Source organism: Salmo salar, chromosome ssa22, assembly GCF_905237065.1.
Source record: "Salmo salar chromosome ssa22, Ssal_v3.1, whole genome shotgun sequence".
NCBI classification, from domain to species: domain Eukaryota; kingdom Metazoa; phylum Chordata; class Actinopteri; order Salmoniformes; family Salmonidae; genus Salmo; species Salmo salar.
This window is the reverse complement of record NC_059463.1, coordinates 6,363,742-6,435,830: the sequence shown is the minus strand read 5'-3', so window position 1 is coordinate 6,435,830 and position 72,089 is coordinate 6,363,742. Positions and strand designations below refer to the sequence as shown.

The 72,089-nt window shown below is 42.3% G+C and overlaps 2 protein-coding genes and 1 long non-coding RNA gene across 3 annotated transcripts; 2 read left to right on the top strand and 1 right to left on the bottom strand.

The window, feature by feature from the left end:
• The first annotated feature begins 12,644 nt into the window (after positions 1-12,644).
• Positions 12,645-16,322, top strand: LOC106582680 (uncharacterized). The gene is made up of 2 exons (XR_001323369.2): positions 12,645-13,678; positions 14,441-16,322. It is a non-coding gene; the product is annotated as an uncharacterized lncRNA (long non-coding RNA).
• A 14,490-nt stretch (positions 16,323-30,812) lies between these two features.
• On the top strand, positions 30,813-49,172 carry LOC106582679 (ATP-dependent RNA helicase DDX19A). The gene is made up of 12 exons (XM_014165975.2): positions 30,813-31,216; positions 31,850-31,889; positions 31,995-32,099; positions 32,327-32,462; positions 33,680-33,772; positions 33,982-34,084; positions 34,301-34,415; positions 38,400-38,577; positions 38,687-38,924; positions 39,316-39,478; positions 47,479-47,670; positions 47,919-49,172. The coding sequence occupies exons 1-12, from the start codon at positions 31,160-31,162 to the stop codon at positions 47,978-47,980; spliced, it is 1,482 nt and encodes a 493-aa protein (XP_014021450.2). The 5' UTR covers positions 30,813-31,159; the 3' UTR covers positions 47,981-49,172.
• A 15,539-nt stretch (positions 49,173-64,711) lies between these two features.
• LOC106582678 (vesicular inhibitory amino acid transporter) lies at positions 64,712-69,681 on the bottom strand. Its single transcript, XM_014165974.2, has 2 exons — positions 68,665-69,681; positions 64,712-67,289 (listed from the first exon to the last, which is right to left on the bottom strand). Exons 1-2 carry the CDS (start codon positions 69,082-69,084, stop codon positions 66,102-66,104), a joined length of 1,608 nt encoding a protein of 535 aa, XP_014021449.1. The 5' UTR covers positions 69,085-69,681; the 3' UTR covers positions 64,712-66,101.
• Positions 69,682-72,089: the final 2,408 nt, after the last annotated feature.

Here is a 72,089-nt window from a genome sequence, read left to right as displayed (position 1 = left end):
ATGTGTTCAGCATACATTTAGTGGAAATGATTTAGATACAGAATATGATGCAACAGTGATAGACAGTAGAAAATCAGATGACATTTATGAGTTTAGAATAAAATATGACAAAACTAGTAATATGCCCTGGTTGCCCTCATATTCCGAATATCAGGAAAACCGTCTAAAACGAATCCCTATTTGTGCAAAGAAGCTGGTATTGAATTTTTTTTAACACATGTTTATTAGCAGCGAGGATGTAAGTGTGTGCTGGTGGCTGGGTAAAGTAAATAGTTCTAAAGGCTTTTTTTATGGCGGTTTTGGAGCAGTGGCTTCTTCCTTGCTGAGCGGCCTTTCAGGTTATGTCGATATAGGACTCATTTTACTGTGGATATAGATACTTTTGTACCTGTTACCTCCAGCATCTTCACAAGGTCCTTTGCTGTTGTTCTGGGATTGATTTGCACTTTTTGCACCAAAGTACGTTCATCTCTAGGAGACAGAACGTGTCTCCTTCCTGAGCGGTATGACGGCTGCGTGGTCCCATGGTGTTTATACTTCCATACTATTGTTTGTACAGATGAACGTGGTACCTACAATTTTTTTCTGAGTTCTTGGCTGATTTCTTTTAATTTTCCCATGATGTCAAGCAAAGAGGCACTGAGTTTGAAGGTAGGCCTTGAAATTCATCCACAGGTACACCTCCAATTGACTCAAATGATGTCAATTAGCCTGTCAGAAGCTTCTAAAGCCATGACATCATTTTCTGGAATTTTCCAAGCTGTTTAAAGGCACAGTCAACTTAGTGTATGTAAACTTCTGACCCACTGGAATTGTGATACAGTGAATTATAAATGAAATAATCTGTCTGTAAACAATTGTTGGAAAAATTACTTGTGTCGTGCAGAAAGTAGATGTCCTAACCCAGCGGTCCCCAACCTTTTTTGGGCCACGGACCGGTTTAATGTCAGACAATATTTTCACGGACCGGCCTTTAAGGTGTGGCGGATAAATACACAAAATAAAATGATACGACCGGCATAAAAACGGTGGTATTTTTTAAATATAATAATAAACGTGAATCCACTGTGTACTCGTATGCAACTTTATTAGCAGCGTCCTCGTAACATCGCACCAACAACATAACATGAGTAACATCCTCTCTGCCCCCTAACACTCTCTGGTCACTATGGTAACATTTAAACATGCCTTAAAAATAAGATACAACACAAAAACAAATATAAAGTGCATGAAAAATACAACTCACCATAACGCTAAATCAGTGGGAGCCCTGAGCTTGTTTCTCTGCAACGAGACGGTCCCATCTAGGGGTAATGGGAGACAATGACACCCGAAGTGTGTTGCTTATGTCTTATGTCCGGTCTACTCCGTAATTTTGTTTTGGTTGCTGTCACTGCAGAAAATCCCGCTTCACACAAATAGGATGTCGGAAATGGCAACAGGGTTTTCAATGCTGTTATGGCGATCTCAGGGTATTCTGCCATGACTTTAATCCAGAACACCGGGAGAGTAGTTGTCTCGAACATAATTTTAAGGCCGCTGTCATTTGCGATCTCCAGCAGTTGATCTTCTTCTTGCATAGACATGCTGGATTCACCTGGTTTGTTGACAAATGGGTCGCGGATCCATTCCTTGGCAGTTCGTGGGTCTTTTGTGGTTGGGAAGTAGCGCTCAAACTCTTTTAAAAGCAAAGACAGGTGATCGTGCACCAGCTGGGACAATGAAGGCTCGGGCTCAGTCTCTTCCAAAATCCCCGCGAATGTTTGAAACATGTCAAATATACCTCTGTTCACACGCCGTCCCCACAAATCCAGTTTGGCTTTCAATGCAGCTACTTTATCTGCCAACTTGAAGACAGTTGTCATTTTCCCCTGAAGTGACCGATTGAGTTCATTAAGCAGGTTGAATATGTCGCACAAGTAAGCGAGTTTTGCGACCCATTCCTCATCACTGAAATGTGCTGCCAGCGGTGACTTTTTTTCTGAGAGAAATCTCTGCAGCGGCTCTCATAATTCAAACACTCTGGCCAGCGATCTCCCTCGGGATAACCATGTTATTTCTGTGTAAAAGAGAAGGTGTCTGTGCTCCTCGTTCATTTTTCTAAATAAAACATCGTTCAGACTCAGATAATAAATAAAACGGAAATAATGTAAGTTATTTATTCTTTCTCTGTGGCCCGGTACCAAATGACCCACGGACCGGTACCGGTCCGCGGCCCGGGGGTTGGGGACCGCTGTCCTAACCGACTTGCCAAAACTATAGTTTGTTAACAAGACGTTTGTGGAGTAGTTGAAAAACTAGTTTTAATGACTCCAACCTAAGTGTATGTAAACTTCCGACTTCAACTGTATATGTTCATAATGTACTTAATTCAAAGACATGCTAATCATACTCTTTACAGTATATTATGTTAATATGACTTTTATATTGTGTCTGCCTGTCACTATCTAGAGTGGGTTATATTGAAATGCCACCCAAAATTCTTGTGATTACATTCACTGAGTGTTGGTGCAACATTCTTAAACATAATTTTCTGTTACAAAACCAAAGGCTCTTTTAAGAGCTAAATCATTCATAATAAAGGTCTAATTCCCATTGTATGTGTATGTGTGTTAGATTAGAGATTTTGCACAGCTACAGAAATAGTTTTGAACTGATTACTGTGAATTAATGACCCTTAATTTGTATTATTACCTGTATTCATGTGCATGTATTGAAATGATACTTAATTACTATTTCAATAATGATTATCAATTATCCTGAACATTAAATCAGTCACCTCATATTGACACTTTTATCTAAACCTCCTGTTTTCGCCAACATTAACCCTCAAATTCAATGGATAGGGATGTCCCAAGGAACCTGGATAGCAAAATGGCAAGGACCAGAGGGCACGTCATCAGGAAGTTTCCCACCTGGGAACGGTAGCCAATCAGATACATGCATTTGATTTGCTCGAGTTGAAACCGACTGCACGCAAGTGCATGCATTTCATTAGGCATGCTATTAGCATGCAATATCACCAACATATATAACAATATAACAAAACTTTCTCATGAAGTAAAATTGACGGTCGACCACATCCCGTGTAGCTTAGATATACGGTTTTACAACCATCCAAAGATATCTGCAATCTAACATATAGTCAGGGCGCCTCGTTCTTTCTTAGCCAGACATACAGGCATATTTATTCATGTTCATGGTTGCGAGAATTTCAGAAATCACATGGGGGGGTGGGAAATGTATGTAGCATGCTTGTGTTGTAAACCCGATGGGAAAAATGCAATTAAGCATTGCACTGATAGCAATAACATAGGTCTGTCTAACACTATAAGCCTGTCAGAAGTTGCACTAATTCAAGTGAACGGCATCACATGAACGAAGAGATTTGGTGCATTTTAATGTTTGGAAAAGAACAAGGAACATGAACACCGCATAGCACAATAAAACCTAAAATCAATGTCAGGTCAAATAAATAAAAATCTGAGGCAACTCAAAAAATAAATGCAAAGAAAAGAACAGAAATAAACTATCTAAACTTGCCCTGTCTAACGTACCTCATTTAATGAAACAAAAAAACGCTGCAAATAATCAAAAAGCCTACCCTAGCCATGACAATTAAGATGAAGCTGGTCACTGCTATATAAAGTGTGTGATTGGGTTGTGAGCGCCTCAGAAATAATCTATTAGTCCTAAAATAAATGACACCAATCGTTTTCATGTGACAGATGCTCCAAAAGCTGATTTGTTTCCTTAACTACACGTTTAGTGGTAGAATCGTCCTTCGGCCGGGGTAGAATGGAGCAAACGGCAAACTTTACTTCCTCCCTAACTCTGACGGTCAGTTCCCGCATCCTCCTGATAACGTCGTGAGGAGAATCCCCTTGAGCTACGTTGTTTGTTCCAATGTGTACAATCAATAGCAGTGGACCACTGAAGGTACGCAAATGGTACAACTGCTGTGTTGCTCACTCCAGAGTTGTGCCAGGGTGCACACCAGCAGTGTGCATCAGGCAATGCATGTTTTGCGCCTTGAAACATATCATCTGCAAGAACACAAACACTGAGTCCTGTTGGGGAAAACATTAAGGTGATTCAAAAGGAACAGATTTCGGATAGATTGAGATTACATAAAACAAATACTAGGCAACATACCTGCACCGGCTCGACTGAAGGCAACGCGCCAGCGCCAGGCGTCTCTAAAGCCCATAGGGACATGCGGGGGTGTATCTTTGGTTTTGCATTCTATAAATTGTCGGGTTGAAGTGTAATATGGCGACTGGTACGGCTACCCTATATACCCTACATTATGCAAAACGAATGCCCCGGGCCAATCGGCTATTGACTACACACTATAGCTGACAGCCCCCCAGCTCCCACACCCCTTCGTTCTCACAGGAAAAACTCCCGCACGCGCTTTTTTCTGTCCCTTTCCACACTGCCAACGCAAGAGGAAGGACTGAAACAGCATTTTTAACAGATTACTTTGAATTACTATGATGATTCATCTTCATTATCTATTTTCATGCTCATGTTTTGAAATTATACTTGATTACTATTTCAATAACTATTCTTTTTTATTTATTTCACCTTTATTTAACCAAGTAGGCCAGTTGAGAACAAGTTCTCATTTACAACTGCGACCTGGCCAAGATAAAGCAAAGCAGTGCGACACAAACAACAACACAGAGCTACACATGGAATAAACAAACGTACAGTCAATAACACAATAGAAAAAGTCTATATACAGTGTGTGCAAATGAAGTAAGATTAGGGAGGTAAGGCAATAAATAGACCATAGTGGTGAAATAATTACAATTTAGCAATTAAACACTGGAGTGATAAATGTGCACATGATGAATGTAAAAGTAGAGATACGGGGGCACAAAGGAGAAAAAAAATAAAAAAAATATGGGGATTAGGTAGTTGGGTGGGCTATTTACAGATGGGCTGTGTACAGGTGCAATGATCGGTAAGCTGCTCAGATAGCTGATGCTTAAAGCTAGTGAGGGAGATATGAGTCTCCAGCTTCAGTGATTTTTGCAATTCGTTCCAGTCATTGGCAGCAGAGAACTGGAAGGAAAGGCGGCCAAAGGAGGAGTTGGATTTGGGGGTGACCAATGAAATATACCTGCTGGAGTGCGTGCTACGGGTGGGTGCTGCTATGGTGACCAGTGAGCTGAGATAAGGCAGGGCTTTACCTAGCAAAGACTTATAGATGACCTGGAGCCAGTGGGTTTGGCGACGAATATGAAGCGAGGGCCAGCCAACGAGAGCATACAGGTCGCAGTGGTGGGTAGTATATGGGGCTTTGGTGACAAAACGGATGGCACTGTGATAGACTACATCCAATTTGCTGAGTAGAGTGTTGGAGGCTATTTTGTAAATGACATCGCAGAAGTTGAGGATCGGTAGGATAGTCAGTTTTTCGAGGGTATGTTTGGCAGCATGAGTGAAGGATGCTTTGTTGCGAAATAGTAAGCCGATTCTAGATTTAACTTTGGATTGGAGATTCTTAATGTGTGTCTGGAAGGAGAGTTTACAGTCTAACCAGACACCTAGGTATTTGTAGTTGTCCACATATTCTAGGTCAGAACCGTCCAGAGTAGCGATGCTTGACGGGCGGGCAGGTGTGGGCAGCGATCGGTTGAAGAGCATGCATTTAGTTTTATTTGCATTTATAAGCAGTTGGAGGCCACAGTCAATAATACAGTAGAACAAAAGAAAACAAAAAGTCTATATACAGTGAGTGCAAATGAGGTAAGTTAAGGCAATAAATAGGCCATGGTGGCGAAGTAATTACAATATAGCAATTAAATACTGGAATGGTAGATGTGCAGAAGATGAATGGGCAAGTAGAGATACTGTGGTGCAAAGGAGCAAGATAAATAAATAAATACAGTATGGGGATGAGGTAGGTAGATAGATGGGCTGTTTACAGATGGGCTATGTACAGGTGCAGTGATCTGTGAGAATCACCATCAGCAAGAACAACATCATTGATTATCAATAATCCTGATCATTAATTCAGTCACCTCTGGTCGAGAAACGTATTTTCCTATTACATTCATTGTCACATTCTCATTGTCAAATTCATCAAGCAACATGATCTAGTCGCTCTGCCTTCTCGCACAAGTAGCCAACTCAACAAGCCCTGCCAAAAGCTCATGCTGTCAGCGGCAGCAATCACTCTGTCTTCTCGCGCAAGTGAAGGGCATGTTCATTTGTTAATCATGGGACATATAGAATTTTGTTGCATGCTATTTTATGTCAATCAGGGTTAAGGTTTAGGGTTAGAAAAATGGTACCATTACAGCTATAGGTACATTGTGTTACAAGTCAGGGTTAAGGTTTAGGGTTAGGGTTTTTAAGGCAAAAAAACAGTATGGGTTTATAGCTCTCTTGCTCCTCCCTGTGGCCTTCTGTGGGTACTACATAACTCATTCGCAACACTTGTTAGGTTCATAATCTGAGGTAGCAACTGCGTCAGATCTACAAATCAATGAGCTAGACCTATCTGTTTGGCTTGCAACTCAGTGAACCTGCGTAGCATTCGCTCAATTTGATGCATACGACCAAACATATTTAGACGCATATCAAATTACCCAGCAGCCATTTAGAAACAACAAATCGTAAAAAAAAGGGTTATTTCTTAATTAAAAAATGTCTTCTGCTGTTTAAATTGGCCACATCTTGAAAAAGAGGACAGAGATATGCATTTTGTTCTACTTTACACCTTTTTCTGAAAAGAATATGGTTAACCATGACCATATACTTTTTACATTTGATAGCTATGAATCAGTCATCATTAACGCAGTGTGTCACAACAATGTGTACCCAGGTGAACAGTGAGAAAATCTCACAAAGTATTTGTAACCTTCTGAACAATAAATCACCTGGGGTAAGCTGAGTTCAATGTGGGCAGGTATCAGTGCCACCAACAGCGAATCAGGCACTGTGATGTAGAACAATGGGCACGGTGCTCAATAGAACTGATAGGAGCTGGCAGGGTGAAAAATGCCCTAAAATAAGGCCTGTTTTTTCGTGATTACTTCAAAATTACGGCAAGCAGCTGGGACATATTGTAATATTATGAAACTGGGCTCCACGGTGGATGCAATGAACTAGTTTTTATCAGAAAAAATGTGTTGTTAAAAATGTAATCTGTCCAGCCTAACAGTGGATGTAAAGAATCTAGCTTGCTAAAGCATTTACTGCAAATTGAATGTACCGTTTTTTAAGCTTGCCTTGCTGATATTTGCCATGCAATGCAGATAGATGAAATAACGTAGCTAGCTATGCTTATTGTGCAGTGGGGGATAAAAATACTTGTATGCCTATGGATGCGTAGCTAGCTATCTAGCTGATCTGTGTATGGACCCACATTTTTGGTATACGTATTAGTTCAGAACCTAGCTATGAACCTCAGCTATCATAGCCAGTTGTATCAACTTCCAAACAGTCTGAATGACATTAATGAAGCCTATGGATTGAATACAATATAATATATTGTGCAAGGATGCAAGGGTGCCAAGGATGCAAGTCGTATATACATGTAGTTATTACCATGCATGAGATCCCCACATTGTACCCTGTACATTGAATATATTCACTGATCATGTACTCTACCTTGGCAAATAAAGGTGCAGTTTAGATATGAATGTCTTTGAGATTATTTTTCAGTCATATCCAATACCAGGAGTATCAAATTCCAGTCTTATGCTGTGTCTGCATGTATGTATTACAATTATACACTTCAACAGTGTTTACCAATATTGGTCCTGGGACATCAATGGTTACACATTGTAACTAATAGACTAGAAACAGGATTTAAATAGTTAAAGGCTGATTTGTAATTCATATATACAGAGATAGAATTTAAAAAACAGTACACTACACTTCCTATGCATAATGTAAATACTCTAAAACCGGTTCATCTCAATAGCTAATGCCCTTCATCTGCATTGATCTGATAAACACAGGATAGGTGTAGTATTTCAACAAATGAGAGACTTAATTTCAACCAGTAGAGAATGTGAAACGCTTCATTGGAAGTGCATTATCCAAGTGTTATAAATACATGCATTATACATATTATAATTGTAATATTCTAAATACAAATTCAATCTGTACTTCAATGCACATCTGTTGTGCATTATAAAAACAGAGGAAGAACGAGGAGGTGGCGAGTGAGGTGTAAAAGACAGAAAAGGAAAGAATTAAGAACATAAGAGCAGGGAAGGCAGCATATGCTTAATGAATCACTGTGCTACCCAAATATTCTCTCAGTTTATCACAATTACATAATAGTGTATCTAGTCAGCTTGAGGGTTATCTTAAAACCGTGTGAGATGGTGATGATGGGACTGGGGGTTGGCATCCTCTCTCACATCAAAACATATCTGCAGACGAGAGACAGACGGAGGGAGGAGAGAGCATGTTTAAGCCTTGTGTTTTTAGTTTTTATTCTAACATTGTTAATCATCATAATAATCAGGAGGTGAAATGCAAAACTGACCTTGGATCATTAACTCTAGGACTACTGCATCTTTAGCTGTATTTCAATGTAAAACATCTCTTTAACAATACTTCCTGTTGATCTGACCAAGTGACCATCTCTGATCATGCTGTGCCCTCTATGTAGCCAGTTCAGATGTGGGAGGGGTTCACCGACACAACTAATATGACCTAGAGGATTTAGGGAGAAGAGGAGAGAGGGATGAAGTGAAGGAGAGAGACTGTTATTGAGAAAATAAGGTAGTTAAAGTGACAGTGTTCAACAGGAATCTGTGTGTGGCCTCACCTGGTGTCCACACTAAGTGGCTGCAGAGTACTTTATGCTGAAAAACATGAACGGACACACGAGGACAAACAATATAGCGTAGTTATAGAAATAATAAAGTGTCTTACTATTCTCCATGGTTGGACCTCTTGCCTATTCTTTGAAGGTGGAAGGAGCCACAGTTATACACCTGAGCCTGCTTACTGCACAACACAATCCATCAATCAGATTGATACATGAGTGTGTAGGTGTGGGTTATAGGGTGCCTAATTGTTCTACACTTTTTCAATATGGGTGATTTAAAATAGCCTGTTTTGTTTCTGTACAGACATCACACCCTTACCTAAACAGCACCCTCACCTGAGAAGTAGAAATCAAAGGGAGAGAAACTGTGAATTGAATAACTGCAGTTGACATAGCTAAGTAAATAGAAGAATACTCTTATTGCAATGTGAATGTCTCTTAAAAGAGCCTTTGGTTGTGCATAGTGTAGTCTATGGTGTTGCCAGGGAACAGCACCCAATTCGAAGAAGTAGGAGGTGAAGATCTCCCGCACATGGATAGCCTCTCTTGCTGCGTTGTTGGACCCCATCCTTGAAACATCCTGCAGAGTAGCAGACTTCTCTGGCACACGGTGGCAAGCTGCAGATCCCCCTCCTTGTCCTCGTGTCCATCCTCGTGAAGTTATGCAGGACATAGGTAGCCTTCACACACCTGAATTTCTCCAGGAGGCAGTCCCAGATACCCCTGGTCACCCAACCTTGCAGTGCCCTCGATGTTAACTGTAGGCAATCGTTTTGAAAGAATCTCCAGTTACAAGGTATTTGTAGGAATATGGAAGACAATGTAATTATTAGACTTTTACATCACCAGGTCATTGTGGATTACTAAAGTATAATATCCCTGATAACAAATCATGATAACATTGGATTGATAGATGCATGGGCACACATATGTGCATGTGTAGCATGAGACAATAACAGGATCATATCAAGGATGGCATCACAAATAATACATAAATAAATACATAAATAAATACCACTTGAAGCTTGATGATGAGTTGGTCATTTGAATCAGCTGTGCAGTGCTAATGCAAAAACAAAAATGTGCACCCTTTTGAGTTCCCAGGACCAGGACTGAGAACCACTGTTCTTCATTGGGACCTCTTCACCTGTAGACCAGCTTTCATAGATCTCTTTATCTTAGGACAGACAACCTCACAAGAAAAAGACTTCGTTATAGTCAAATTACACCACACTGAATATTATGTTATTATCTCCGTCCTCACTTCTAGGGACAGGAACTACACAAAAGTACCTGCCCTATCCAGAATAGCATACTCTCTCACTTTGACAGTTGGGGCTGCTATCCTTTCACCCTCCTCCATGGCTGTTAGTTAGCAGCCTACAAATGGATTTGCAGTTTGTTTTTTACAGTGATAAATACATCAAGATAGCTAGCTAATATGAAGTTAGGTAGCTGGTGATATTTAACAGTGCTGCTGGCAACAATTGAATTACGCTTTGTTGCCGACGTTTACTGACACCGGACATATTTAACAGGTGTTGAGTGTTCAAAAGTTAATCAGTTATTCTGCGCTCTCGCACACTAAGACGAGAGTCTTTTGTTAAGAAATGTAGCTAGATAGCTAGCTTGGTAAACAATGAATCCCAATGCATGACGTAACGTTATTTAGCGAGCCAGCCAACTAACGTCAGCTAGCTAGCTAGCTAACAGTACACTAACTTGAAAATACTTTGTCAAAATTAGAGTGGAGTCTTTTGTTAAGATATGTAGCTAGCTAGCTAGTTAAACAATGGACCATAATCACAACTCATGACATCACTACCCGGCATGAATCTGCAGGTAGCTAACCAACCAGGTTCAATGGCTATAACTACTCAAGCAAATGTCAAAATTAGAAATGTGTAATATCTGAAAATGTATCTAGCTAGACTATCTTACCCATGGTCTGAAATTGGAGTAGATAGACGTACTAGCTGGTGAATTAGCTCTGGCTATCAACAGTTACAGTGACATTCTATTAAAATAGATACTTGCATGGAGTCTTTTGTTAAGACATGTAGCTAGCTAGCTAGCTAAACAATGGACCATAATCACAACTCATGACATTACTACCCTGCATGAACCTGCAGGTAGCTAACCTACCAGGTTCTATGGCTATAACTAGTCAAGCAAATGTGTCTGAGATACAAAGAATAAGATCATACACAACGTTAGCTAGTGACCCAGCCAGCTAACGTTAACTAGCTAACAAAATTAGAAATGTGTAATATCTGAAAATGTAGCTAGCTAGACTATTTTACCAGTATACATCATGGTTGGATTCATCTCCTGTCTGATGCCATGCATGGTTGCCCTTAGTTTTACGATGTAATCCAGACTGATGTTTTCTCCATGTCCTTAGCTATCATTGTCGAATTCCACTGATTTCAAAACTCGGCCCTCCAGAAAGTGGAGAACATACACATGATGTTAGCTAGCGAGTCAGTCAGTTAACGTTAGCTAGCTAACAGTACACTTTAACTTGACGTTAGGTTTATGCAATTTTACTATGCAATAAAAAATGTTTTAAATGTGTTTGACATGATTACCTAGACATACTGACCAGCTTCAATAGACAGACGCTTGCTATATGGCAGACCAATCCAAACTCTTCTCTCGGCATGTTCGAGAGTGAGTCCACTTATTATCTCTGTCAATCACGGCTAGCTGGAAGGTTGCTCACTTTTTCTGTGGCTAAACCAACTAGGCTCGCAATTTAACCATGTTATTCGTCTTTGCAGATGGCATACAAGTTTGATATTAAGGTACATGAAAGTTCACATGTTCGAGAAGGCATTCCTGCCAAAAAACGCATTTTGATTAAAACATTTTTTTTACGTTCAAACAGCTCTCCTGTGAAGTCGTGACTTGCGACATCCGCCTAGTTTCCTGAATCGGGTCACAAATGGGAATTCAGAACAGAACAACAAACAAATTGTAGGTGTAAAAGTCTTAAGGGGCATTATGTCCCAATTCAGCTTAGGTAGCCTTCATGGTTTTTAGGGTGAGAAACAGAACCAGGCTCATTATATACATGGCTGTGCTCCTTGGATCAAAGACCGACCGACCGCCTGTCTGTCTGATCATATGAAAACACTGCCATGCTCTGGTGAGGCTTCATGCTTGTCTACTAGGTGGGTGTATCCATAACAACACTGCTGTAACACAGGCATTACACGGCATGCCAGCTAGAAAAAAATCAGCCTGGTCTCATAGACTAGACGTAACATAGTAAATGTAATTACGGTACACTCAAATGAGTGTGATATGTTATGTTTGGTATGGATACATAAGACAAAAATCTAAAATAGGGTGGTTGGCCAGTGTGGATGGGTGGGCATATAATGTAAACATATGGCAACCCAAAGGTTTGAACTTCAACTTTAGCATTTTAGCTAATTAGCAACTACTTGCTACTTTTTAGCTTCTTTGCTACTACTTGGTATTTTAGCTAACCCTTCCCCTAAGCCTAACATTAACCCTTTAATCTAACACCTAACCCTAACCTTAACCCCTAACCCTAACAGTAGTGTTAGCCACCTAGCTAACGTTAATCACAAAAACATTTAATTCGTTACATATCATACCTTTCTGCAAATTCATAACATATTGTATGAATTGCAATTTGTAACATATCATATGAATTATAATTCGTAAAATATAAAATATATGAAATGGATGATGGACATTCCTAAATGAATACATACCATACGAAACGTATCACATCGTGCTAATTTGAGTGTCCCGGATTTGCATTTATTATGACACGTCTACCCCTAAGTCCAGGTTGATCGACCATCAGACAATATTGGGCAAAATAAAGTGACTAGACCTATATATCAACTCAACATTAGATTTTAAAATCAGCCAAAAATCTCTGTTAAATTCTCTGGAGAAAAAGCCCATATTGGACTTAAATTTCCTTTAGAAATGTCCAAGATGAGAATTATCCTGCTTCTGTTCCTTTAATAGGTTGATGAACATGCAATAATAATGAATGAATCAATATCGAATACAAATATCTCAATATTTAGTCTTCCAGTCGACCATAGCCTATAACAAATACTATTCTAGTGTCATTTGGATTTCAGCTAGATCCCAGCGGGCAGATGGAAAATCAGCCTGTCAGGACAAACTGGAATCTTCTCTGTTCTGTATCTGCTGTGGGCTGCAGAAGACACTCAGTCAGCTCTGTCTCTCTCTCTCGCTCCCTCCCAACGCCTCATTTCCCTGGGAGCCGTGTTTTGCATCTCTCCCTAATTTGCATTTCTTCTTTAGATATTCCGTGCGACGGTCTAGCCGCTCGAAATCATAGAATAAGGCGTAGCACCGCAGCAATATCTACATGCTCCCGGCATTTCCAAAGCAATACGCACCGCGGAACCCATTGGAAAATTTGAATAATGTTGCCGAAGCTTTCCGAAAGGTGAAATTGAGGAATATATTTGGATCAATCCGTTTGGTTGCGCACTAGAGGAGACACATGCCTTCGAGGTAAACAGACAGCAGGACTGGACAGCCAGATAGTAGCCTAGGTTATATTGTTTTTCTCCTGCGTTATAAGCGGTTACAAGCTGTTATAACGCCACAGTAGTGGTCCTAAGGTCGAGCAGAGCTTCAAATTTTTGGTTTGTTCGCCTTGGTTGGTTATTGAGACGCAGTTGGAAATGTCGGAAGTACTACAAGACGAAATGAGTCATTATGGAGATGAGGACGATGAGGGACACCTTTCCTTCACCTGTCGCCTCCAAGACACCAACAACTTCTTCAGCGGCTCGCAGGGGGGCAAACGCCCGCCCAAACTTGGACAGATAGGCAGAAGCAAACGAGGTAACTATGACCAAAGTATTTTCAGTTGTGTTATGGGGATGTCTCCATTGTCCATTTACTCAACATGGGATGAGAAATAATGGTAGGCTGTCGGCAATTCAATGGGACGTTTATTCTGATGAATATGGTATGGGGTAGTGGTTTTTAAGAATTCTGTTCGCATTGCAACACAAGTTTGGATGCGCAGTGCGCGCGTGCTGCTGTGAAATGCCTCTAGGTACATGTGTAAAACTCAACTCCACAATGTACTTCACATCACGGAGTTGACCGGCGACTAGTATGGGCGGACTGGAGCTCAGACATCACATAAAATGTCGTTTTTATTTTTAAAAACGATGCATTTCAGCACTCAAATAATAGAACACATCGTGGAATTGAGTTTTACTTGGCTAAGTGTTGCCATGCTGTTCCACTGAATATTCCAACCCACATGCATGGTGCGATTCTATCGGACTGTAGAATGTATTCTGTGTGTGCCTTATTCTTGTGTGTGTGTGTGTGTGTGTGTGTGTGCGCGCGCGCAATGTCATACATGACCAATTAAATAAACTTCATGTGTTACATACAACTCATGTAACACATGCGCAAATGCGCACACACCATCTGTCTCTTTGTCTTTCTCTCTCTCTCTTTCTATTTCCGTGCAGTGCTGTTGCCTAGTGCATGAGTTCCATGCATTCATATCAGTTAAAGATTAGATTCTTAGATGTGATAATGTGCCAAACCGCCTCCTCCTCATCATCTCCCTCATGTTCTTCACAGTCGTCGAGGATGAGAGCGGCGTTGACGAGGCGCAGAAAAACGGGACAGAGAAAACACAGACGGAGGCTTAAACACACCACCCCCGCCCCCCGAAAGACATTGATTCTCATTTTCTATTCGAAATTAACAGTTTTAATCCAAAGACACTGTATATAAGCACTTTTATCCCATATGGCAGCAAGCACTTCTAGACCCTCTCCCAGTCCTCATGATGGTGATCTCCTGGGACTTATACTGGCAGGATGGGGAAACAGCCAAGACAGAGATGGAGACAGAGAAAGACACGGTGATGGATACAGACGCCCAGGTGAATGCTGTCATGCCAGGGTTTACGCCCATAGAGCTTGTCTAAAACAGGGATGACCAACGTTCTACCCAGAGAGCTATTGGGTGAGCAGCAGGCTTTTGCTTCAGCCCTACACATTTTACACTAGTCAATTATTGGTCGTAGATAACTGCTAAGCAGGTCGACCAACAAATGTAGCAGTCTAAAAACTGTCTTTTCATGGTCCTGGGTAGCAGCTAATTCGTAGCATTAGGTGTATTAGAGTAGGGATGGATCAAAACCCTGCCGGAGGGGATAGCTCTCAAGGAGGAGGGTCTAAACCATGTGACCAGGAGAGGATGCTGTCGAACAAATGCAGAAATCAGGGAACAAACTATAGAAATGATCTAATAAACTAAAGCACACACACACTCTCTTATATCAATCAAACCATATGATATTACATTACCATTCTTTCTGCTCTTGATTCTTCTGATGACGAGTGCAAACAAATAAATAATATAAATAACTTGTAAATAAGGAATGGTACAGATGTAGGATCTTAATTTGATCACCCTGTTGCAGTAAAACTTGTATTGTATTTGAGGTTTAAAAAGGCATCTGGAGTTAGTAATTTCCACTTTGAAATTTCAGACATGATTTTCCCTTATGAGAAATGCATCAAACCCTACAAATGTCCATTAATTATAATCCACATAATAGCATACTGGCTCAAATTAAGATCCCTACATCTGCAGCCCCACGTTCTGTTAGCCTGGGTGCCAGTCGGTTTCTGCTCTCTTGTCAACTCCTTGTGGAATTGTCATGTTTGGCGTGACAATTGGTCGTGATGTGGACCTGGCAAGACAGCACGAACAGATCTGAGACCAGGCTAACGTTTTGTTGCACAACGGAGAAAAGAAGCAGTGAAATGGTTTGTTGTAATCTAACGTAATGTGTCTGTATAAAGAGACCTTATTTATTAACCCTTTGGAGAAGTCTTTTGCAGTGCTCAAGGCCTGACTGAGGGAGAGTTTTGTATGTAGAGAATTACGATGACAGAATTAATGAAGTGATTTTTCCTTTTTTTACTTCTTATAAATTTTGATGTCGCCTGATCAGTTTTTGTTACCATCCTGAGAATCTATAGAGTCATTTATACACATTATACAGTACTGTACATCACTTGTTCGTAAGGCATCAAAAGGCCTAAAGTCTGGATTGTTAAATATATCCCTATTGATAAACTATTTATATTGCATTGCGCATTATCATGTGTGCCAAATATCATGAGGGATAACCAGACAACATGGTTGCTTATGTTGTGCTTTCTATACGTTTAATTGTAACAATTTTGTTATTCTTCTGTTTTTGCCATTGTTCAGGGCTTTTTCTTACCACTGAATTACCAACTGATGCATGGCAGAAATGGAATCATGCATGCATGGTAATGTTCTGAAGATGATCTAGTGTATTCCAGAACACCTCCTATACCACTTTGAATGACTATCCTCCAGAACAGTCTTAATATGACGTACGTTGTACTGTGCTGTACTATTATCTCACTGATTTGTACAGTAGTCTAATATCTTGTAATAAAGATTCTGAAGAAGTTAATTAAGAGTGTGTATTGTGATGTATGTTGGATAATTCTATGTTGCTGCCCAAATGGTGCTGCGTCAGAGGCGTCATGCCCATCGGGGGCACAAAGGCACGTGCCCCCTCAGATTTCTTTTTTCTTCTTCTGTCAGCAGTATTTTGTGGAGGGGGCACACAGACTTTGATTGATAGCCTGAAATGGAGTACCCCCACCTATTGTCCCTAGTAAAGTGGTTCCTTCCAAGGCGCACCACAGAGCAAAGGTGTGCTAGGCAGGACGCAGTGCTTGCAGACAGTATCGTTAGTGGAGGAGGAGAGAGAGTGTAGCAGACTGACACATACAGCTTTTGATTTGATTTAAGCTCCCGGTGATCGGCATGACTTGAGGTATGTTTGCAAATGAATTTGATCAAGATATGTAGCCAATTGATTCCTTGTTGATGAATAAATCATTAAAAAATGTTTCGTTGTTTCTCTGTAATACTAGCCACCTAGCAATTTAATGAAGTTGGCTTTAGCTAGCCAGCTAGATAGGTCCCCAATCTCCCGACCTCATAACTGGCTACCAAGCCATTTCAGGCTCTCAATCAAGTTAGAGTAGCTTGTCTAACTAGACTTTATAAAAGCAAGCAATTACTGCGCGAGGTGGTCAAGCGGGGAGAGAAGGTCCATAGGCAGGCAGGAAGCGTGGTCTCATAAAGATGTCTCGCTGTCAAAATTAAGCACCCACTTGGATGATGCTTCGTCAGTAACATGGCACCATAAAGCACACCACATTTAAATAATAATTAAAGAGCAGCCTTATAACTTTGTCCTCCTTATGATCCTCATCACTGCACACCTCTGCTGTCTTGCTTCTCAACCTCCGGACACTGGCTGGCATTCAAATCAAAACAGCTAGCCAGCTAACGTTAGCTAGCTAGCCAAACAAACAAAATTACTTGCAGGCTTCAATATTATTGCTGTGGTGGATTCTAATGATATTAATTAGCTATATTGATTATCCATTCTTAAAACAAAAATATTGTAGGAAAAAATTGCATAAAAATGAATTAATTAAAAAATGTACAGGAGCTCTCTGCTTAGGCTGCTGCTAGGGTGCCATGGCAACTTTAATGTATGATGTGTGTTATGATCCAATGTAGTGTGTTGAAATTTGGAAGTAATATCCAAGGAATATTAGTGCAGTAGCCTATATTGAGATGTGGTATTTACAACAGTCAGAATGACACCCTCATTAAAATTACAGTTGAACAGTAAAGGTATGCCTGGATAACCTATGCTGAACAATATACTTTACTTTTTTACATTTCTTTTTTTTTTTACATAGAATTAGGCATAATGATTATGGCACTACATTGCAGGAAAAAAGCAGTTTCAGGTGTTTGCAAAATGCAAAATTCTCCAACTTCCTCCATCCTCATGTACCTCGTGCCACCTCTACAATAATGGGTGCATGACGCCCCTGTGCTGCTTTATTGGTAAGTTTGGGCCTGTGTATTTGCTAACAAAACACAGAAATAGAATGTATTCAAGTCAAACTTTTAAAGGCCAGTTTCACAGACACAGATAACGCTTAGACCTGGGCTAAAATGTCTATTCAGAATTGTGTTTAATCCAGGACTAGTCTTAATCTCTGTCCAGGAAACTGTCCCTAGAGGAATGGAAACACTACAAAATAAGTTTTGCTCATGTGGTCTCCCACTTGACAGTCAAGGTCGAGTCAGCCCTCTTTCTTTCCCCATGTGAGAAAGCAGATTACTGTTTCTGGGAAACTCAGATAAGGAATGAAAGTGGAATTACGGGAACTGTTTGACCAAGAAAATAATGCTCATTAATAGAAATAATGGAGTCTTACTTTAAAACTGTTTTCAATAAACTTAACTTAAAGAATCAGGAGACTAGATGAATCAAGACACTAGCCTCTCTTGACTCCGTAAATTAAGCTTGTTATGTTATGTCTTAATTTTCTCATCCCAGTCATAGGATTGGTCCTTGATAGTATCAGTGTCTCTCCCATCCTTCACGAACAACCCCTGCTGCTGCGGTATCCAAATCTCAGTTTCTCTCTTTACTCAAGACTTCCTCCTCCTCTTAACTTAGGTTGGTGTAATGTAAAGAGCGTGGTTGCTGGGGCACTGAGGTATGTTGCGTCGTGATGAGACTTGACATTTCCAGCTCTGCTCTGGTGACTAAATGATTCATGTTCTGTGACCAGGCAGGCAAGCTCTCTCTATGTCAGAGAATCAACAGCACCACTTTAAGTCAGAACTGATCTGAGCCGAGACACAGTAGCAAGGAACACACACGGAACACACACAGACGGTATAAAACACACTCTGCAGGCTGCCCAGACACACCACCAGGGTTTCCCCACCCACCACCCCAGCCCCGGGGCCAGTGAAGGAGTGGATTTGGGTACACTCTGAGGGAGAGTGAAAACCACAGGGTGGAAAACCACACTGTCCTTCGTCATCGGGTTAGTATGTAAATGGATGTGGTGTGATGCAGTGTGATCCTGTGTGTATGTGGCATGCAAATTACCCAGGAAATATGACCCAGCAAATTACCCAGGATAGATTTGCATCTGTTTCTGGTGTTTATATTTGTATGTTCAGGTTGAAGTCTCCCGTCATATCGTCAGGCATCGTCAGTGCTCGGAGTACGCCATGCGACCACTGATGAGCAGGGAGATCGGGAAGAACAGTGGGGAAAACACAATCCAGTGCCCAAAGAGTACCAGGAATGTTATGTCTGATTCTCTATATTCTAGAACGTCAGCAACCACATTTCCATCCACAGTTTCTATGCGAGTAAAGTCATATCGTATTAAAACAAATCACGACGCTGTGATTGAAACAGGAAGTTTCATTGTAATTTTTTAAATGCCGGCAGATAATTTGTTCGTTCGACATGGTATCTTTTTGTGTCGGTAAAAATGTATTATGCGGGAAACGGCGGTGGAAACGCCTTAAATACTGATATAATAACCATCATATCAAAGCAAATTTGGAGTCACACAATGATATGGTGTATGGTCCTCCCACTACGACTCGGGAAAATGGTCATGATGAACTTCATAGGGTACTGAAAGTGCACAGTGATGAGCTTAATGCTGCTTTCCTATAAATATCAACGATGACACGACATGATGATCAACGCTCGAATGTTGTTTATCCATAATAATCTCATTATGTAGACTAGACAAACCGCACAGCCTACCCCCACTGTATCTGCGAGATGTTGACTAGAACACAGGTGCCAAGCACAGAGTTGGCACATTTGCTATTCAATGTAACAGTTTTTGTGACACAACTATCGGTAGAGCTGAAAATGCGATGGAAACACATTGAGCTTTAGATTTTTATTCGGTACATGAAAACTTAAGCGAAAAAGTACATTTTGTGTGTACTACTTTATCTATTTAATCCACATTAGGTGGAAACATACACTATATATTCAAAAGTACATGGACACTACTTCAGACACACCTGTTGCTGACAGGTGTATAAAATTGAGCACACAGCCATGCAATCTCCATAAACAAACATTGGCAGTAGAATGGCCTTAATGAAGAGCTCAGTGACTTTCAATGTGGCACCCTCACAGGATGCCACCTTTTCAATGGTCTGGGGCTGTTTTTCATGATTCGGGCTAGGCCCCTTAGTTCCAGTGAAGGGAAATCATAACGCTACAGCATACAATGACATTCTAGAGATGATTCTGTGTTTCCAACTTTGTGGCAACTGTTTGTGGAAGGCCCTTTCCTGTTTCAGCATGACAATGCCCCCATGCACAAATTGAGGTCCATACAGAAATGGTTTGTCGAGATCGGTGTGGAAAAAACTTGACTGGCCTGCACAGAGCCCTGACTTCAACCCCATTAAAAACCTTTAGGATGAATTAGAACGCCGACTGCGAGCCAGGCCTAATCTCCCAACATCAGTGCCCGACCTCACTAATGCTCTTGTGTCTGAATGGAAGCAAGTCCCCGCAGCAATGTTCCAACATCCAGTGGAAAGCCTTCCCAGAAGAGTGGAGGCTGTTATAGCAGCAAAGGAGGGACTAACTCCATATTAATGCCAATGATTTTGGAATGAGATGTTTGACGAGCAGGAGTCCACATACTTTTGGCCATGTAGTGTAGCACTGGTGGGAAAATGCACATATTTTCTTTATGCAGATTCTAGAATATTCCCTTGAAAATCTGTCGCCAATTGGATGGAAACCTAGTTACTGTTGGAAATGGTTTTTCTGTTGTGTTTTAATCACAGTAGCTGGTCAGTTTAAAAATTGTTTTTTTGTAGTATATGAAAATAGATTGCTATGTTTGTTTTCAGGGTTTTTACATGTTTCTGTCACCAGTAGATTCCAAAATAAATTTGAGCTTAGGACGTGATACCTGTTTTTAAATCTATATGCTACCAACTTCAGTCACAGCAGGAAGTGAAGATGACATGACTCAACAATGACTTTGATCCACGACTTCATCTTCTTCCCATGTTTCCTTCTCTCTCTGGTAGCCTACTGCACCAGCTCCCAATCTGAAACCAAAGACCCAGTACACGTTTCTGCCTCATGCCTGACGCCCCCTCCTCCTCCTCACGCCTTTATTTTAGCAGCTGAAACTGAACAATATCATTAGAACAGAAGCGAGAAAGACAGAGGCAGACAGAGAAAGAGACAGACAGATGGAGACCAATCTGTATTATCGTCAAACAACTTGCTGTTTTCCAAGAAATCTGTGAGCTCACAGGAGGAGGTGGGGAGAGAAAAGTAGATGGGGAGAGAACGATAGACGGGAGAGAAAGAGAGAGAGAAAGAGAGATGAGAGGAAAGATAGGAAGAGAGAGGGAGATGGTGAGAAAGATGTAGAGAGAGAGAAACAGAGAGAGCAGAGGCTCAATATGTTGAAACGTGCGCCAGATAACCAGAGCGAAACGGTCGGTTCAGACCTACCAGGATGGTTGCCATGGCAACCATTACCAGGCTCTCTCGCACTGTTGCTTTGTTGCTGTGAAGCCTTTGGAGGGAAACGACTGACTGCGAGAGGAGAGGAGAGAAGAGAAGAGGAGAGGATTTGTTTTGCGAGCCTGATTTTGGTGCATGTGGCATCATCATCATGAGCAGATGTTAATAAACAAACTTAATTTCACAGTAACTATAATGCTGTTGTAACAATACATGTCTCATCACGAAATGGCCTGTCTCTCTCCCTATCTCCCCCCCCCCCTCCCTCTGTATCTCCCATGTCCCTTTTCCGTCTCTCCATTGCTCCCTCTATCTCCACCTCTCCTTGTGAGCTCTCAGAGATTCCTTTTTCACACTGTGCTGCTTGATCGCTTTCCATCCATCCCCATGCATTCGTTCATCCTTTTTAGATACTGTGTACAGTATATATCTTTTAGCAAAATACAATGTTCTGGGAGTTCAAGGAGAGATGTCTGCATTGATCTGTGTGTGACAGACTTTACACCCTGTCTTAGTTGCTCTTTCACGTGAAAATATGCATGGACATACACTGTTCAAAAGTTTGGGGTCACTTAGAAATGTCCTTGTTTTTGAAAGAAAAGCAAATTAAAATAACATCAAATTGATCAGAAATACCGTGTAGACATTGTTATTGTTGTATTGTAGCTGGAATGGGCAGATTTTTTTATGGAATATCTACATAGGCGTACAGAGGCCAATTATCAGCAACCATCACTCCTGTCTTCCAATGGCACGTTGTGTTAGCTAATCCAAGTTTATCATTGTAAAAGGCAAATTGATCATTAGAAAACCCTTTTACAATTATGTTAGCACAGCTGAAAACTGTTGTCCTGATTAAAGAAGCAATAAAACTGGCCTTCTTTAGACTAGTTGAGTATCTGGAGCATCAGCATTTGTGGGTTCGATTACAGGCTCAAAATTTCCAGAAACAAAAAACCTTCTTCTGAAACTGGTCAGTCTATTCTTGTTCTGAGAAATGAAGGCTATTCCATGCGAGAAATTGCCAAGAAACTGAAGATCTCATTCAACGCTGTGTACTACTCCCTTCACAGAACAGCGCAAACTGGCTCTAACCAGAATAGAAAGAGGAGTGGGAGGCCCCGGTGCACAAATGAGCAAGAAGACAAGTACAATAGAGTGTCTAGTTTGAGAAAGAGACGCCTCACAAGTCCTCAACTGGCAGCTTCATAAATAGTACCCACAAAACATCAGTCTTAACATCAACAGTTGGGGTGGCAGGTAGCCTAGTGGTTAGAGTGTTGGACTTATAACCGAAAGGTTGCAAGATCAAATCCCTGAACAAGGCAGTTAACCCACTGTTCCTAGGCTGTCATTGAAAATAAGAATTTGTTCTTAACTGACTTGCCTAGTAAAATAAAATAAAAATGGTGGATAGGTGACTCTGGGATGCTGGCCTTCATGGCAGAGTTCCTGTGTCTGTGTTCTTTTTGCCCATCTTAATCTTTTATTTTTATTGGCCAGTCTGAGATATGTCTTTTTCCTTACAACTCTGCCCAGAAGGCCAGCATCCCGGAGTCAACTCTTCATTGTTGACATTGAGACTGGTCAGTTTTATTGCTTCTTTAATCAGCAGTACAGTTTTAAGCTGTGCTAACATAATTGCAAAGGGTTTTCTAATGATCAATTGGCCATTTAAAATGATAAACTTGGATTAGCTAACTCTACGTGCCATTGGAACACAGGAGTGATGGTTGCTGATAATGGGCCTCTGTACGCCTGTGTAGATAGATATTCCATTACAAATCAGCCATTTCCAGCTGCAATAGTCATTTACAACATTAACAATGTCTACACTGTATTTCTGATCAATTTGATGTTATTTTAATGGACAAAAACAATTGCTTTTCTTTCAAAAACAAGGACATTTCTAAGTGACCCCAAACTTTTGAACGGTAGTGTAGGTGTCCATCCAACATGCATCAGGAATCATATGCATCATGCATCTCTCTCTGTCCCTCTTTCCCTCTGTTCCTCTTTCTCAGCAACAAGTTACAGTTAGTTGCTATCACAGACACACACAGATTTGAGTCTCCTCTGCATTGAACGGGGACCTCCACCACCACCACTTTACCCCCCACCCACTACAAAATCCCCACCCCCAATCAGCAATATCCAAACCAAGCTGCTTGCTGCACAACAACACCACAAAAAAAGGAATGCTTTCTGGCCTCATGCATGGAGATCATTTTCACCCATAGGGCTCTGGTCCAAAGTAGAGCATTATATAGTGACTAGGGTGCCATTTGGGATGCAGAAAATCAGGGATTGTGTATAGGGCCCTGGGGCGAAATGGCATGTAACTGTGTACACGTGCCGAGCTTCCTGAATAAAACATGGTGACCTAGGTGGAAATCCGCCATTGGTCACTTAATTTGTCCTACATGCGTGATTGGCTTGCGCCAAAACACACAGGACAGTGAGGCATTAAAGAAAGTTTTTTTTGTATATCATGTGGATGAAATTAGCACACGTTGCCAACTGTTGTTGCTGAGTGTCCTCTTTGGAGTTGGAGAAGAACAGTGCAATGGTGCATTTGCATACAATACAATATGTACAAATAAATAAAAAGGAGCTGAATATTGAATTAAAGTTAGTCTCAGCCAAATGTCATTGCCACGAGCAGCACCGGAGATATTGAGATGAGCGAGATGCAAGACTTCGCTCTCTCACAGTCACACACAGTATCTGCGCATGAGCATGGGTCCACTTCACGCTGTTACAGCGTGGTAGCAAGGGGACCAAAAAAGCGGAAAAGTTGAGCCTCGCTCTTCAACTCTATTAGTTGTTGCGGAAACTGACCCACTACGCTGTTTACTTTCTGCATCTACATCATGTCACCGAGTCATCCTTTAAATAGATGATGAGACATGATCCAAGGACAGAGTACATCTACTAAGATACTGTACATATGACATGTTTTTAGATACAACATTTTGACTATTTCTCAATATCTAATCTTGGTCATGGTTGCTCTGTTTTTACTTCACTTCTAATCAATTGTATCAGTTTTTTGTATTATGGCTTGTCGCTTGAGGTTTGTATCATTTCTCCCTTTCACAATGAGATATATCATTCACCCTTGCAAAAATAAAAAAAACAAATTCAAGAATGATAACAAACATTTTGTCGTGCTCTAGATGCTATCTGTGTTATGCTGCGGCTCGTCTCCCCTTCAGTTCAGTGATGCGGATAACAACCATGCTGTTTCCACAGACCACATGCAACTAAACATAGCTCACTGTACTGTATGTCTGCATCCCAAGTGGCACACCATTCCCTACATCAGGTTTTCCCTGGGCCCCAATTGGTTGCATGTTTTGGTTTTTTGCCCTAGCACTACACAGCTGATTCAAATAACCAACTCGTCATCACGCTTTCATTATGTGAATCGGCTGTGTAGAGCTAGGGCAAAAAAACTAAGCGTGCACCCAGGGGTTTGGGAAACCCTGCCCTGCCCTACATACATTTACATTTACATTTACATTTAAGTCATTTAGCAGACGCTCTTATCCAGAGCGACTTACAAATTGGTGCATTCACCTTATAATATCCAGTGGAACAACCACTTTACAATAGTGCATCTAAATCTTTTAAGGGGGGGTTAGAAGGATTACTTTATCCTATCCCAGGTATTCCTTGAAGAGGTGGGGTTTCAGGTGTCTCCGGAAGGTGGTGATTGACTCCGCTGTCCTGGCGTCGTGAGGGAGCTTGTTCCACCATTGGGGTGCCAGAGCAGCGAACAGTTTTGACTGGGCTGAGCGGGAACTGTGCTTCCTCAGAGGTAGGGAGGCGAGCAGGCCAGAGGTGGATGAACGGAGTGCCCTTGTTTGGGTGTAGGGCCTGATCAGAGCCTGAAGGTACGGAGGTGCCGTTCCCCTCACAGCTCCGTAGGCAAGCACCATGGTCTTGTAGCGGATGCGAGCTTCGACTGGAAGCCAGTGGAGAGAGCGGAGGAGCGGGGTGACGTGAGAGAACTTGGGAAGGTTGAACACCAGACGGGCTGCGGCGTTCTGGATGAGTTGTAGGGGTTTAATGGCACAGGTGTAACAGTGTAGGTTCCGTCCCTCTCTTCGCCCCAACCTGGGCTCGAACCAGGGACCCTTGCACACATCAACAACTGACACCCCACGAAGCATCGTTACCCATCGCGCCACAAAAGCCGCGGCCCTTGCAACGCAAGGGGCAACCCTACTTCAAGTCTCAGAGCGAGTGACGTCACCGATTGAAACGCTATTAGCGCGCACCACCGCTAACTAACTAGCCATTTCACATCGGTTACACAGGCAGGGTGCCCAGCCAACAGCGAGTTGCAATAATCCAGACGGGAGATGACAAGTGCCTGGATTAGGACCTGCGCCGCTTCCTGTGTGAGGCAGGGTCATACTCTGCGAATGTTGTAGAGCATGAACCTACAGGATCGGGTCACCGCCTTGATGTTGGTGGAGAACGACAGGGTGTTGTCCAGGGTCACGCCAAGGCTCTTAGCACTCTGGGAGGAGGACACAAGGGAGTTGTCAACCGTGATGGCGAGATCATGGAACGGGCAGTCCTTCCCCGGGAGGAAGAGCAGCTCCGTCTTGCCGAGGTTCAGCTTGAGGTGGTGATCCGTCATCCACACTGATATGTCTGCCAGACATGCAGAGATGCGATTCGCCACCTGGTTGTCAGAAGGGGGAAAGGAGAAGATTAATTGTGTGTCATCTGCATAGCAATGATATGAGAGACCATGTGAGGATATGACAGAGCCAAGTGACTTGGTGTATAGCGAGAATAGGAGTGGGCCAATTCATTACTTTTGACCAGGGCCCTATAAGTAGTGCACTGTATAAGGGTGCCATTTGTGACGCGACCAATGTCTGCAGGTCTGCAAGCATGGATGAGCACAACAGACACAAGTATTTTGAATCAACACGGCTATACGACTACACTGAACCCTCTACATCACGTGTCAAATTCATCCCACGGAGGGCTGAGTGTCTGTGGATTTTCGCTCCTCCCTTGTACTTGATTGATGAATTGCAGTCACTAATTAGTAAAGAACTCCCCTCACCTGGTTGTCTAGGACTTAATTGAAAGGAAAAACCAAAGGCCCGCAGATACTAGGCCCTCCATGGAATGAGTTTGACACCCCTGCTCTACATTATTGATATGCAATTTGATTGTCAGTATCAATAAATTATTAGGGAATTAAAAATTGTTGAGTGATGGAGGACATTGAAGCGGGGCCATGAACCTGACAAACAAAGCAAGGCAGGGAGCATCAACATGGACTAGGTCTAGGTTAAAGCAAGCTTGAATCTTTTCAAAGAACCTGCAGCTATTTGGCCCCCATGAGTTATGTTATGATCCAGCTATTGAGGGAAACAGCTCGGTTTACCAAACTATAGCCCAGTTCACCCCTGAGACTCCAGCCTGCAGTCTCGTTTTGCTTGGACATTACTAGAACCTTCTAAATTAGGGAGTGGACAACTAGCCATTGCATAACCCCAGAACTACTGTATTTTCCTGTTTTTTTTTATACATTCGTTCTGGAATAGTATGTTCCAATGCAAGACCGATAACCACTAACCCAGGGATGATCAACTAGCTGGTTTTCCTCTTGTTCCTGGCACCTATCTTATCCATTAATGCTACGAATAACCCAAAATATTGCCTGGGTTTCCAGGTCTAAATCAGTCACTGTTCCAAAGGGAGAAGTGAAACCTAGCAGACACAGCGGCCCTCAAGGACTGTAGTAGTGCTCCCCTGTTCAAGAAGCCACTCAGTCGGGTAAACCAAGAACATGCTTAGTATTCACTGTGGGACACATCATCATTCAGAAGTACGTAGCAGATAGAGAGAAGGCATTTGGAATGTAATTAATGACTCCCTATCATGTGGGACAGATATGCATGTCCAGTCTATCCAATGCATTTCTGTGTGCAACAATGCTCTATGCATCCCAGTGAAGAATAGTGGTGAAAACCCTAGCTAATACATGCTTCTATTACGGGATGTTGTATAGCCATTGTAATTCCGTAGTCATGTCCAGTATGCACCGCTCACTTTTCTCACTAAGCCTCTAGAATAACAACCAGCCTTGATCTCTCTCTCTCTCTTTTTCTCACTTCTCCATCTCTCTCTCTCTAAAACAGAAAACAACTGCTGCATCACCATTTTAATTCTAGCGTGGGTGTGCATGTTTTCTGAGGGAGGCAGAGAGAAATAGAAAGAGAGAGAGAGAGAAAGAGATGCACAGAGAAATAGAGGAAGAGAGATGGGGGTATGGACTGCATGTTAATGTCTTCCAGGAAGAGAGCAGTAGAGGATCCCAAATGGCACCCTATCCCTTATATAGTGCACTACTTTTAACCAGGGCCCATATGGAATAGGGTACCAATTGGGATGCAAATGAGGACTGAGGAGGAGAATCTTCTTTAATCCCAGCTATCTGACCATAGGGACCTGCAACCAGTTTACAGGATCAGCCTCCCTTTGATCTCATTCATTAGCAGACAAACGAACAGCCAAGCACCTTCACAATGATACTGAGGAAACAGTAAAGACTGGATCTGGATGTGAAGGAACCTGATCATAGTATTATTGCCATATTGACCATGGTTTGGTACCTGTAAAAATATGTGACTTCAACACTGGTAAAAATAAAACTGTCAAATTGATTTAGCCAAAGTGCATCTGAGTGAAGAGACACAGGCTTGAAGCTCAACATTTGTGAAAACAATGTACTGTCACATATACAACTATATCTACCGTATCTCTATAGTTGTCACATTGACAATGGTTTGGTACCTGCAGTAATGGTAAACACAGTCTACTAGATATATGTAGATGATGTGGTGCATTGGTAAGTCTTGTAATTATGGTTGTGGTTAATTCCACAATTTAAATTCTAAATAAATTCCTTCTCCCTGTGAATTCAATTTAAATCAATTCAAATTCCAGGTCAGTGTTTGAATTCAGAGATAATTCCATTCCTCTCAATTCCAATGTTGGGTCTATTCCAATAATTCAATTCCCAATTCAATATTATCCCCAACAATTCCACAAATTCCAATTGTCTCAAGCTTTCAGGCTAATCGTATCACTGTTTAGACTGCCTAGGTATACTTGAAATATTGTAACGGTTGTCGTCGGATTTAGACCAAAATGCAGCAGGGAAATGTGCATGCATCTTCTTTATCATAAACAAACCACAAGGAGAAACCAAAAGGAGAAACCAAAAGGAGAAACCAAAAGGAGAAACCAAAAGGAGAAACCAAAAGGAGAAACCAAAAGGAGAAACCAAAAGGAGAAACCAAAAGGAGAAACCAAAAGGAGAAACCAAAAGGAGAAACCAAAAGGAGAAACCAAAAGGAGAAACCAAAAGGAGAAACCAAAAGGAGAAACCAAAAGGAGAAACCAAAAGGAGAAACCAAAAGGAGAAACCAAAACAACTAATCACATGCTTGTAATGCACAAGGACATACACAGAACAATCTCCCACAAAGTACTCAACAAACACATACCTATATATAGGACTCTCAATCAGAGGCAACTAGAAAACACCTGCCTACAATTGAAAGTCCAACCCCAATTAACAAAACATAGAAATACAAAAGACTAGACAGAACATAGAAATACACTAACAAAGAACAGTGCCCAAAAACCCCCGGAATACATAAATCAAAAACCCTACTAAACAAACCACCACCCCGAACCACATAAAACAAATACCCTCTGCCACGTCCTGACCAAACTACAATGACAAATAACCCCTATTATTGGTCAGGACGTGACAAATATAGAAATAAAATGATTTAAAGCAAATCCTGCAGTAAATGTTTGATACTAAGTACATTAATTCCATTAACTTGGAAATGTAAAAAATAATCCAAAGATTAAATGTTTTTACAATTCCAATTAAATTCCAATTCCAAAACTTGAAGACTGTTGAAGGTCGAATTGAATTCAACGTAAATACTCGACTTCATGAGTGAATTCAACAATTGAATTGGAATTGAAAACTAAGTTGTAATTGACCCCAAACCTGCTTGTTGGTAAAGAAAAAATTGCTAAATATATACACGCACGCACGCACGCATGCGCACGCACACACACACACACACACACACACACACACACACACACACACACACACACACACACACACACACCATTGAGTTTAATTGATGTGATTATATGTAGCCCTTCTTCTTTGTCTCTTCCAAAATTCTCGGGGGACCTTAAACCTTACTTTTACACTTTCGGTTGCCATGGATACCTCCTCCAGCGCAGCCGCCGTTCGTAAGGCAACAGACTCCTTTATAAGCCTTGATAAATGTATCTCCAAACTAAAGCTCTGAAAGTCCCCACACACACCTCCTCCGATACCTCAACATGCACTGATGATCACTATCGACGAGTGACATGGGAACAGTGATCAATATAGTCTTCCTCAACACAATCCAAAGCCACTGTCATCATATACATCTCCCTCTTCTCTATCTTTCTCTCTTGCTCCTTCCTTCTATCTATCCATCCATCCCCCCTCTCTCTTTCTCTTTCACTCTCTCTCTCTCTCGCCATCCATCTATCCATCCCGTCTCTCTCTCTCGCTCTCTGTCCATCCATCCCAGCGGAACGAGACCAAGCAAGGTGTTAAATCAATTCTGCATGTAATGAAGCAGCAGCAGTAGCAGCAGGGAAGTCAAGCTTCAGAGAGGTGACCTCTGGCTCTCTGTGGGTTTAATCAATGCTGTGTCTGGACAATGCAGCTGGACACACAAACAGATGCACATAGAGAGAAAGAGAGTGAGTGAGTGAGTGAGTGAGTGAGTGAGTGAGTGAGTGAGTGAGTGAGTGAGTGAGTGAGTGAGTGAGTGAGTGAATGTGACAGACAGACAGACAGACAGACAGACAGACAGACAGACAGACAGACAGACAGACAGACAGACAGACAGACAGACAGACAGACAGACAGACAGACAGACAGACAGACAGACAGACAGACAGACAGAGAACTGGGTCTTTAGGTGCCCTGTGCTTCTGTGGGTCAGGGCTTTGGGCTTGCCTGCATCCAGCGATGTGACAAGAGTAAATTCAGAACACAATTCCATAGACTGTCTATAAATAACTGAACACAGCCATTACCTGAGCTATGAATGGATTCCTACTGCCGAAGTCTTCATCTTCATTGCAAATAGTTGCAAACTGTTCCCTAAAATCTATGAAATTACTTGAATGCAACCACTATGCCAGTTTTCCAAGACAGGACGTTTAGGGCGACATCTAAAGGCTGAGTAAAGTATTTCATATTGTGAGAAATATTTTACGGCAGATAAATTATTGAACGCATCGGCAATTATTGAGAAAATGTGTAAAACTCCGTCGGAAATACAATAATATTATCCAGAAAGGGCGATTTTTTTGTAAATGCACAACATAGAATTAGAGAGTTTTGAATGCACTTTTCTTGTTCCAGTTGGGTGTTGGGAGGAACTATTTTGCTCGCTCTTGTCTCATTCTCCATCCAGACCTTTTTACGGACGTACAGGTGCATTCCAGAGCGGTCCTCACTAGTTACCCCCTGACACAAAGTCATACAACCCGCCTATTTCTTCAAATACTCTTAAAATTTGATTTTAAACCTAACCGTGAATTTAGACCAAAAATCGATGTTGACTTTGTGGCTGTAGTAACTAGTGGAAACCATCTGGAGCCGAATCCCGTCACGTCGTTGTACAACTAGTTTATTTTTCACACTTTGGAAACACTTTCCTAGCTCGGTTGTCTGTTCGGTGTCGAAACTAGAGGGAATCCGGTGGTGAGGAGAGCACGAGGGTGACTGAACAACAGCTGACATCATGGCAACGGACTCCTGGGCCCAGGCTGTGGACGAACAAGAAGCCGCGGCGGAATCGGTAAAGCACTAGCCCAACTGCGCTTTTGACGAAATGTTAGTCCGTGTGCCTTATGCATCTGGCTACTGCGTCCTCTGTTTATCCATCATGGCAACTTACCTAAATGTATTGTAAGCAATGAACATTGTATGCATGACTCCCGACTCCCTCAATCCTAAAAAACCGATCAACATCATGACGACTAACGCTAGCTAGTTAACCAAGTGAGCTAACATTCTGACTTGACTAGCCAGATCAACTAGTAACAAGTGGTTGTTCTGATGGCAATGCATGACATTACGCTTATTACACACTTTGATTTCGTATTGGATTTCAGTTATTGCTTCTCTCGACATGTTCATGAGCATGCCATCTGTCCAGGGAGCTGAACATTCCTAAAGTGGCCGGGCATGCGTGTGTGAATAGTGGGTTGACGTTCACCCCACTCATCGACCTGTCAGTGCACTAGGCTGTCAGTTGTCTTGAGTCAAAGTTAGCCCCTCTCATGACTCCAATGGGTTCTCGAGAACTAAGGCAAAGCCAGCAATCAGTCTTTGTTCGTAATTTTAAGTGTGCACCTGAAAATGACAAGTAACGACATAATCAAAATTCCTGCACCTACCTAAAAAAACAGTCAAGGTTTTTGTTTCCTAGATTGGTAGCCTGCAAATCAAAGACAAGCTTGAGGAAAATGGTAAGACAAGTTCTCAGCCTCTTAGGTCTATAAACACATTTCTTTTAAAACGTATACTTTGTCCTGAGAATACAAGCTAACAAGTAACATATTGAACCCACACAGGCACCGCAAGCACCGCAACAACAACCGCAGCAGCAGCAAGTGCATCAACGCCTGCAAAGATGGAAGGAGGCGAGGGAAACAAAACGGAGGAGGAAGACGACAAAGGTGGGCACAACCAAGACAAAAGACAACAGACCATTACAGCTTGGCCTCACAGAATACTGTTACTTATTTATAGTATGCTTAAGCTTACTTTGACAGAAAGCCTGGGTTGCCTTCAATGACCAGATATTCATGGAAATGTTCAATGTTGTCAAAGTACTGCTACATTCTTCAACTTGTAACAGCATGTCCAAACTGACATCTCTTCTGGTGTATTTTATGTTCCTTAGATGACAAGGCGGCACAGTCGTTGTTGAATAAGTTGATACGCAGTAATCTAGTGAACACAACCAATCAAGTAGAGGTCCTTCAGCGGGATCCTAACTCTCCACTCTACTCCGTAAAATCATTTGAGGAGCTGCGGCTGTAAGTAATGCTACAAACTGTCCAGCTATAGACGGTCAAGAGTGCACATACAGGGGGTCGGGATTATTAGGCATCAAATGGAAGGAAACAGACTGAAACGGGCACGGAATACCTGAAATGAACTTGTCCCCCTCCAAAAATATATATTTTTTGCTCTCTGTTGCAAAAATATTTTAAAACATTTTCAGTTGCGAGTCTTATTGAACACAACCAATGTGTTATGAATGTGTTTTTTTCCATGGTGCCCTGTCTCCTTTTCTCTCTTTAAAGCGCCAATGCAGCCATTTATTTTTTATTTTTATCTCTATCAAATCATTTCTGGGTACCAATTAAGTACCTTACTGTGACTGTTTTCAATTAAAATTGTAAAAAATAAGCAAATATCTCCTTAGCAATGAGCAATTTCTCAAGCAATAACTTTAGAACTTTAAGACTGTCTTTGAGCGGTCTGAGGGAGGGGCATAATGGAGGGATATGTAACCTGAACTAGGTTTGAAACTCATTGGCTGCATTCCAAACACTTAACAGGTACACCCTCTACCCTCAGCCCTCAAATTAAGTGGACACTTCTGATGACGTATCATGACGTCTGACGAGTTTACACTTGCAGGGCTTGGGGCGAGGGAGGGAGGAAGGAATTAATTTTAAATGGATCGCCCTTCCTGGAAATTCGTCACTCGTTCGTCCCGCGACAATTGTGTTTTCAGCTACCGGTAGCTTGTAGGTGCTTTTATATGCGCTACGGTCAATTATGATTGCATGTCTACTTATATTAACTATCGAATTATTAATATACGCTTACTGTGTGATAGCTAGCAAATTAATTAGCTAACTAACGTTAGCCTGCCTAGCTACTTCTGAAGAAGGAAAATGTTTTATTTCTACAATTTCCAAAAGCTAACCTAACAAAAACATCATTACTTTTACGAGACTTGTTTGTGCATTAGTAGCACAATTTCTAACTTATTTACATTCGTTTTTACTTACACTTTTGTGTTGACTCCATATCGAAGTTGAAGTTTTACGAAAACTACATCCCACTAAAACAGGCTGAAATTTCAAGCAGGGTTTTCAAACCCTGCATTTTCACAATTTCACAGAATTATTCCAACCTCATACATAGTGAGGAAATATATAAAACAAAAGAAAATCATGTTTTTGACTGCACTCGGCCTTTAATACCCACTGTGTCCTTTCCCACCTTCCCGTCCTCACAGTAAACCTCAGCTGCTTCAGGGAGTATACGCCATGGGCTTCAACCGCCCCTCCAAAATCCAAGAGAACGCTTTACCCTTGATGCTCGCAGAACCGTGAGTTTACAGAGAGCTTCATCTGGATTTGAGTTAAAACACGAGATCACTACCAAGAGTCTACCTCCCACACTCTATCTTGCACTTCCCCATTTAATACATTTTCATTTAACTTCTCTGCATGTCCGTTAAACGATCGTTAAGCTCTCTCTCTCTCTTCTGGCGACTACTCTTTTTGTTGATCTGTCCTGTGCTCTCGCGGCTGCCAGCCCGCAGAACCTGATAGCCCAGTCACAGTCAGGGACAGGGAAGACGGCTGCTTTCGTCCTGGCCATGCTAAGTCACGTCGACCCCAACAACAAGTTTCCTCAGGTGAGTCTGACCTCTCAACCCAGACCCAGACATATTCATTAGGACACACAGTTACAGGTAGTACGTCCAAACGTACCTAATGAACATGACCCAGGTGTAAAGGGGCAAGACTGCATGGGTGTGTCTCCATTGTTTATAGTGGCGTACTTTGGGCATTAGTAGGTGAGATGTTTAATAGCACTTTTATCTAACACCTTACTCTCTCCTCTCCCCTAGTGTCTGTGTGTGTCTCCCACTTATGAGCTGGCCCTACAGACAGGGAAGGTCATTGAGCAGATGGGGAAGTACTACTCAGAGGTCAAACTAGTCTACGGCATCAGAGGAAACAAACGTAAGTCCTATTACTTAGTCCTTTGCTGTCTCTTAAAAAAGGTTGCAAAATGCTAGTATAATATAAAAATCCAGGTTAATTTATGCAGTTTTGAAATGGTTTTAGTTAAAGTGTATATAGTATCAAAAATCTTTTGACAAGCAATCTAAGTAAAGTCAGTCTGAACGTCTCAGCGTTGGTTTGGAGTTGATGGTGAAAGAGGAGAGGTCGAGAATTGTATATATTTTTTTCTAGTGTACGGACCATTTTGCCAACCGAAATGCATTGATATCCATAGCAACGGTGCAATTTGCTTTACTCAATGAAGCGACATGAGAGAGGTGTTGGTTAGCTAACTGCTTTCCGTCACTCTAAACTCTGACAAACAGCTGTTATTGGTCGAATAATTATGTTCTAGATTCTGTTCCAGATTTTAATGGCACAGAAATAGACCAAGATGTCACACCCTCTAAGTTTGTGTGAGTATCCATAGCAACAGCTCTGTTTGGGCTGCATAATGATGAGACATAAGAGAGCAGTTAGCTAGCTTTTTTTTGTCACTCTAAACTCCTACAAACAGCTAACTTTTTATTATTGGTAGAATATATTTTTTGTTCAAACCAGATTTGAATAGCACTATATGAAGATTTCATACTCTTTAAGTTTTTGTCTGACAGTAGTTGTTTTGGAAATGTATGTGTTAATGCAGTTACTAAAACAGATGTATCGTTAGATCCGTAGCTGATATATTTTTGTTCTGCAAACAGATTTGAAAGAAATATACGAAGGGGGGGGGTCAAAGGTGTTGTTTATAAAAAGTTAGATAAAATGTTGTTGGTATTTGATAATTCTGTTAATATTTCAGATTTGTATAGCAGAGAAATATAGGAAGGTTTCATTTGCTTTAACTTTTTGTCTAAATTGATTGCAAAGTGGTCAATGTAGCTGATGTGTCATAAATGACATTGTTTACAGTGTATGTTAGTGATGATGTCACAATGGGAAGTTTTAGAAGAGCCAAACTCAACTGGTGGACTGCGATCTGGGTCCGGGCCCAGAGAAGGGTCAATCCGGACCGGACCACATCGCATTTTGTTACATAAAGTCAATAAATTATTTTTAGACGGCTTTAAAAAAATATATTAAAAAAAATCTACCAGGCGCAGCACTCTTTAACTCCGCAACCTCTCTTTCTTGCTCTCTCTCGAAGCAACGGCCACCTACTACTAGTGCCAAGTCTAATCCAATCGCGTGGTTATATGCAGATACAAGAAACCGCGTCTTACGCAATCACATCAATCCAAATATCCTCTGCGGAACAAGCAGGCAGAAAGAAACAAAGATTTGACCGTGGTTCAACTGTTAATATCACAGATGGAAGGAACTTAGTTACCAGTATCTTTGTTAAAATAGCTTGTGAAAATAAAGGTTGACCCTGAAAACCGTATTTTCAAAGACAATTGAATGGAACAGCATGTATTCATTCTCCCCGCAACTAGCACAAAACTAGCACATATGTGCCTGATATGCAGTGAGTCCTTAGCTCTTGTGAATAGTCCCAATGTTCAGTGCCGTTATGACACCAGACATAGTAAATTGGATCAGATGTATCCCCTGAACACGGAGGTGAGAACAAACCAGATTAACCAACTCAAATCCCAATATGAGATGTTCACCAAAGTCCTTGTCAGTTCCCTGACAGCCCGACAATGTGCAATGGAGTTTTCACTGAGGATAGCTTGGGTTTTGGGAAAACACCAAAAAACAAACATGTTCAGACGCTGAGATGATAAAATAATGCGTGTAAAGTTGCTGACACCTTGCTTGAAGGTAAACGAAAAGATGAGCTCAGGGAAAAGATCAAAACAGATCCCACTGTCAGATTCCACAACAATGAGGAGAACTGAAATATTAGCTGAAGATTTAACTTCACAACTTGATGAGGCCATTCAGAATGCACCATGCATTTCATTAGCTGTGGATAAATCAACAGACGACACTGATTATGCCCAGCTTCTGGTGTTTGTTAGATTTCATAACCAAACAAAGAAGGAATTCTGTGAGGAGCTGTTGGGCTTAACAAATCTAGAAGCACAGACACGGGGAGAGGATCTCCATGAGGCCATCAAAGGGTTTAATGACAAAAAGGGGGATAGATCTGAAGTCCGTGGTCTCCATCACCACAGATGACGCTCCAGCCATGACAGGAAGAATGAGGGGACGGGTTGCACATTTGATATAGGACCACCCTGACCTGACATATCACTGCATCGTCCATCAATCTGTCCTATGTGCCAGTCTGGGAAAATAATAATATTCTGAGGTCATGACAACGATGATTAAACTGATCAACTTTTTGAGAGAAACATCAACTGCTGCGAGGCATTCTGACATGGGCCAATGCCAGTTTTGAGGACTTACTACTGCACAATGTCAGATGGCTCAGCAACGGCAGGGTTTTGGAACGCTTGTGGGCCATTTGGGAAGGAAATCAAAGCTTTTGTTTTACTCAGAGCAATAGATTGACCAGGAAACTGTTTTCTGAGTTTTTGGAAGATGAGAAGATAGAAACCGTTGCATTTTTGACAGACATTACATCACACCTTTAATCAACTGAATGTTAATCTGCAGGGATGGAACAACACAGCGTATGATATAACAGCAGTCCGGGCTTTCCAGAAGAAATTGGAGCTTTTCAAGAATGATCTCCAGGGAGAACTTGTCCACTTCCCAAATCTGGTGTAAATGCAGGGGGACAAAGCTGTTTCCAACCATGTTGATTTCATCCAGAAGCTGATGGATAACTTCATGGCTCACTTTGATGACTTCACTATTGGAAGAGAGCTGCCGCTGCTCATCCAGAACCACTTCTTGGTCACAAATATGACAGTTGTCAGAAGAAGCGAAACAGTTCTTCAGATTTGGTAGATGTTGCATCACTGCAAATGTAGTTGATTGAGCTGCAAGAAAAAGTGGCTTTGAAGGAGCAGGCTGGTGATTTGACTTTGTAACTTTCTGGGGAAAGCTGCTGCCTGCAGCTGATGTCCCTGTTCTCAAGAAACTGGCACTATACATCCTGACCATGTTTGGCTCCACATACGGCTGTGAATCAGTCTTATCCACAATGAACTTCTTTTAAAAACAAATACCGCACCAAGCTCACCAATGAACACCTTCTCCAGTGTCTGAGTTGCTCTCACACTTTTGTGCAAATGTTCAAAGCATTGGCAGGAGACGGAGTGTAATTTCTCTCACTGATGCAATGGAAAGGCCCAGATTGACTTCTACATGAATATTGCATGGTCCATAGTGACGTTCTGTGCATTAAGATGATTATTTCTGTTCAACTCTCCTTTCTTCTCCAGAACACATGCAGTTTATTTTATTTTAGTGTTTTTAATTCAAGGCCCATGTACAATGGTTCACAGTACACTTTTTGCATAAACAATTATGCAACCACTTTTATTCTTCAGCAATGTTGCACGTTTACATTCAAAAGAAAGTTGTAATTAATTCAAATTCTTAGTCTCATTTAATGTACATTTTACATAACAAGTCGACAACTGTCTTACTACGCTGTACCACAGTGACGATTAAAGGATGATGTCAACCTGGACCTTCTCAAAGAGTAGTTGAGTACCCCTGCTTTAGAGTGTTGAAAAAAAAGTCCCATTAAAGTGAATGGATGGACCAAAAGAAAGCCAAATGATGAAAGATATATGCAAAGATGTATGCAAATGATGTATGAAAGATGCGTGCAAATCAAAAAGTTGTAAGCAAGTTGCACGCAACCTAACCCAGATTATAATGTGTAACGTTAGAATGGCGTTTCTAGCTTAAACGGTGTAAGAGGAGTAGCCAGCTGAAGAAGAATAAGAAGTAGTATGACGAACAGCTAAAGTCGGGACTTTTGCTTCGCAAGTCTCACCTAAATATCAGACCCACAGTTTGGTTTGGGTTAGCACTATAGTGAGAGAAGGGTGATCTCTCTTCCTCTCCCCACAGTGCAGAGAGGTACGCAGCTCCAGGAGCAGGTAGTGATTGGGACGCCAGGCACCATGTTGGACTGGTGTCTGAAGTTTAAATTCATCGACCCCAAGAAGATTAAAGTGTTTGTCCTGGATGAGGCTGATGTCATGATTGCTACACAGGGACACCAGGACCAGAGCATACGCATTCAAAGGTACACATGCGCACGCACACACACAGATCCCCTCTGTGTTTAAGGATATTGCCTAAAAACCACACCACACTGACCCATTTCCCCCCCCCTCTCTCGCTCTGTGTTTTAGGATGCTACCCAAACAGTGTCAGATGCTCCTGTTCTCTGCCACGTTTGAGGAGACTGTGTGGAACTTTGCCCAGCGCATCGTCCCAGACCCCAACATCGTCAAGCTGAAACGGGAGGAAGAGACGCTGGACACCATCAAGCAGTACTACGTCCTCTGTAACAGCAAAGAGGAGAAGTTCATGGCCCTCTGCAACATCTACGGGGCCATCACCATTGCTCAGGCCATGATCTTCTGTCATGTGAGTTAGAGGAGTTATTCGGGGCGAGTAATCTGGATGTTTGCAGGTGCAGAATCACGATCACATAATGAGTAGTTATTTGGGAAGCAAGGTGATTTATAGATGTCTGTCTGCAGTGTAGTCGATCTCAAACACACACAATATATTTTATTTATTCTCAGATAAGAGATGTGGAATATCAGGACATTTTCAATCCCAACTGCCAAGCTTTAAATCTGAACATTTTTTAATAATGTAAGCAGTATTACCATATTGCTTACACCTATTTGATCATCTCCGATCTACACATGGGGCTAGGGGAGCGGTTTCAAGTGGGTAGGGGGTTGATTTGGTATGTGGTGTTCCTCTCAGTATACTTTATCCCCCTTCTCTGTCCCACCTTCTCCCTCAGACAAGGAAGACGGCGGGCTGGCTGGCAGGTGAGCTGTCCCGGGAGGGCCACCAGGTGGCGCTGCTCAGTGGGGAGATGCAGGTGGAGCAGAGAGCTGCTGTCATCGACCGCTTCAGAGAAGGAAAGGAGAAGGTCCTGGTCACCACCAACGTCTGCGCCAGAGGTAACTCCACCAACCATACTAACGGGAGCTTTGAATGCATTTAACCGACTTGAATGATCTGTATTGACCCCAGTGGAAATTGTCTACGGTATAGGACTCACTCAGGGACAATACAGACATGCATCAGAAAACATAGACCTGAGAGCTCTTTTAGAGAAAGACTTTCAGTTAAGGTAATCATACGAGAGCAACTCTGACCCCTGCACATGGCTGTAGTAGACTGATTCATTACACAGGTCTATCTCTACTTGGAAAACTATTGTGTACACTACCTTTTTTTTAAATGTTCAAATCAAATTGTGTCACATACATGTGTGTTTAAATCAAATTTTATGCAACTGAATACAACAGTGAAATGCTTACTTACAAGCCCTTAAACAACAATGCTTTAAGAAGTTAATAAAAAACTAAGTGATAAGTAAAAAATAGAAAATAAAGTTACAAATAATTTAAAGGCAGCAGTAAAATAACAAGTGAGGCTATATACAGGGGGTACCGGTACAGAGTCAATGTGCGGGGGCACCGGTTAGTTGAGGTAATATATACATGTCGGTAGAGTTAAAGTGACTATGCATAGATTATAAACAGAGAGTAGCAGCAGTGTAAAAGAGGGGTCTGGGTAGCCCTTTGATTAGCTGTTCAGGAGTCTTATGGCTTGGGTGTAGAAGCTGTTGGACCGAGACTTGGCGCTCCGGTACCGCTTGCCGTGCGGAGAGAACAGTCTATGACTAGGGTGGCTGGAGTCTTTCACATAATAGGGCCTTCCTCTGACACTGCCTGGTATGAATCAAATCTAATTTATTTATATAGCCCTTCTTACATCAGCTGATATCTCAAAGTGCTGTACAGAAACCCAGCCTAAAACCCCAAACAGCAAGCAATGCAGGTGTAGAAGCACGGTGGCTAGGAAAAACTTCCTAGAAAGGCCAAAAGATAGGAAGAAACCTAGAGATGAACCAGGCTATGAGGGGTGGCCAGTCCTTTTCTGGCTGTGCCGGGTGGAGATTATAACAGAACATGGCCAAGATGTTCAAATGTTCATAAATGACCAGCATGGTCAAATAATAATAATAATAATAATAATAATAATCACAGTAGTTGTCGAGGGTGCAACAGGTCAGCACCTCAGGAGTAAATGTCAGTTGGCTTTTCATAGCCGATCATTGAGAGTATCTCTACCGCTCCTGCTGTCTCTAGAGAGTTGAAAACAGCAGGTCTGGGACAGGTAGCACGTCCGGTGAACAGGTCAGGGTTCCATAGCCGCAGGCAGAACAGTTGAAACTGGAGCAGCAAAGTTCGCAGCCATCCACTTCCTTATGTCTGAAACACAGGCTTCCAGCGAGGGCAATTTTGGGGCTTCACCATGTTTCATTGAAATGTACAGCTGTGTGTCATATGCATAGCAGTGAAAGCTAACATTATATTTTCGAATGCCATCCCCAAGAGGTAAAATATATAGTGAAAACAATAGTGGTCCTAAAACGGAACCTTGAGGAACACCGAAATGTACAGTTGATTTGTCAGAGGACAAACCATTCAGAGACAAACTGATATCTTTCTGACAGATAAGATCTAAACCAGGCCAGAACTTGTCCGTGTAGACCAATTTAGGTTTCCAATCTCTCCAAAAGAATGTGGTGATCGATGGTATCAAAAGCAGCACTAAGGTCTAGGAGCACGAGGACAGATGCAGAGCCTCGGTCTGACGCCATTAAAAGGTAATTTACCACCTTCATAAGTGCAGTCTCAGTGCTATGATTGGGTCTAAAACCAGACTGAAGCATTTTGTATACATTGTCTTCAGGAAGGTAGTGAGTTGCTGCGCAACAGCTTTTTCCCCAAAAAATTGAGAGGAATGGGAGATTCAATATAGGCCGATAGTTTAAAAAAATATATTTTCTTGGTCAAGGTTTGGCTTTTTCAAGAGAGGCTTTATTACTGCCACTTTTAGTGAGTTTGGTACACATCCAGCGGATAGAGACGTTTTATTATGTTCAACATAGGAGGGCCAAGCATAGGAAGCAGCTCTTTCAGTAGTTTAGTTGGAATAGGGTCCAGTATGCAGCTTGAGGGTTTGGAGGCCATGATTATTTTCATCGTTCTGTCAAGAGATATAGTACTAAAACACTTCAGCGTCTCCCTTGATCCTAGGTCCTGACAGAGTTCTGCAGACTCAGGACAACTGAGCTTTGGAGGAATACGCAGATTTAAAGAGGAGTCCGTAATTTGCTTTCTGATGATCATGATCTTTTCCTCAAAGAAGTTCATAAATGTATTTCTGCTGAAGTGAAAGCCATCCTCTCTTGGGGAATGCTGCTTTTTAGTTAGCTTTGCGACAGTATCAAAAAGAAATTTCGGATTTTTCTTATTTTCCTCAATTAGGTTGGAAAAATAGGATGATCGAGCAGCAGTGAGGGCTCCTCGGTACTGTCTTTCCAAGCTAGTCGGAAGACTTCCAGTTTGGTGTGGCGCCATTTCCGTTACAATTTTCTGGAAGCTTGCTTCAGAGCTCGGTTATTTTCTGTATACCAGGGAGCTAGTTTCTTATGACAAATGTTTTTAGGGGTGCAACTGCATCTAGGGTATTGCGCAAGGTTAAATTGAGTTCTTCAGTTAGGTGGTTAACTGATTTTTGTCCTCTGACGTCCTTGGGTAGGCAGAGGGAGTCTGGAAGGGCATCAAGGAATATTTTGGTTGTCTGAGAATTTATAGCACGACTTTTGATACTCCTTGGTTGGGGTCTGAGCAGATTATTTGTTGCGAATGCAAACGTAATAAAATGGTGGTCCGATAGTCCTGGATTATGAGGAAAAATATTAAGATCGACAACATTTATTCCATGGGACAAAACTAGGTCCAGACTATGACTGTGGCAGTGAGTAGGTCCGGAGACATGTTGGACAAAACCCACTGAGTCGATGATGGCTCCGAAATCCTTTTGGAGTGGGTCTGTGGACTTTTCCATGTAAATGTTAAAGTCACCAAAAACGAGAATATTATCTGCTATGACTACAAGGTCCGATAGGAATTCAGGGAACTCAGTGAGGAACGCTGTATATGGCCCAGGACGCCTGTAAACAGTAGTTATAAAAAGTGATTGGGTAGGCTGCATAGATTTCATAACTAGAAGCTCAAAAGACGAAAATGTTTTTTTGTAAATTGAAATTTGCTATCGTAAATGTTAGCAACACCTCCGCCTTTTGCGGGATGCGCGAGGGATATGGTCACTAGTGTAACCAGGAGGTGAGGCCTCTTAACATTCATCAGGCTTAAGCCATGTTTCAGTCAGGCCAATCACATCAAGATTATGATCAGTGATTAGTTCATTGACTATAACTGCCTTGGAAGTGAGGGATCTAACATTAAGTAGTCCTATTTTGAGATGTGAGGTATCACGATCTCTTTCAATAATGGCAGGAATGGAGAAGGTCTTTATTCTAGTGAGATTGCTAAGGCGAACACCGCCATGTTTAGTTTTGCCCAACCTAGGTCGAGGCACAGACACGGTCTCAATGGGGATAGCTGAGCTGACTACACTGACTGTGCTAGTGGCAGACTCCACTAAGCTGGCAGGCTGGCTAACAGCCTGCTGGCTAACAGCCTGCTGCCTGGCCTGCTATAGAGGTCCTGGATGGCAGGAAGCTTGGCACCAGTAATGTACTGTCCCGTACGCACTACCCTCTTTGCGGTCGGAGGCCGAGCAGTTGCCATACCAGGCTGTGATGCAACCGGTCAGGATGCTCTCGATGGTGCAGCTGTAGACCCTTTTTGAAGATCTGAGGACCCATGCCAAATCTTTTTAGTCTCCTGAGGGGGAAATAGGCTTTGTCGGTCCCTCTTAACGACTGTCTTGGTGTAATTGGACCATGATAATTTGTTGATGACGTGGACACCAAGGAACTTGAAGCTCTCAACCTGTTCCACTACAGCCCTGTCGATGAAAATGGGGGCATGCTTGGTCCTCCTTTTCCTGTAGTACACAATCATCTCGTTTGTCTCCAATCACGTTGAGGGAGAGGTTGTTGTCCTGGCACCACATGACCAGGTCTCTGACCTCCCTATAGGCTGTCTCATTGTTGTCTGTGATCAGACCTACCACTGTTGTCATTCACAAACTTAATGATGGTGTTGGAGTTGTCTGGCCATGCAGTCATGGGTGAACAGGGAGTACAGGAGAGGACTGAGCACACACCCCTGAGGGGCCCCTGTGTTGAGGATCAGCATGGTGGATGTGTTGTTATCTACCCTTACCACCTGGGGGGGCGGCCCGTCAGGAAGTCCAGGATCCAGGTGCAGAGGGAGGTGTTTAGTCCCAGGATCCTTATCTTAGTGATGAGCTTTGAGGGCGCTATGGTGTTGCATGCTTACATACAGTGAGGGGGAAAAAGTATTTGATCCCCTGCTGATTTTGTATGTTTGCCCACTGACAAATAAATGATCAGTCTATAATTTTAAATTGTAGTTTTATTTGAACAGTGAGAGATAGAATAACAACAAAAATAAATCCAGAAAAACGCATGTCAAAAATGTTAAAAAAATTATTTGCATTTTAATGAGGGAAATAAGTATTTGACCCCTCTGCAAAACATGACTTAGTACTTGGTGGCAAAACCCTTGTTGGCAATCAGAGGTCAGATGTTTCTTGTAGTTGGCCACCAGGTTTGCACACATCTCAGGAGGGATTTTATCCCACTCCTCTTTGCAGATCTTCTCAAAGTCATTAAGGTTTCGAGGCTGACGTTTGGCAACACGAACCTTCAGCTCCCTCCACAGATTTTCTATGGGATTAAGGTCTGGAGACTGGCTAGGCTGCTCCAGGACCTTAATTTGCTTCTTCTTGAGCCACTCCTTTGTTGCATTGGCCGTGTGTTTTGGGTCAATGTCATGCTGGAATACCCATCCATGGGAACGAGGTTCTCACCCAAGATTTGACGGTACATGGCCCCGTCCATCGTCCCTTTGATGCGGTGAAGTTGTCCTGTCCCCTTAGCAGAAAAACACCCCCAAAGCATAATGTTTCCACCTCCATGTTTGACGGTGGATGGTGTTCTTGGTCATAGGCAGCATTCCTCCTCCTCCAAACATGGCGAGTTGAGTTGATGCCAAAGAGCTCCATTTTGGTCTCATCTGACCACAACACTTTCACCCAGTTGTCCTCTGAATCATTCAGATGTTCATTGGCAAACTTCAGACGGGCATGTATATGTGCTTTCTTGAGCAGGGGGACCTTGCGGGCGCTGCAGGATTTCAGGCCTTCACGGCGTAGTGTGTTACCAATTGTTTTCTTGGTGACTATGGTCCCAGCTGCCTTGATCATTGACAAGATCTTCCCGTGTAGTTCTGGGCTGATTCCTCACCGTTCTCATGATCATTGCAACTCCACGAGGTGAGATCTTGCATGGAGCCCCAGGCCGAGGGAGATTGACAGTTCTTTTGTGTTTCTTCCATTTGCGAATAATCGCACCAACTGTTGTCACCTTCTCACCAAGCTGCTTGGCGATGGTCTTGTAGCCCATTCCAGCCTTGTGTAGGTCTACAATCTTGTCCCTGACATCCTTGGAGAGCTCTTTGGTCTTGGCCATGGTGGAGAGTTTGGAATCTGATTGATTGATTGTTTCTGTGGACAGGTGTCTTTTATACAGGTAACAAGCTGAGATTAGGAGCACTCCCTTGAAGAGTGTGCTTCTAATCTCAGCTCGCTACCTGTATAAAAGACACCTGGGAGCCAGAAATCTTTCTGATTCAGAGGGGGTCAAATACTTATTTCCCTCATAAAAATGCGAATCAATTTATAACATTTTTTACAAAAATTTTTTCCTGGATTTTTGTTGTTATTCTGTCTCTTACTGTTCAAATAAACCTACCATTACAATTATAGACTGATCATTTCTTTGTCAGTGGGCAAACGTACAAAATCGGCAGGGGATCAAATACTTTTTTCCCTCATTGTAGGTGTTCCTTTTGTCCAGGTGGGAAAGGGCAGTGTGGAGTGCAATAGAGATTGCATCATCAGTTGGGGCGGTATGCAAATTGGAGTGGGTCTAGTGTTTCTGGGATAATGGTGTTGATGTGAGCCATGACCAGACTTTCAAAGCACTTCATGGCTACAGACGTGAGTGCTACGGGTCGGTTGTCATTTAGGCAGGTTACCGTAGTGTTTTTGGGCACAGGGACTATGGTGGTCTGCTTGAAACATGTTGGTATTAAAGACTCGGTCAGGAACAGGTTGAAAATGTCAGTGAAGACACTTGCCAGTTGGTCAGCGCATGCTCGGAGCACACGTCCTGGTGATCCATCTGGCCTTGTGAATCTTGTCCTGTTTAAAGGTCTTACTCACTTTGGCTACGGAGAGCATGATCACACAGTCATCCGGAACAGCTTAAGCTCTCATGCATGCTTCAGTGTTGCTATCCTTGAAGTGAGCATAGAAGTAATTTAGCTCGTTTGGTAGGCTCGTGTCACTGGGCAGCTCGCAGCTGTGCTTCCCTTTGTAGTCTGTAATAGTTTGCAAGCCCTGCCACATCCGACGAGCGTCGGAGCCGGTGTAGTACGATAAAATTTTTGTCCTGTATTGATGCTTTGCCTGTTTGATGGTTCGTCAAGGGCATTGCAGGTTTTCTTATAAGCTTCCGGGTTAGAGTCCCGCTCCTTGAAAGCATCAGCTCTACCCTTTAGCTCAGTGCGGATGTTGCTTGTAATCCATGGTGTCTGCTTAGGGTATGTACGTATGGTCACTGTGGGGACGACGTCATCGATGCACTTATTGATGAAGCCAATGACTTACGTGGTGTAATCCTCAATGCCACCGAAAGAATCGTGGAACATATTCCAGTCTTACTCACGTCAGCCACGGAGGAGAGCCCACAGTCCTTGGTAGTGTGCCGCGTCGGTGGCACTGTGCTATTCTCAAAGCGGGCGAAGTTGTTTAGCTTGTCCAGAAGCAAGACGTCGGGATCTCGTGTCTGAGCCGTTGAATTGCGACTCCACTTTGTCTCTATACTGACATTTTGCCTGTTTGATTGCCTTACGGAAGGAATAATTACACTGTTTGTATTCAGTCACCTTGCCATGGTTTAATGCGATGGTTCGCACTTCCAGTTTTGCCCGAATGCTGCCATCTTTCCACGGTTTCTGATTAGGGTAGGTTTTAATAGTCACAGTGGTTACATCTCCTATACACTTCCTGATAAACTCACCCACCGTATCAGTGTATTCGTCAATGTTATTTTCAGAGGCTACCCGGAACATATCCCAGTCCGTGGAATCAAAACAATCTTGAAGCGTTGATTCCGATTGGTCAGACCAGTGTTGAATAGACCTTAGCACAGGTACTTCCTGTTTTGAGTTTCTGCCTATAGGAAGGGAGGAGCAAAATGGACTCGTGATCAGATTTTCCGAAGGGAGGTCGGGCCTTGTAGGCATCCCAGAAGTTGGAGTAGCAGCGGTTGAGTGTTTTAACAGCTTGAGTTCTGCAGTCAATGTGTTGACTGCAGAACGCCCTGAGCTCTTCAACTTTATTATCCAGAGAATGAACATTAGCGAGTAATATACTCTGAAGTGGTGGGTGGTGTGTGCACCTCCTGAGTCAGACTCGAAGTCCACTCCGAGTGTCTCTCCTCTGCCGGCGGTGTTTTTGGTCAGCTTCTGGAATCAGTTCAATTGCCCTGGGGGATACTAACAAAGGATCTGATTTGGGAAAGTCAAATTCCTGGTCGTAATTCTGGTGAGTTGCCGCTGCTCTGATATCCAAAAGTTATTTCTGGCTGTATGTAATAACACAAACAAATCTGGGCTAATAATGTAAGAAATAACACACAAAAAAATCTGGGCTAATAATGTAAGAAATAACACACAAAAAAATCTGGGCTAATAATATAAGAAATAACACACAAAAAAGAATACTGCAAAGTTTCCTAGAAGCACAGCAGCCTTATCAGTCGGCGCCAAATGATCTGTCCATCCACCCACCCATTCTCATGTCTTTCTGACCTTCCCTCCAGGTATTGATGTGGAGCAGGTTTCCGTGGTGATAAACTTCGACCTGCCGGTGGACAGAGATGGTAACCCAGACAATGAGACGTACCTGCACCGGATTGGCCGCACAGGTCGTTTTGGGAAGAGGGGATTGGCCATCAACATGGTGGACAGCAAGTTCAGCATGAATGTCCTCAACAAGATCCAGGATCACTTCAGTAAGTCACGATGGAAATGTTATGTTGTGCAATATTTCTCTATATTAATTTCTGCATGCTGTATGATACAGAAATAATGAATTATCAACCAAGAACAAAACTTTAGACGACTTATGTCCACTGCAGAGATTTATCCAGTTTAGCTAGTCATCCATTTTCTTTTGAGATATAACATATTATTCTTTTTTTCTCTCCATAAGACAATAGTCTTTTAGAAGGACCTAATCCTTATTCCCCATCATCCACAGATAAGAAAATTGAGAAGCTGGACACAGATGATCTGGATGAGATTGAAAAAATTGCAAGCTGAAGAGAGTGTGTACGTCTACAACTGCTACAGCCTCTTACCTTAAACACCAACTCCTTAGACTCCTCCTCTGCCCCCCCCCCCCCCCCCAACCCCACACTGACTGTACTCCTACAGTGTTTTATAGTTTTATTTTCAAGTTGAAGTAAAGCAAAGCCACAAACACAGCTATAATGTTTACATGTGGTGGAAATGTTTTATATCTCTGGTATTTTTAATAAGTCTCTGAAATGTACCAGTTTCACTCTTTGTACTTCTACAATGAATAAAGTCTGTAATATTAGGGCATATTGTCTAAGTCTGCATTGTAATGCCATGGTACAATGGTAGGCTTAGAGCACAATGGATTGAGCTTAGCTTTTTTTAAATTATGCAAATGAAATGTTACTTGTAGTACCGGTGTCTTCCCAGTTCATGCATTACTTTTGGTGGAGTGGAAACAGGTGCTATCATTTTAGAGATTTTTGTATAAAGGCCCAGTGCAGTCATGTGATATTCCTGTGTTTTATAATATTTCCACCCCGAGGTTGGAATAATACTGTAAAATTGTGAAAATGATAATACATTTTTAGTGTAAGAGCCTTTTGGAAAGACTACATGAAATTTCAGCCTGTTTTTGTGGGATGTAGTTTCCACCATACGGCGAATTAGTTAATAGACCGATTTTAAAGAGTTCCAGACCTCTCTGTTAATAACATCTAATTTACAGTTTCCCCTCCCCAACCCAGAACAGGGTTTCTCAAACCCTGTCCCCAGGTGCACTTTTAGTGTTTTGCCCAAGCAATACACAGCTGATTCAAATAATCAAAGCTTGATGATGATGAGTTGGTTATTTGAATCAGCTCTGTATTGCTTGGGCAAAAACCAAAATGTGCACCCATCACAGTAAGTTACTTAATTGTTTTCCAGAAGGGATTTGATATTAGGGTAAAATGGCTGCAGTGGACCTTTAACCCAGTCCCCAATCACCAATATGAATGACATCTCCAGGGAAGCATGGTGCATAATCAGGAAAATTCGCTGAATGCTTTGCAATGAAAACAAAAATGCTGATAAGTAGCACAAAGACTGAAATAATGTGGTGTTTTGAGAGGTTTTACAAAGCTACTTTAGTGATTGTTGGGTTCAGGAGTATATGCAAACTTGTATCAACCTTTCATTGTGCCTCTAGTACAGTAAAGTGTTGAAATCACAACCTCCAATAGTTAGTTTCAGGTTTTTCCCTCAATGCATACTTCTATGGCAAAAGGGATATGGAGAAAACATAACTTTTACTACTTTTTTTATCCCATAAAGTACAGTTAAATAAAAAAATATAAATGCAACAATTTCAAAGATTTTACTGAGTTACAGTTTTATATAAGGAAGTCAGTCAATTGAAATATTTATTAGGCCCTAATCTGGATTACACATGACTGGGCATGGTTGGGCCTGGGAAGGCATTGGTCCACCCACTGGGGAGCCAGGCCCAGCCAATGAGTTGGAGGTGGCTTATGGTAGAGAAATTAACATTCAATTCTCTGGCAACAGCTCTGGTGGATGTTCCTGCAGTGAGAGAAGGGAGAGAGAGAAAGATGGCTGCATGTGAGCTCTCGCAACGTTTTTTACAAAAGGATCGATTTGGAGTTAGATAAACTTGGATTTTTTGGCAGGGACATATGAAGGATGCTACCCTCCACAGCGTGGTCTTTGCTCCAGATCAGAACAGCAAACCAACAACTTAATTTTGGACAAAATTACTTGGAGGGATTACTGCTACCAAGGTAATTATTTTTTCAAGCTATGCAGCAGAGACCTGAGGACACCATCCAACCTGGAACTGAGTGAGTAGTGTTTGGTCTGATTCTATTTTGAAACCTGAGAAGAAGAAAAATGAAGTACTTTACAATGATATATTTTACTTTGTGGGGACTGAATGCTGAGTTAAGGCTGCCAGGCTTGCTAAGACAGACCAGATACAACTTCAATTAGCACTGAGGTGAGGGGAGTCGAGGCCTTTGGGCCCAACAAGTGGCACGACTAACTCCGCCTGCCCAACCCAAATCCAGAGGTCTTTGAAGCCACCTCCCGTTGTTCAGAGGCCATCCACTGACATTTTCTACAATAAATCTGCCTCCAGAAATAAAAGCTTCTCCCAAATGGATGACACCTACTCCTGTTGCCTGCTGCACTGCTGCTTGGATTCCACCTGGTGATCTGTTTACTGTCTGTCCTGGCCCGTCTCCCTCTGTCTGGTACAGGTACCCCCACCACACTCGCGCCTCTCTCCCGAGCTTTCACTCGCCTCCAGCACACACGCACTGTTGGGGAAAGTGACCTTGACCTTACAATGGCTAGCCCCAAGTTGTTATATATTAAAACATTTTCTTGTGCATTTTGCTATTTGCCTCATGACTCCTGCATGCTTTGTTGACTATGAACTTTCTTGTTTACCCAAACGTGGGACAGACTGTTTATTCCCATACTCAGGACTCTGACTCTATTACACAGACATTTGGCCTCCACATCCTATTCTAACCACCTCTCACCGGCTTTGTATTCATGTTACCTGGTGGAATTGCTGTACAATATGATCATGTTGCCATCTGGTGCACATTCACAATCATAAATCAACACTGCAGAGCTCTCCCTGTCCTCTGCTGTGCCTTGATTGTATTACTGCCATTTATGTGTGGAAATCAGATCAGCTCTAAGGTAAATTAACTGTTTTATATTAAAATGGGTAGATAAATATTTTTTGGGGTAAATTGTTCATGCTTTAGCTCTATGCTTATCTTGTTTCCACTACAAATACAGTACATACAGTGCCTTCGGAAGGCATTCAGACCCCATTACTTTACCCTCATTTTGTTTTATTACAGCTTTATTCAAAATAAAAACAGAAATACCTTATTTACATAAGTATTCAGGCACTTTGCTATGAGATTAGAAATTGAGCTTAGGTGCATACTGTTTCCATGGATCATCCTTGAGATATTTCTACAACTTGATTGGAATCCACCTGTGGTATATTCAATTGATCAGACAGGCTTTGGAAAGGCACACCTGTCTATATAAGGTCCCACAGTTGACAGTGCATGGGCAAAAACCAAGCCATGAGGTCGAAGGAATTGTCTGTAGAGCTCCAAGACTGCATTGTGTAGAGGAACAGATCTGGGGCAGGGTACCAAAAAATGTCTGCAGCACTGAAGGTCATAGTGAACATAGTGGCCTCCATCATTCTTAAATGGAAGAAGTTTGGAACCACCAAGACTCTTCCTAGAGCTAGCCGCTCGGCCAAACTGAGAAATCGGGAAGGTGGGGAGGTGACCGAGAACCCGATGGTAACTCTGACAGAGCTCTAGAGTTCTGTCATCGAGTTCTGAGCTCTAGATGGGAGAACCTTCCAGAAGGACAACCATCTCTGCAGCACTCCACCAATCAGGCCTTTATGGTAGAGTGGCCAGACGGAAGCAACCCCTCAGTAAAAAGGCACATAACAGCCCGCTTGGAGTTTGCCAAAAGACACCTAAACACTCTCAGACCATGAGAAACAAGATTCTCTGGGTCTGATGAAACCAAGATTGAACTATTTGGCCTGAATGCCAAGCATCACATCTGGAGGAAACCTGGCACCATCCCCACGGTGAAGCATGGTGGTAGCAGCATCATGCTGTGGGGATGTTTTTCAGTGGCAGGGACTGGGAGACTAGTCGGGATCGAGGGAAAGATGAATAGACCAAAGTACAGAGATCCTTGATGAAAACCTGCTCTAGAGCGCTCAGGTCCTCAGACTGTGGCGAAGGTTCACCTTCCAACAGGACAACGACCCTAAGCACACAGCCAAGACAACGCAGGAGTGGCTTCGGGACAAGTCTCTGAATGTCCTTGAGTGGTCCAGGCAGAGCCCGGACTAGAACCCGATCGAACATCTCTAGAAAGACCTGAAAATAGCTGTCCAGTGACGCCCCCCATCCAACCTGAAAGAGCTTAAGAGGATCTGCAGAGAAGAATGGGATAAACTCCACCAAATACAGGTGTATGTTTATTTACATCTGAAGCTTGTAGCGTCATACCCAAGAAGAATCGATTCTGTAATCGCTGCCAAAGGTACTCCAACATAGTACTGAGTAAAGGGTCTGAATACTGTAATATTTCAGTTTTTTTTTTTTAAAGTGAAATTAACCAACATTTGTACAAACCTGTTTTTGCTTGTCATTATGGGGTATTGTGTGTAGATTGAATTTTAGACTAAGGCTGTAACGTAACAAAATGTGGAAAAAGTCAAGGGGTCTGAATACTTTCCGAAGGCACTGTACTTTCATTGACTTTCATAACACATTTGGACAGTGGCAAAGATTTGAACAATGGTAAAGTATTATTTTATTTACATGTAATGATACTTATAAACAGGTGCAGTAGGGTATGTTACTTGATGATAATGTTGATGCCATTCATATACTATTATCAACACACGACTTACCTATTAAAGTAAACCGATTGGCATTTTCTTCAGCCTAATATCATTTATTTTTATAGTGTATATTAAATGAGTCATTGGGTACTGGCACGTTGCCACTGGCGGTTGTTGAGTGTGAGCAAAAGGGTGTTCCCAATGGGGACTCTGCTCAGAGATAAGGAGGAAGTAGTAGAAGGCAAGGCTGGGAGAGTTTTATCATAGCTGCTTCTGAGAACAAGCATAGTAAGAGCAACAGTATCATGTGTCAGATTCAGGTACAGTTCACCACTGTAGGCTGCTCGGACATCAGCATAATATGAGCAGTGCATGTGCATATTAGGGCGGGCTGAGCAATGTGTGTGGCTCTGAGGCATCAACAGGGCCCTGAGTTTTTCCTGACCTAGTGACCCCGACATTGATGCAACACTGAAATAGCTTTACTACGTACCCATCATGTCTTTACTGTGTATCAGCATTGGGGTCAATTCCATTTAAATTAGTCAATTCAGAAAGTACACTGAAATCCCCATTTACAATTCTCTTCAATGCTTTTAAATAAGGAAATTGATTGAAATTAGAATTTGGTTTACTTATATATATATATATATATATATATACTGCTCAAAAAAATAAAGGGAACACTTAAACAACACAATGTAACTCCAAGTCAATCACACTTCTGTGAAATCAAACTGTCCACTTAGGAAACAACACTGATTGACTAGAAATTTCATATGCTGTTGTGCAAATGGAATAGACAACAGGAAATTATAGGCAATTAGCAAGACACCCCCAATAAAGGAGTGGTTCTGCAGGTGGGGACCACAGACCACTTCTCAGTTCCTATGCTTCCTGGCTGATGTTTTGGTCACTTTTGAATGCTGGCGGTGCTTTCACTCTAGTGGTAGCATGAGACGGAGTCTACACCCCACACAAGTGGCTCAGGTAGTGCAGCTCATCCAGGATGGCACATCAATGCGAGCTGTGGCAAGAATGTTTGCTGTGTCTGTCAGCGTAGTGCCCAGAGCATGGAGGCACTACCAGGAGACAGGCCAGTACATCAGGAGACGTGGAGGAGGCCGTAGGAGGGCAACAACCCAGCAGCAGGACCGCTACCTCCGCCTTTGTGCAAGGAGGAGCAGGAGAAGCACTGCCAGAGCCCTGCAAAATGACCTCCAGCAGGCCACAAATGTGCATGTGTCTGCTCAAACGGTCAGAAACAGACTCCATGAGGGTGGTATGAGGGCCCGACGTCCACAGGTGGGGGTTGTCCTGACAGCCCAACACCGTGCAGGACGTTTGGTATTTGCCAGAGAACACCAAGATTGGCAAATTCGCCACTGGCGCCCTGTGCTCTTCACAGATGAAAGCAGGTTCACACTGAACACGTGACAGACGTGACAGAGTCTGGAGACGCCGTGGAGAACGTTCTGCTGCCTGCAACATCTTCCAGCATGACCGGTTTGGCGGTGGGTCAGTCATGGTGTGGGGTGGCATTTCTTTGGGGGGCCGCACAGCCCTCCATGTGCTCGCCAGAGGTAGCCTGACTGCCATTAGGTACCGAGATGAGATCCTCCGACCCCTTGTGAGACCATATGCTGGTGCGGTTGGCCCTGGGTTCCTCCTAATGCAAGACAATGCTAGACCTCATGTGGCTGGAGTGTGTCCGCAGTTCCTGCAAGAGGAAGGCATTGATGCTATGGACTGGCCCGCCCGTTCCCCAGACCTGAATCCAATTGAGCACATCTGGGACATCATGTCTCGCTCAATCCACCAACGCCACGTTGCCCCACAGACTGTCCAGGAGTTGGCGTATGCTTTAGTCCAGGTCTGGGAGGAGATCCCTCAGGAGACCATCCGCCACCTCATCAGGAGCATGCCCAGGCGTTGTAGGGAGGTCATACAGGCACATGGAGGCCACACACACTACTGAGCCTCATTTTGACTTGTTTTAAGGACATTACATCAAAGTTGGATCCGCCTGTGGTGTGGTTTTCCACTTTAATTTTGAGTGTGACTCCAAATCCAGACCTCCATGGGTTGATAAATTGGATTTCCATTGATTATTTTTGTGTGATTTTGTTGTCAGCACATTCAACTATGTAAAGAAAAAAGTATTTCATAAGATTATTTATTTCATTCAGATCTAGGATGTGTTGTTTAAGTGTTCCCTTTATTTTTTTGAGCAGTGTAGATCATGAGGTAGGAAAATTACGTGGATATATTGAAGCAACATCTCAAGACATCAGTCAGGAAGTTAAATCTTGGTCGCAAATGGGTCTTCCAAATGAACAATGGCCCCAATCATACTTCCAAAGTTGTGCAAAATGGCTTAAGGACAACAAAGTCAAGGTATTGGAATGGCCATCACAAAGCCCTGACCTCAATCCTATAGAAAATTTGTGGGGAGAACTGAAAAAGCGTGTGCAAGGAGGCCTACAAACCTGACTCATTTACACCAGCTCTGTCAGGAGGAATGGGCCAAAATTCACCCAACTTATTGTGGGAAGCTTGTGGAAGGCTACCCGAAACATTTGACACAAGTTAAACAATTTAAAGGCAATGCTACCAAATGCTAATTGAGTGTATTTAAACGTATGATCCACTGGGAATGTGATGAAAGAAATTAAAGCTGAAATAAATCATTCTCTCTACTATTATTCTGACATTTCACATTCTTAAAATAAAGTGGTGATCCAAACTTACCTAAGACAGGGAAGTTTTACTTGGATTAAATGTCAGGAATTGTGAAAAACTGAGTTTTAATGTAAACTTCTGTATGTAAACAACTTCACCTGTACATCAAGGCTCTCGGCTCCGTCATATCCTCATATCTGCCAGGCACGCAGAGATCTCAGCTTGGATGTCAGTACACCACCTCAAGCTCAACTTTGACAAGGCAGAGCAGCTCTTCCTCCCGGGAAGGCCTGCCAGTGCCAAGACCTCTCCATCACGGTAGACAACTCCACAAACCTTGTCATGACCCTGTACAACACCCTGTCGTTCTCTGCAAACATCAAAGCAGGGACTCGCTCCTGTAGGTTCATGTTCTACAACATCCGTAGATTATGACCCCACCTCAAACAGGAAGCGGTAAAGGCCCTAGTCCAGGGACTTGTCATCTCTTATCTGGACTACTGTAACTCGTTGTTGGCTGGGCTCCCCGCTTGTGCCATCAAACCCCTGCAACTTATCCAGAATGCCGCAGCCCGCCTGGTGTTCAACCTTTCCAAGTTCGCCCATGTCACCCTGCTCCTCTGCAAACTGGCTTCCAGTTGAAGCTCAGATCCACTGCAAGACCATGGTACATGCCTACAGAGCAGCAAGAGGAACTGCCCCTCCCTACCTTCAGGCTATGCTCAAACCGTACACCCCAAACTCTACATTAAATTACTTCACCAATGGATAGAGCAGCTTGCTATGGAGCGGGCAAGCCGTGCATATGCATTGGACAGACTAGTGTGGGGTGCAACTGAAATACTGTGTGTTAAGAAAGCGCTGGGCATCTTGTTATGACATGCATTATCTGAGTTAAGCCCACACAATTATACCTATGGAGGAGTGGCTTCTATGAAAGAATTGAGGGAATCCAAATTGATGTTTGGAAATAAATATGCACTTTGTAAAAACCAGCTCATTCCTCGAGATGGATTGATCGTCTCAAAAACAAACGCATATAGTTTTCTATGGCCCACTAGTACATTTATTAGCTATTCAGCATTAGCTGCAATTTATTTTAGCCACAGCTTGCTAAGACAATATAAACTAGCTCTTTGCAGAGAGTTAGATACACAAACTAGTGTAATTATAGAACGCTTGTGGATTTACCTTAAGGAAAGCGGCATAGTGGTAATCAACATATTGTTGCATCTGCTGCACTGACCATGCAGACTGAAGAGAACCGGTGTTCGAGCAACCATGACTGCAGGGCTTGGGGAGAAGATTGTAGTCTAATCGGGTGCACCCAATCACCCCATTAAAAGGAGGAAATGATCATACCAGATTGGTACGATGATTTCCACTTTTTAATGGGGTGATTGTAGACTATAAAAACGGAGTGGTGTGTCACATCTTTATAGAAGGCAAAGTAAAAACCCAAACCTGTCTGTACATCAATACCGGTGTATATAGTAAAATATGGTATACCAATCAGCCCTACTAACAACGGCAAGTTTGTGGGTTCACTTCTTGAAACTGCACAGTTGTTTTGGATAAAGGCATTTGCTAAGTGCCATGTATTATATACCTGTAATAAAAGTTCTGAATTCCCTCTCGTTCTTGCTGGTGGATTTTACGTACCCTGCCAATGTTAGCACCGGCAGCAGAGACCTGAAAGGAAAGCTGCTGAAACACAACCCCGTCCACAGGGTGTCCTTACCCATCCCTGGGTGGAGGAGAACTCTACCAAGACGCCAACTGCCATGTCACACAGACCTGAGTAAAGCAAATAAGGACTTAGATCCTACTAGGGTAGGGTTGAGCAAATTAGGAACTCCTAGGTTGCGTCTAAAATGGAAACATATTTCCTATATAGGGCTCTACTTTTTGACCAGGGCCCATAGTGCCCTATATAGCGAATAGGGTGCCCTTTGGGATGCACACCAACGAACTGTCCTACGCGTTACTGTGACCAGCGTCTTGTTCATTAGGGCACGCAACAGAACATGTTTCAGTGCATTTTATTACGTTTGGTGCCTAATGACACAACCCATGCTTAATGCTTGACTTCCATACTGCTCACCATGCTATGAAATGAATGTTTTGTCATCAGTCATCTTTATGCCCTTGTAATGTCTGCCACCTTTTACTTTTCTATGGCATTTTGTCTTTTTAAATGTTTTACAGTTTGTACAATTGAGAATTTGATCAAATTCCCTGTCATTACTTGATTAAATAAATGTTGAATTTAAGTCTTGTAGCAATGTTCATGAGGTATAAATATGTGGAATTTGTTATTTTTATTGCTTTGAGGTAGCCGAATCTATATCTAATGCACAGGTGCTCTCTGAATGACAACAGTACATATTGTTAAAATACAGTAAGCAAACCAAACTACAAAATCATTCAATACAAGTATAGTGGACTGTTTTCCACCTGTCATTGCAATATTCTTTATTGCCACTAGATGGGCCCCACTCATTTTGATGAAGAAGCAATGCATCAACATGTTGATTTATGGGAGAAATAAAGAATTTGTTTTAACTTCATTTTCATGTGGCTACTTAGTGCGTACATTTGTCACGCAATTCCAATGTAATTTAATTTACTATGAAACACGAAATGTGATTGGTGTTTAAACATAAGTGCAGTAATACATTCACCTGCGTCTCAGTGGTAGGCTATACCTTCTTACAGTTATAGACCTATTGTATGCAATAGACTGTCACTTCCTGTGCCTCGTCGACATAAATGTTTCTCAAGTGAAAATAAAATGTGCATGAAAACGAATCTTCTCTCGTTGAATGACAAACACTAAATTGAATAATCCCGTCCACGGCTCCCACTCCTATGAGTAATACTGTTGACCAATCACCGACGAAGGGTCTTCGATTTGCCTCACGAAACAAATGTGCACAAAAAAACGAAAACCATAACAAACAACGTCATATGCATGAACTGTTTTAACTGGGAAGCATACGGCAAGCTTTATACACGTGTCCAGCTGTCAATATCGTGTTAAAATGGGTTGCTAATTCTACATTTCTTCATTTTGGACAATCCAGTTGGTTGAGCATATGTCAGGAGAAGTAAGTGGTTGGCACTGGTCCAATAATGTCACCGGTTGTAACGTCTTTCTCCCTGTCTATAAGGATCGGTTGATTTGATTGCAGCCTACCTAGTGCAATCAGTCATATCACCACTGCGATGTGAATGTTAACGGTAATGAAGCCTAGTTTAATAAGAACTGTTTGAGTGATGTTTTGTTCATAAATATTTTAGTTGAACAAAGGTACATTTTTGTAGATAGATATTCTGTGTAAATATCTGAATTCTCACTGGTGAATTCAGAGCACCATCCGTCATACAGTGCCAGGCAAAAGTTTACACACCTAATTCCAGGGTTTTTTATTTTTACTTTCTACTTTGTAGAATAATAGTGAAAACATCAAAGTTATGAAATAACACACATGGAATCATGTAGTAACCAAAAAAGTGTTAGACAAATCAAAATATATTTTAGATTCTTCAAGGTAGCCACCCTTTGCCTTGATGACAGCTTTGCACACTCTTGGCATTCTCTCAAACTGCTTCATGAGGTAGTCACCCAGAATGCACTTCAATTAATAGGTGTGCCTTGTTAAAAGTTCATTTGTGGAATGTCTTTCCTTAATGCGTTTGAGTCATTCAGTTGTGTTGTGACAAGATAGGGGTGGTATACAGAAGATAGCCCTATTTGGTAAAAGACCAAGTCCATATTATGGCAAGAACAGCTCAAATAAGCAAAGAGAAATAACAGTCCATCATTAATTTAAGACATGAAGAGAGTTCCGGAGAGTCAATCCGGAACATTTCAAGAACTTTTCAAGTGCAGTCGCAAAAGCCATCAAGCGCTATGAAGAAACTGGCACTCATGAAGACCACCGCAGGAAAGGAAGACCCAGAGTTACCTCTGCTGCAGAGGATAAGTTCATTAGAGTTACCAGCCTCAGAAATCGGAGCCCAAATAAATACTTCAGAGTTCAAGTAACAGACACATCTCAACATCAACTGTTCAGAGGAGACGTGAATCCGGCCTTCATGGACGAATTGATGCAAAGAAACCACCACTAAAGGGTGCTTGGGCCAAGAAACACGAGCAATGGACATTAGACCGGTGGACATCTGTCCTTTGGTCTGATGAGTCCAAATTTGAGATGTTTGGTTCCAACCGCCGTGTATTTGTGAGACGCATGTATTATGTGTTATTTCATATCTTCACTAATATTCTACAATGTGGAAAATAGTAAAAAAAAGAAAAACCCTTGAATGAGTAGGTATGTCCAAACTTTTGACTGGTACTCTAGCTCAAATAGTCAGACAGCAACGCCTTTTTTGGTCTCATCTTTTCTATTTTATAACCTCATCCTCTTTAGTAGCTGAATTTCAGACACAGAGAGGGCTAATCGAAGGTGCGAATTGGGTGGAGGTTGTCACGTGTGCTCCCTCTCTGGGGTCATGGTCACCAGGCTGCTCGTTAAGGCGCACACCTGTCACCGTAGTTATGTGCGTTAGCGCATAATGACATTCACCTGGACTCCATCACCTCCTAGATTTCCTGCCCTAGATATGTCACTCCCCTTGGTTCCTTCCTCAGGTGTCATTGTTTCTGTTTCTTGTCTGTGCGTTGTTCGTATTATGTCACACTCCCCGAACTTGCGTTCCCGACTCTCAGTGCACTCGTTACAGAGGCAGGCAGCTTCTGTAGACCTCTGCAGAATGCAGTTTTATAAACATAGGCCTGTCCCACTAATAGAAATCTTTATCAACAGATTATGAACTGTAATGAGATCGAGTGTGAACTCTAATGAGATCGACAAATAAATAAACTACAGTCCAGATGTTTTTTTCTGAACACAAATCCACATGTTCAGTGAACAGGCAGGCTTATCTGCTTGTGCCCACAGCAAAAATCTGGAAAATAGCATACCGTCTGTTAGCCTAAAACTTATTTCCATATACACGATGATGAACCAAAGTGGACAAGTTCTACAAGCTTCACATAGCTTCAACTATTAGCCTATACCAGGTGTCTTCAACCTTTTCTTGCCCTGGGACCCCCGCCCAGGGAAACTGACGACCCAGGGACCCCCATCATATGTTAGCAAAAAAAAAAAAAACACATTTCTTATCAGGTGCATGATAATGGCAAGGAGAAATAATCAACATTTAAAAATGACTAGATTTGCTAGATTTTCATTATGTTCACATCCCCCAAATGTACTGAACACAAATATAAACGCAACATGTAAAGTGTTGGTCCCATGTTTCAAGAGCTAAAATAACAGATCCCAGAAATCTCCATACTCACAAAAAGCGTATTTCTCTCAAATTTTGTGCACAAATGTTTTACATCCCTGTTAGTGAGCATTTCTTCAAGATAATCCATCCACTTATTTTTGCCAAGATAATCCATCCACCTGACAGGTGTGGCATATCAAGAAGTTGATTAAACATCATGATCATTACACAGGTGCACATTGTTCTGGGGACAGTAAAAGGCCACTCTAAAATGTGCAGTTTTGTTACACAATACAATGCCACGGATGTCTCAAGTTTTGAGGTAGCGTACCATTGGCATGCTGACTGCAGGAACACCCACCAGAGCTCTTCCCAGAGAATTTAATGTTAATTTCTCTACCATATGTCTCTACCATCTTCGTTAAAGAATTTGGCAGTACATCCAACCGACCTCACAACCGCAGACCACGTTTCATCACGCCAACCCAGGACCTCCACATCCGGCTCCTTCACCTGCGGGATCATCTGAGACCAGCCACCTGGACATCTGATGAAACTTTGGGTTTGCAAAACCAAAGAATTTCAGCACAAACTGTCCAGAAAGGTCTCAAGGAAGGTCATCTGCGTGCTCGGCGTCCTCACCGGGGTCTTGATCTGACAGCAGTTAGGCGTCGTAACCGACTTCATTGGGTAAATGCTCACCTTCGATGGCCACTGGCACGCTAAATAAATGTGCTCGTGATGGATAAATCCCGGTTTCAACTGTACTGGGCAGACGTGTGTATGGCGTCGTGTGGGTGACGTTGTGAACAGAATGCCCCATGGTGGAGGTGGGGTTACGTATGGGCAGGCATAAACTACGGACAACGAACTGGATGGCTACTGTTTTGTAATCAACGACCCAACTTTGCTATTTTGTAATTATTTTGCTGTCTATTTATACTCTATTTTCACAAAATAAATAGCTAACAAAATAGCTACATGGATCGAGTTTACCTTGTCTTTATTGAACTTTTGTTTCAATAATGTCTCTATGCACACTCACAGGGCCCTATACACTCACACACACTGTCACTCCAACACAAACACTCACTCCATCATTTGCTCACTCACACATCATATGCACATGCATTTATACTGACTCTACACACCCGCACACCCACTCACATGCAAGCTTCTGCTACACTTATCTTATGTCCTGTTGCTTAGTCACGTTACCCTTAAACATATCTACCCCATCACTCCAGTATCCCTGCACATGTAAATATGGTATTGGAACTGACTTTTAAAATATTTCAACTTCGCACAGCCATTGAAGAGGAGTGGGACACCATTCCACAGGCCACAATCAACAGCCTGATCTACTGTATGCGGAGGAGATGTGTCCCGCTGCATGAGGCAAATGGTGGTCACACCAGATACTGACTGGTTTTCTGATCCATGCCCTTAACTTTTCTTTTTTTTTTACAGTATCTGTGACCAACAGATGCATATCTGTATTCCCAGTCATGTGAAATCCATAGATTAGGGCCTAATGAATTTATATTAATTGACTGAGTTCCTTATATGAACTGTAACTCAGTACAATCTTTGAAATTGTTGCATGTTGCATTTATATTTTTGTTCAGTGTCTTACTGGAAGAAGTGTAAACTCTAACATGGCATATTAATTGGAAAGATTATTCCAAACACATTTTCGCTAATAGCAGCTGTTTAGCTATGGTTAAACAAAGGTTAGCCATGTTGGCAAAACAAATGTCCATGTCAAGGAAGCTTACCAGTAGCCAGCAGCACTTGCAGCAACTGGTAGGCTTACTCATGGGTGCTTTTCAAAGCCTATGTCTGAAACTCCAGTGAGTGTAATTATGTCCAATGATTCATTTGCTCACTATTAGGAGTTGAGAAATAAAGTTGACATCATTAGAAATATATTATCCTCTTTTCTAATGTTTTGTAATTAAAAATCTGTTTAGTCGCTAGCGACATTCATAAAAACAATGGGACATTTTTGGGGGACAAACATATTTGCGTGATGCCCAGGTTGAATACTCTACAAGCTCTGACTCGCAGCAGAATTAGATGTTCATCCATATGTCAAATTTCGAACTTGTTCCAAACGTTGAGGTTAAGTTTAGGTATTAACTCCGAATTATTAAGGTATGGGTTAAGGTTTGGCATAGGCTTAAAACAAAAAATATATAAAAAATAACTTTCTATCACTGGATTCGAACACGCAACCTTTGAATCAGCGCATGTGCTTATGCACATCCGCCATACCAGTTCATAACGCCGTAGTGAAACCAAAACCGACTTGAAGGTAACAGCGCGCCTATTGACCGGTTACCACGTAATCTCCCCGACGTTCTCAGACAGGGATGGGCATCAAATACTGACTTGTATCGCGGGTGACCTGCATGGAATACGCCTGTCCTATACCCTTTTGTATCTTTATATACTTAACCACATTTTAGATCTATAAGGCTAGGCTATTCCAAGCATTAGCAAAAATTACATAGGCTACAGTGATTCATAGACAACTACCGGTTAAAATTGACCATCATAGAAGCAAATGGTAACAATTATGGCACGTGACTTGTGCACCTGTAGTTCGCAGTGCAGCTTGTTAGAGCTCTCTCACCCTCTCTCTCTCACACACACACACACACAGAGACAGACAGACAGACATACATTACCTTTTTGGTCTGGAATGTAATTGCATAGAATTCCTGTAATTTAGATTTCTTATGACACTGGAATAACCCTAATCAATCTCATCAAACAAAGAAATGCTATGAATTTTCATGAATCATTATTTTATATCTGCAATAATTCTCAAATAATTCTACAAAACAAATCTCCATATTTTATTATATTTATCCAGAAAAAAATACACTGAACAAAAAATAGAAACGCAACATGCGGGAATACAGATATGTATGTAAAAGTAAGGGCGTAGATCAGAAAACCAGTCAGTATCTGGTGTGGCCACCATTTGCCTCATGCAGCGTGAAACATCTCCTTCGCATAGAGTTGATCAGGTTGTTGATTGTGGCCTGTGGAATGTTGTCCCACGCCTCTTCATTGGCTGTACGAAGTTGCTGGATATTGGTGGGAAATGGAACACGATGTCGTACACGTCAATCCAGAGCATCCCAAACATGCTCAATGGGTGACATGTCTGGTGAGTATGCAGACCATGGAAGAACTGGGATGTTTTCAGCTTCCAGGAATTGTGTACAGATCCGTGCCACATGGGGCCGTGCATTATCATGCTGAACGGTGAGGTGAACGCCGGAGGATGAATCGCACGACAATGGGCCTCAGGATCTCATCACGCTATCTCTGTGCAATCAAATTGATAATATGCAATTGTGTTCGTTGTCTGTAGCTTATACCTGCCCATAGCATAACCCGTCTGGCACCATGGGGCACACTGTTTACAACATTGACATTAGGAAACTGCTCTCCCACACAACGCCATACACCCTGTTTGCCATCTGCCCAGTACAGTTGAAACCGGGATTGATCTGTGTAGAGCACACTTCTCCAGCGTGCCAGTGGCCATCGAAGGTGAGTATTTGCCCACTGAAGTCGGTTAAGATGCTGAACTGCAGTCAGGTCAAGACCCCGACGAGGACGACTAGCACGCAGATGAGCTTCCCTGAGACGGTTTCTGATTGTTTGTGCAGAAATTCTTTGGTTGTGCAAACCCACAGGGCATAGGTCCACCCACTGGGGAGCCAGACCCAGCCAATGACTTTTTCCCCACAAAAGGGCTTTATTAGGGACAGAAATAATCCTGTTTCATCAGCTGTCCAGGTGGCTGGTCTCAGACGATCCCGCAGGTCTGCAGGTTCTGAGGCCTGTTGGACGTACTGCCAAATTCCCTAAAACAACGTTGGAGGCAGTTTATGGTAGAGAAATGGACATTCAATTCTCTGGCAACAGCTCTGGTGGACATTCCTGCAGTCAGCATACCAATTGCACGCTCCCCATAACTGTGGCATTGCATTGTGTGACAAAACTGCTAATTTTAGAGTGGCCATCTATTGTCCCTGGCACAAGGTACACCTATGTAATGATACTTTCGTTTAATCAGCTTCAATCTTGAAATGCCACACCTGTCAGGTGGATAGATTATCTTGGCAAAGGAGAAATGCTCACTAACAGGGATGTAAACAAATTTGTGCACAATTTGAGTGAAATAAGCTTTTTGTTTGTATGTACAATTTCTGGGATGTTTTATTTCAGCTCGTGAAACATGGGACCAACGCTTGACATGTTGCATTTATATTTTTGTTCAGTGTACATGTTCTCACGGTTTTTCGTTTTTATCACATAAAACCCACACAAATGTATATGATATAATTTAACTTATTTCTTTATTCTTTAATATTCATTTTCACGATATATGATAACGATTTGAGATTTACATTCCATCTTTTTGAAACCACAATACACTACACATACGGTTTTATAACATTTCCACAGGACCGTTGGATTGTGCAGAATGAAAAAATGTCTTTATGCACATTTTCTTATTTTCATGATCTCTTCATATTTGTATGATTCAGACACTTAATTCCGGACATCGAATAATTTCAATGAATCTCGCAGGTATAGTGTACAAGTAAAATGCATTATAATATCAAACATTAGGGGATAAATTCGAATTTACAGTGACCGAATTCCATGGTGATAATCATGTGACAGGATGTTCCTCTGTCTGGGGCGAATATCGGTCAAGTGACGGACTTGAGGGGCCTTCTTCAAACGATAATGACACAGCCTATTACTTCACATAATGACACAGCCTTTTACTTTGCCGTCTTTTTTCTTCCCAATTTCATAACCTGTGCGATATGTGTTTAGGCCTAACCATGTGTTTTAATGGTTATTCAAATTTACAAAACACGTCTTTCCTTGCACAATACTTTTCTTTTGTCTGAATATTATACATTCAATGTAGCTGTTTATAATGACTAATACTGTTTCAATATAGCGCTTGGAGAGAATACAAATGACTTCTAAATAAATCTCCAAGATATTTGGGATATTCCTAGTATTCATTAACACACTGTTTCATCATTCACGATATGTATTATATTTATGTTGTCTTGCTGATAGCTTATAATGTATTGCCATTATATTAGTTGCCATCATAATAGGCCCACATTACAGTATGTCAATGTGTTAATTAATAATCACATTCACTGCCCACTGAAACATTGAAAATCATGTAGAAGAAAGTGCCATCATATCAAACGCACAACTTTTTTTTATACCATTTAGTCACGATGCCGTCAAATGGTCGTCCAAAACCACATACTTGCATTTCAAATGAAATGTCTCTCAAGATGGGAAACCACCACAGAGAGATGAAGAAACATGTCCCATTTTGCAATTTTGTTTAGGTCGATTGAACTATTGTAAACCTTCACTCCACTGAAAAATATGGATATGCATTTTGTTCTCATATTTATACATTACAAGTTGAATTGTCCATATCCTATTTAGACTCTGTCCCACTGTGTGTGTGTGTGTGTGTGTGTGTGCGCGTGTGCGTGCGTGTGCGTGTGTGTATGTAATGAGTGAGCACAAATGAGTGCTTGCACGGCATTCGGTGCACGCATTTATTTCGCATGAATTCTGTTAGCAGGGATGCACTGACTGCGCTCAGTGGGGATTTCAGTTATACACTAAAAAGGGATGTGCAGTAACATCGATATCCAGTAGACAGTGGCTTGGCTAGTCTTCTATGCCATACTTGTAAGCTTCTACTAGTCCCTCCATTGAGTGGATGAAACCAGAGATGGCGCATATGCCTCCTATTACAAATATGGCGACATCAAAGAACACGTGGTGCCATAGCAGCTTTCTCCATAGCAGCTTGAGGTGGAAGAGGCTGGGGAGCAGAAAGCAAAGACCCGCGCCTGTCAGGCTTCCGGTCAGACCCATGAGAAGAGCAAAATGCGGTACATAAATGGCCATGAGCAACGTGAACACCACAAGGGTGCATCTGAGAGTGAGGCCCCACGCTTTCAGTCTTCCATCGCCTCCATAGCAATCTGGGAACCATGTGCGTTCTCGTTCACAGAAAAAGGATTTCTCCAATACTTCAACCGCAGCGAAGAATGGCAATGGGTATGACAGTAAAGCTTTGGCCACTAAGAAAAGGTTCACAACAGCCCTGATGGTTGACGGCAGGTTGTCGGTGATGACCTCCTTGGTGGCATCCGCCCAGGTCAGGTAGGCCAGAAGGGCGAACAGGCCTTTGAGGACGCATGCAGCGATGTGGGTCCAGTTCATCATACAGTGGAACTCGCTGGGCTTCACCATGTTCCCCTCGAGTGACGGAAGGAAAATCTGAGACGTGTAACTGAACACGATGATTCCAATAGAAATGGGGAACTTCTTCACATCGATGTAGAATTTGACTTTGTCCCAGGCCCAGTCGCGCGCTCTAGAGAGGCAGTAGGCAATTACCAGGATGTTGATGACGAAGTGCGCGATAGTGCACAGCAAACTGAACTTTGACACGGACTTGAGGTTCTTAAGGAAGGCGCAGGGCAACAAGGCGGCGGTGGCCATGATGGCCCAGGACTTCTGTGAGACGGGGAGAGTGGGAAAGCTGTTGTACATCAGGTTTCCGCTCACAACCACGTACAGGATGCACGTCATCACCAGCTCGATGATCTGGGCTACATTCACGATATGGCCACCTAAAGATGGAAACCTCGGTTGACAACAGGCGTTTGCAATGTCCACGTATGAGTCCCTTACACGCACCAGTTGGCCGTCTTCGTCCTCCTCGTACAGGCAGGCGATGAGGATTTTCCCCGTGTAGCAACACACCACGGCGGCGAAAATAATGAGAAACAGTCCGAGGTATCCCCCGTGGAGAATGGCGTATGGTAAACCCAGAACGAACATCCCCTGAAAACATACAGGAAGTTATTTATGGGCATAATAACCAGATACATTCAAGATAAACGTTTACAAAATGTAGCCTGGTATTTGTTGATAATAACTAAACATGTTGGAGATGGGTGGGCGTAAATATAGGAATTGCAAATGAAACAATTATTTTACAAAATGGAGCATTTGTTGAATGACTATTGCACTTTACGTAGGCCTACATGGATTACGCATTATGAGATAGTGTGTGCATGATTCATTGGGTGACATGCTTGCTTGTTGGTGTGGGTTCTGGTGGGCATTCCATTTAGCTGTGAGCGTGCCCTTTCCAGCTAATTTTGTAGTTGTCAATAGGGTGGAGAGACGTCCTGATTAAATCGTGACTGTCATGATGGTGATCATAGCTTTAATAGCGCATGATGGGACGGCGCTTGTCTTGGGACTTTTTGCCACATACAGATACACTGTCAAGTACACTTTAACACTTCAACGGTCGCCCCTGACCCGTTATTACACCTTTGAAGGTGATAGACACGCTTAGCCTGTGCGTAATGCAACGATGAAATGAGCTATAGACTAGCTATAACGTATATGATAGGCTATCGAGGAAAGCACAGAGCAGCGTAGTTTAGGCTACATTTCTGAATGACCTTGACGAAATGACTATCTAGAAGGGGAGATTCAGTCCTTTCGAATAGTATAACTCCTGCTTGAATGCGCTCCAGATCCACAGAGCCAAGTTCGTGCGTAAAGCCGCATCCACATATCAGTGCGCGTCATTTTCTTTTGTCAACTGGAATTAGAATATTTGTGTTTATATGCTAGATATTTTATAATTATTCTCTCGGCTGTGTGTGTGGCTTCAGATAATGAAATACAACAAAACATTGCGTTTTTCGCATTGGTTTAACCTCATTGTAACAGTGTGTAGTTTATCTTATTTCTTCATAGGTTATGAACCTTCCCAAACCACATCAATTATCTCCAAATACCCCAATTCATCTCCTTATCCAAAATCAAAAGGTTGTTTTTGTGTGAATTGGGCTCGGGCAATTAAAAAAAAAAGTATATAAGGAACTCTTGGAATATTAGTGTCTCTAGACATCCGGGATGCCTCACACTATTTTTTTAATGTTCTGGTTTAACACTGCTGTTGCCTAGGGTCGGGTTTACGAGACTGTTGGAATATCGAATGCCTTAGCCTCTATTTGCCTTTTCAAGAGGGATTTGTGTTCGCAATCAATTTGGTGATAACTGAAAGAAATGCTATGTATGTTTACATTTATTAACATTTGGCAGCCTATATATGGCAGGTAACATGAAGTAATCGTTGAATGAATGAGTGGGATAGGACACCTGCAAGCGGCATGCTGTTTTAATTATGCGTCTTTACCTGGATTGCATTCGTGACATTCCAGCCAGCTTCCCACGCGGTGATTTTCGGTGATTTTTCTTCTTCTCCCAGACCTGAGGCTTTAGAAGCTGAGAGCGGAGGGCCGGTGCCGTCTCTCTGGTAGTGGCTGTCCCCAGCCGCCATTCCGTCTTCTCCTCCACCCATCCCACCCTCTCCGCTCCCCTCTCCAATGTCACCACCACCCATTTCATCCGATTTCATGATGTCCATCTGCAGTCCTTGCCGGTGGTCGTAATCCAAATCATCGCATGCGGCGAAGCCCAGTCCCTCCTCGTCTGTGGCGGCCTGGAAGCCCATCCTGGCCATCATGCCGCTCACCTTCGCCGTGGATTTATTCGACACGGAGGTGGCCGCATTTGACAGTTTATTTTGAAACTTGCTTCGGATTAAATGTGCCATTGTTGCGTTCTCTGTCTAGCCGTTGGGGACAATTTTTGTTGTTGTTCAAATAAAATAAATAGTCAATAACTAGATTGCGACTCTGTTTCTGGATATGAATAAAACGAAGCTATAGTACGGACGGTTGTTTTATAAAGCCTTGATGGTTTTTAAGTTGCTATCTCCACTTCTTGATCAAAGTACTCCTGTTCTTAATCATCCCCAGGTTCATTTCACCTTCAGACGTCGGCGCTCCGTCTTCGCATCTTGTGACCGGCACTCTAGTCTTTAGCTCGACGAAAACGTCCGAACTTGATGCGCGATTTTTTTTTTTAGGGGGTGGAAATGTATTGCGCAGAGGATTACGCAAAATTGTTGCAATTCATTATATTCAGTTCGTTTATTAAATAATAACGGCTGCAGCAACGCTTCCACAGTTGGTTTTCCTTGGCGGTTACTGAGGTCAGTGCCGTACTCTGGAGCCTGGGGGTGGCACGGAGGAGGCACGTGTCATCATCAGTCTGCCAATACAAGAACTCGGCTTCGTGAAGCACTTCTCCAGCCCCCCAGAGCGCGTAGCCACCCCACGGAAGAAAACGGGAGAGATTTGCTGCATTTCTAGGGGAGGTGCTTGTGATACCTTGTCCCCTCCCCACCCCCCCGTATTCTACAACACTTCATTCTAACATCCAATTACATTCTGGGGGCTTTGAATCTTGCATGACGTTACGTGTATAAAAGGAGCTAGGTGGGAACTGAAAGGAGACACACATCAACTCTATGGACCGGGTTATGTAACTTTCAGACTAGAATTTGACCAAATATTTGTTGCTTGACCATTAGTTGTTGTTTTTTTTACGACAAGTGGACGCGCGTGTCTTCAGTGGCAACGATAGTTGACGTGCCTAGCCTACTGGAATTAATGTGGATCAAATGTCAAATTATTGTTCGTTTATTCATGAAGAAAATGCTTATTTTCTTGTTTCGTTGTTTAAAATAGGCTATAGATGGTAAGGTGGAAGTTAATTCCATATAGCCAATCGAGAGAGAAAAACATGTTTTTTGCTATTGATTTCAATTTAAATTCAGCATTATTTCTTAGGCTTGCATTTTACGCACCAAAACGTCTTCATTCGTTAGAATAGCACCGGTTTTCTTGATAGGCCTACCTATATCTAAGTCGAAAAATAATATAATTGGTTTTGTTTCTAAAACGGAGCCAATAATTCATTTCGAAATTGGATTTAAAACCGCTGCATTTTCAGGATCAATGCATTGGCTATACCAAGTTTGATTCTATCCGTAACGTACGTCATCAAGATAATATTTTATATGAAGCTATCTCCTTAATGTGTTTTTAATTTACCCTATGATTGGGAGAACTATAGCTTTTCGGAGCAAAGTATTTCTTTGAGATTGATAGGAGTTGGAAGTTCAAACAATGTAAGAGCTTAACAATGTAAGAGCTATACACGTGGACATGGATTTTCCTTTAACTAGGCTATAAATATTAAGTACAAGTATTGACTCCTGCATGCGGAATCCAAACAGTGTAAATATTTGTATTGTTAAAAACACACATTTTCAGCTAGTATACCACATCTATTTAATACAAATAAATAACAACATGTAGGCCTAGTTTGTAATAGTGTTAATTATAATAAACAAATAACTTGCCCGAAATAGTCATTCCAAGTTCATTTCAAAGTAAGACTATCTAAGAATATATTTTTTTTATATATAGGCCTACACATGCAGTGTGCAAGGACCGGGCGTCGCAGAAGCCCGCGAATAGGAGCGAGCTAGACGTCTAGCTACATTTTTACTATAGGCCCACAGCAACAACAGATTTTCATTTCTCACGTCACTGAACGTTTGCGTGTGCCGCCCTCCAGTTTCCCTGGGCCAAAATAAACAGTTCACGTTAGAGCGTGACACAGGCTCTAACGCCTAGGAGGAGTTGAGTTTTCGAGGCCTATTCCTAGTTTACCTTCAACCTATTTGGTGCTGAATGAAAAGTAGAATTTGATTTGGAAAATGCTTTGTAATTTAGGCGACTTCCATTTAAATGATTTGACAGCTCTTGTTGGCGTTCTGCGGTGGGAACATAGGACGATGCTCCTCTCCTAGCTCCAAGCTATAGGCATGTGTTTGTTTTTCAAAATCCTCAGAAATGTCTTATTTTCAACAGAGCGACTGTTGATATTCTGAGATGTTAAACCTCATGTTGTTCTGGGCATGGGGGAATCCATTCATCAGTTAGAGGACTAATTATGGCGACGAGATTGCAGCGCTTTAGTCTTTATCCACTTAATTGGTGCTTTCTTTATTTTCTGACTGAGGTTCAGCACCACGCGCAGATAAACAGCGACTGACCGACGTCGCCGATTTGGTTGTTTGAGTGCTGAAGGAAAGCATGAAGGGGTTTAGCCTATTTTTGTCGTCTGTCTGCTGGACTATATTCAGCGGAATACAAACCTACTGAAGGCTCCATGTAGCAGCTTACCATAATATGTTCACATTGCATTTTAGCCTACAGCCCAGTAGCCACGTGCATCTGGTTCCAAAGAAAAATAGGCTACACTAAAACATGTAGCCTGAACATCACCAGGAATTTTCTGGAAAATACCTTTAATATATCTTATGAAAAACAATTGTTAAAAATCCCACCAGTGATTGGCAATTTTATGCATATTTAAATCTTATCATGCCATGTCAATTGCAACCATTATGGTTTAAAATGTAGCCTACAGTTTTTTTCCATAAAATATATGAGAAACGGGGGTTTACACATGGCAGTGCCTAACGTAAACGGTATTTTCTGCTTTGCTGAGAGAGAAGGCAGAGATATACACGCGGTCCCCAGAGTGAGTGAAAGGGTTAATCACAGGCAGCGTTATCAGCCCGTCCAGACCTCCTCTGATCTGTACTTACGACTGTCTGATTGAATGTCCTGTAAAATGAAAAGAACAACCGTGACACGAAGAGAAAGGGGGGATACAGGGCTGAATTTAAGGTCGATTCCT

Coding starts and splice junctions, on each gene's coding strand:
- LOC106582679 (XM_014165975.2), top strand. CDS start 31,160: ATGGCAACGGACTCCTGGGCCCAGGCTGTGGACGAACAAGAAGCCGCG. Junction 32,463..33,679: donor TCATTTGAGGAGCTGCGGCT/GTAAGTAATGCT, acceptor CCGTCCTCACAG/TAAACCTCAGCTGCTTCAGG. Junction 38,925..39,315: donor AGGCCATGATCTTCTGTCAT/GTGAGTTAGAGG, acceptor CTTCTCCCTCAG/ACAAGGAAGACGGCGGGCTG.
- LOC106582678 (XM_014165974.2), bottom strand. CDS start 69,084: ATGGCACATTTAATCCGAAGCAAGTTTCAAAATAAACTGTCAAATGCG. Junction 67,290..68,664: donor ATGTCACGAATGCAATCCAG/GTAAAGACGCAT, acceptor GTATGTTTTCAG/GGGATGTTCGTTCTGGGTTT.